We start from the raw sequence: 69,351 nt of genomic DNA, 5'->3' as shown, positions 1-69,351 counted from the left end.
CTATTTGTCATAACTCATGGAATTAAGGGAGATGACTGTGTGCCATAACTAAACAGCATATCCACGAAATTACGTTGCTTACTTCTGCTCTTGGTAGCACAGAGATGAGATTGTACTGAGACATTCAAGAGAAAGTGAAAAGGTCAAAGAGGCTAATTTGTAATTAAAGGGATTTAATTATAGGGATGAGTCATTCCATAAGTGAGCTGTGAACCTTAGCTCATCTCTTACCCAGGTGCACATACTGGTGTCTGTTAGAAGCAGAGGGATGGAGACTTGCTTCATTTGAATGCTAAACATCTGTCGGGGGGTTCATCTGCTTAGTAGAAAAAACAGACCTTGTAGACATCTCAAAGGGGCTTTGCAGACAGCCCCTGCAAACCAACTCTACCTGTAGTCACTCTTTCTTCTCAATGTAATCACTTCTCCTGTCACATTTATTCTGATTAATTTACCTAATCGCTGAGGGAAGGGGAGGGGAGGGGACGGGAGGGGAGGGGAGAAGAAAAGAAAAGAAAAGAAAAGAAAAGAAAAGAAAAGAAAAGAAAAGAAAAGAAAAGAAAAGAAAAGAAAAGAAAAGAAAAGAAAAGAAAAGAAAAGAAAAGAAAAGAAAAGAAAAGAAAAGAAAAGAAAAGAAAAGAAAAGAAAAGAAAAGAAAAGAAAAGAAAAGAAAAGAAAAGAAAAGAAAAGAAAAGAAAAGAAGAAAAGAAAAGAAAAGAAAAGAAAAGAAAAGAAAAGAAAAGAAAAGAAAAGAAAAGAAAAGAAAAGAAAAGAAAAGAAAAGAAAAGAAAAGAAAAGAAAAGAAAAGAAAAGAAAAGAAAAGAAAAGAAAAGAAAAGAAAAGAAAAGAAAAGAAAAGAAAAGAAAAGAAAAGAAAAGAAAAGAAAAGAAAAGAAAAGAAAAGAAAAGAAAAGAAAAGCAGATTGATGTGTATGAGCAAGCTCCCCAGAGCTGATATCATCCAACAAAATTTTGGCTGGCTTGTCTAATTAGAAAGGAAAAGGATACTTCCACTAATGGCAATATACACACATGACTGTATATAAACATATATATTTGACTGTGAAAGAAAGATACTCTCATTTCTAATTAACTGCCTGGCTCCTCTGGCTGTACTCCAGCTTGATCTGACAGATGGTGACAAGCCACTCTTCTCTATACTCCTTGTATTAATGTCCTAACCAGAAGCAAATGTCTCCTCCATTCAACGCAGAATTGGCTGAAGCCCATGGCCAACCCTTCAACTGTGTTTTTTATTAAGCCATTAATATCTGAATTCTGGCTCATTAATGCACAGGTTGTTAAAGGTCTCCAGTGTAATCAGTTCCACAACTGGCAGTAGATTTTTCTGTTAAAGATAAACTGGAACTGGTTTGTGATGGTAGCTTATGAAGAGCTGTATGAAAGGAAAACTGCAAAGGAAAGTCTCCAGTGAACATAAGTACATCTCCACTCCAAGCTTCTTCAGATGATGAGATGGTTGATTATTAGGAAAATTTATTCTCAGAAAGAGTGGTGAGGCATTGGAACAGGACACTCAAGGAAATGGTAGAGTCACTGCCCCTGGAGATGTTTAAGAAATGTGGAGATGGGACATCGTTAGTGGGCATAGTGAGCATGGGCTGGGGTTGGACTAGATGATCTTGAATGTCTTTTCGAACCTTAATGATTCAGTCATTCTATGATAACATAATAATTAGAGGATAATAGAATAATTCTAGGATAATTTCTTCATTAAACAGTCATGTAGATGACTGGAGGATCCATTGTCCATGGCAGGGGGATTGGAAGTAGATGATCTTTAAAGTCCCTTCCAACCACAGCCATTCTATGATTCTATGAATGTTTGGAAAGGATGTCCATGCAGTGAAGTATGGATACCTACAGCTAATGCTAACCAAAATAGCACTGGAACTAGAACCAGTGTGTCTTTACATTTTACTTCTACATAGATCTTAGAGAGATTATTATCTCAAGTAGACCTGTCATAATGGTTGGAGTTGCTCTCCAGTTCTTCAGATCAGGTTTTGAAGTGCTATGTGATCATACAACAGGTAAGGAATGTACAGCATGGATGTACCAGCATGAATTAGGAAACTGTTCCCATTCTAGAAGCACGACAGCAAAACAGGGAAGTTCCAGGATTCATGAACTGAGTATCAAGACTTTCAGGTTTACTCTCAGCTTTGCTGTTGCCAGTGGGATGACCTTAGGCAGTTTTTTGTTTGTTTCTTTACCTCTCTTCTCGGATTCCCAGTGTGTAATAGAGAATAACAACACTAGATATGTTTCTTTTCTGTCTATCCTGCAGGGTAATGATCTTATCACTTACCAGCCCTACCAACACACCTGCTTGCTCTTCACGTGCAAAATGCCTTTCCTTTCAAATCATCTCACCACTTAACACCAGGAAGATAACTCAGAGCAATTTTGCTCTCAGCTGTTCTTATATTCAAGCCTGCTACTTGCACTTCAGACCTGATGAAATGCTTCTGTGTTTGAGACCTCAGCAGTGTTCTCCAGATGCACCTGTTGGTCTCAGAAACAAAAGGACCTCCCGCTTTTCATGAGAAGCCTTGCCTCCTCACTAAAAGAGTTTGGGGATAAGCCATTGAGGAATTAGACTAAATAAGATTAGCTATGGTTATGTGGTCCTGTGCAGCTAATTCATAATAAATACATTTATTAGAAACTTCTGCATACAAAATATATGAGTTCCAGCCATTTGTGCTTCCTAGGACCTTCTGACTGATGAGATCCAAGCTGGCATCAGGATTTTGGATGACAGACCAAAAGCACTGCAACCTGAAATGTGCTTTTCAAATACTTAAGCTCTCATACTATGGGAGACTTTTAGTCTACTGTCAAACATGTTCTTCCTGATCACCCTGGTCACCCTCATCCAGCATGTGTTGGATTTGTTGTCTCTGATGAATCAGGACCAAAAATAAGCCCATTTTCTAGGCTTGCCATCTCTTCTATACCCACCAGAGATGAGAATCTGGCTTCCAAAAACTCACATGTTAGTTTAAAAGACCAGCATATTTAGCCATTGCTCCCAGTCTCTCCTTGAGTCTTGGATCAATAACCTGGATGCTAACCATTAAGACATTCCCAATGTCACACCTCCATTGCTCCTTGCTGACACAGCTCAAGGTAAAGCACTTAAGAAGAAAAATCCCACCACTCCTATTTCCTGCAGCCCTGTGAATGACACCATCTTTACTACCTCCACATCTCTTCTTCATGCACAGACAGAGATATACAGACAGCCATGCTCATTCCTCCACTACAAGGACAGTCTGGAAGGGAGCACACTCATCACTCCATCTTTATTTAGTGATGATAAATAACCCCTGTACAGGGGTAGAGTGTTACTGTTACAAATCAGCAGCTGCACTTCACAAGTGAAACTGATAACATATCTATTAAAAATTGTTTGGCTTGTGATTTTAGGCAGATACTCAGTATTTACCAAGAGGAAGGTAAAGGCCTCTGCCCATCACTGCTACACCTGAGAGGAATGCTTTGAATGTCTATGATGCTTAAAATTGGTTTCTTTCACTTTTATGTGCCTCTTGAGAGTGATTTTTCTGCCTGAAAATATTACAGAATCAGAGACTCATTGAGTTTGGAAAAGGCCTCTAAGATCATCCAGTACAGCCACTCACCCATCACCACCATGTCCATCCATAGAATCATGGAGTCATTATGGTTGGAAAAGATCTATAAGATCAATTAGCCTAACCATCAACTCATCACCACCATGCTCACTACATCATATCATTTATCAGCATGCATGTATCCATGGCAGAAGTGCAATGGAAAGGGTCAGTAGACAGCATTTGCCTCTACTCAGCCATGGTGAAGCTGCACTTGGGTGCTGGGCCCAATGGCCTCGAGACAAACTGGAGCTGCCTCTGCTCCTTAGGAGGCACTTCTATGCTGGATGCAGGAGCTGGCACAGGAACAAAAGAAAGCTGAGATCTGCTCTTGGAAATCTCCATCCCCACCTGCATATTGCTCTGGATAATCTGTTCTGGGTATCCCTACCTGAGCAGGAATTGGACCAGATGGCTACCATGGGTCCCTTCCAACTTCAGTCATTCTGTCATTCTGTGAATTGCAAGTGAGCAGAATTTAGTATCAGGAACAAAAAAAGCAGTCATTGGTATGTGCTCACTAACACAAACCACCATAACACATTCATCACCTGAATGCCTTCATGCTTTTTGCACTGGGAGAAATCTGAATATAGAGTGATTTGGGATTCACCCAAATGGGGTTTGCTTTTTCCAAGGGAGGTCAGTCAGAGCTGCACTCCTTTACAGGTGTCTGCTCTTACATATACTGTGATGGTCTTTAGTAAAGCTGACGTGGTTAAATGGAATACAGATCAAATAAATGAATAAGAAATGAGTGCAAAGTATATTGCTGGGAGAAAATATATAGAACAGTATATAAATCCAGGAAGCAAAATATATAACTCTACTAAGGGAAATCTAAACTGTCATATTATCTAAAATGGGAAAAAAAGAAAAAGAAAAGAAAAAAAGATATATGAAGCTAAGCCCAGTTCTTAATAGCTTACTTAAAATAGAACTGAGTTCACTTCTTTATTTCCCTTTCCTCTATGCAGAAGAAGAAAAGAAAAGCTTCCCAAGTCTTTATGATAAATCACAAGCAGTTAGAGCAGGCAAGGTATTTACGGGTTGTGGTTAATAGAAATGTTTATCAAAGACAGTGTAATTACCAGACAGCTTGCTCAAAAACAGAGTTGTTAAAAAAAGATGGGTAAAAAAGGCAAGAGTAGATACTAAAACAAAAATTTGCACGAACATATGTAAAAGCAAGTGGTTTTCAATCCAAACAGGTGTCTCAGTTCTTTCTACTCCAAGCAAAAGTCATAATATGAGAAGGCTATATAACCAAAGAAAGCTATAAAATCTTGTGTAAATGGGAATAAACGACAGCAGTAAATACCTGGGGTTGTGGAGGGTGTCCCTATCATTTATTTGAGGGCATGTTTATCGAGTAAGACATTAAGTGGCATCCCCATCCAAGTCAAATGAGACTTAAATATACATTTAAAGTTAAGTGTGTTTAATTGTTTTGCCAAACACATTCCCTGGGTAATTAAAAAGCCACCTTTGAGATACCATCACAGAGCAGCACAAGGCTGCTTTTTGAGTAAAGCCAGAGGCAGCTTGAAATAAAAAACAAGTGGTGTTTCCCATGAGTAATAATAGCAGAAAGAGTTAATGGTATGACCTGGACAATATTCAGGCCAGCACAGCACCTCCTTCAGCCCTAAATCCCATAATGATTATCATGGAACAGGTTGCCCAGAGAGGTGATGAATGCCTCATTTCTGGAAACATTCAGCGTCAGGCTGGATGGGGCTCTGGGCACTTTGATCTAGCTCTAGATATACCTGTTCATTGCAGAGGCCACTTGATCCTTAAAGGTCCTTGTCAACCCAAATGCTCCTATGACTCCTATGTTACACCTGTCTTGAGTTAGCAGCACTGATGTCCACTGTTAACCAGCTCTCCAATTTCACACAATCACAGCATAGCTGAGCTTGGAAGGGATGTCTGGGCTCATTTAGTCTAACCTGTGCTCAAGCAGGGACACTCAGAGCTGCTTGCCCACAACCAAATACATGCACCTTTTCAGTACCTCCAAGGAGCATATACCACAAGCCCTCTGGGCAACATATTCCTGCACTGAGTCATCTGTAGAGTTCTTCTAAAGAAGGAAACCTCCTGTCCTCCATTTTGTCCCCACTGCATCTTAGAATTATAGAGTCATTAAGATTGGAAAGACCTCTAAGATGATGTCCACCAGTTGATCCATCACCACCATGCCCACTCACAGAATCATAGAGTCATTAAGGTTGGAAAAGACCACCAAGATCATCAAGTCCAACTGTCAACTTATCACACCATGCTTGCTCATAGAACTGTTAACACTGGAATCTTGTCCTAACACTGGGCACCACTGCATTGTCCCATCTTCTGTTTCACCTCTGAGGTGACTGCATTTCAACATGGAGAAAAAACAAGCCTGGCACACAGTGTGCTTTGTGATCCTTGTGAGCACTGATTACTGTATTCCTAATGCTTTACGGAAAATTATTAATACTACCAGGCTTCAAATAGCACAATTTTATAAAAAGAACAAAATAATAACCCATTCCTACTGAAACTCATGTAGGTTCTATGATGTTAAGAAACATTAACAGGAGTCAGGTGGTTTGGGTTAAATTATGTTAACCTACCAGCGTTGAAGTAGAAGGAAATGGGAGCCTGTGTGTCCTCACACTAAGAACTGGAGATATGCCAGGTCACAGCCTGTCTATTCTTTTGCAAACCCCCAAACCCTAATACAAAGCAGCATTATTACAAATGTGATTTATTTATAATCTTATTTCCAGACAAGCTCTGTCTAAACCAGTCTGATTTTGTACCATGGCTGATTCTGGCTGTTCAGATTGAAAACAGATTCCTTCTGCACTTCTCACCTCTGCCCCTTTTTTTTGATTGTTCTTCCCTTTGTGTCTGCTTTTCTATTATTTCAGGTAAATGCAAAATTTTTTACTCAAAAATCACACAGTATCTAATCTAATAAATATAGCTAATTGCCCACAATTGTCCCAGACAATGGTACAATTAGTAATTAGAATGGGTGGGAGCTATTTACAACAGCCAGCTTTGATACAGTCCGCCTACTTGCAGGGTAAAAGAATTTGCAGCATTTGCGCACCCATTTCTTGCTACTCATTGACAAAAATAATAATACTAACACAAACAAATAAAAAACAGGAATATTGAGTTTACTCAGGGAGATGTAGGGACTGCTTTTCAAAGCACCGATTTGCCATTTTGTCTGTAGACGTTTTAAAAAGGTTTCAATGACTTCATCAATGAATGGTCAGAAGAAAACCTCAGACCACGTTGTCTCAGCCCCTTCTCAATGTATTTTCATACCTCCTAGATGAGAGCACTACATCACCTTTTGCAAAATTTCTTTGAAAAGGCTTCCAGCCATGAGCTGAAGACCTCAGCAAGATGCATCTGTTATAACAGACTCAGAGAGAGGCAAGAGCCATCAGCAAAAGTTTGGAAAATATGACCAGAAGAGGTGTTTTTTAGTCTTGGAAACAGCAGGTGAAAGCCTGATGGTAAGTAAAACTTTTGTAGAGAGTGACTTAATATCAAAAAACATAAATGGCTGAGAAATCATAGAAATATTGAATGGCTTGAGTTGGAGGGGGCCATAAAGATCATGCAATAACAGTCCTTCCTGCCATGGACAGGGTTAAGAATCACACTGCACAGGAATCCATCCAATCTGGCCTTGAACACATCCAGGGATGGGGCATCCACAGCTTCTCTGGGCAGCATGTGCCAGGGCCTCATCATCTTCTGAACAAAAAATTTCTTCCTAACATCTATCCTTAATCTCCTCTCCTTTAGTTTAAAGTCATTCCTCCTTGCCTTATCACTGGAAGTGGATGAGAGATAGAGAGGTGGGTAACATTTTTTCTTTCTGCCTTGTTCTCTTATAATCTTTTTCTATGCATCCACTAAGGATCAATGTCAGAGGCATACAAGCCAGCTGGACACTTTGGTCTGATTGGGGACAGTTGTTCTACCCTTCCTAAGTAGCAGGTGCCCCACTGCTTCCCAGGGTAATTCTCCCTGATGCCTAATCAGTTCTGCTACTAAAAATAGGCATTGCTTATTCATGCTAATATCATTCCAGTAATTAATAGAAAATTAATTCAAGCCAGGCTGCTATACTCCTGAGAACAAACGACCTTTCATTGTTCAGTGAAAAATTAGCCAAGGTCCATCCAATGTGAATCATCAAAATGGAAGCAGCAAAGTGTCCATGAACTCCTTTGTTTTTTCTACACATGGTTCATGGACAACAAGGGAGGAATGGTATATGTTCCTTCCACTATTACCTTTATATTTTTTCCCTGATCAGCAATTATTTTGTAACATCTTTGACATTTCATTTGTCTTTTCCCTTCCCTTCCCTTCCCTTCCCTTCCCTTCCCTTCCCTTCCCTTCCCTTCCCTTCCCTTCCCTTCCCTTCCCTTCCCTTCCCTTCCCTTCCCTTCCCTTCCCTTCCCTTCCCTTCCCTTCCCTTCCCTTCCCTTCCCTTCTATTCTTCCTTTACTTTCCATTCCTTTCTATTTCATTTATTGACCTCTGGATGTTATTTCTATAGTCCCACAAGTTTTAACTTTGTCTCCTGTGGAAACACGGGTTCTGCAGTATGGATTGTGACTCTCCATCCCTCCATCCATCCATCTATCCAGCTACTTATCTGACAGCTTTTCCACATTACAATTAATTCAGTGAGAAGAAAGATCTCAAAGGTCCAGACATATTCTCATGTTCATGAAAAGTCAAATAGAGGAGAAACCCAAATGAGTGCTCCCACCAAAGAACCTCAGCTCCTCAACTAGCCCTAAAAGCATCATCCAAACAGCACATCATCAGTCAGACTGGCCCATCAGCACATCCGTACACTGAATACTGGTGCCTTCTGACAGCCTGAAGAGGAAATCATCATGGGAGAAAGCTGAAGTGCATGTGATAATGCCTAAACAGAGAATTTGGAGCTTTGAGGATACATGTTCATGGGAAACTGGGGAACATGATTAGTGGGCATGGTGGGGATGGATTGATGGTTGTACATGATGATCTTGGTTGACCTTTTCCAGCCACAATAATTCTATGATTCTATGAAATCAGACTTCACTAGTTTTGCTGCTCATCAGAAAACTTTGGTAATAAAAAATGCATTCCCGTTCCCAAGCTGCACTCTCCTCCATTTGGATCCCATCAGATCCTTGTTTTAATTCCAATCACATTTCTGTCTCCCTGCTTCAACATCTCCGTTTTTGCTGAAGAAACTGAGAATGCGGTTGTCCAGTCACGTGCACACTGCAGAGCGATGGTATCGATTGCAAAACTCTGTTTGGGGTCTGCAGCACCTCTGAAAAGGTTACAGCGAAGGAGGATGTGCAATCTGTAAAGGTCAAGGGATCGCTGACTCCTGCCTGGGGATGCATGAAACAAGTTTTCAGTCAAGTGACAAAAAAAGTAACCACTGGGATCAACTTTGAGCCACATAACTTGAACACCTCATTTCCTTGTGTGTATGCATTTGTCGGCAACAATTTCACAAGACATGATGTCTGCGTTGCAGTGCTCTATCAGGTGCCAAAGCTCCCACCATAGTCAAAAGAGATTTATCCAACAAAGCCAATGGAAAAAGCGACACAACTTCAAATTCAGATGTCAGCTTTAAGACAAGTTAAACTACAGCCCAAATTCCCCACATATAAGTCTTCAGTTGCATCAGGCAATCTCATCATTACTGCAAGAAACAAACCCAGACCATCACTGAATCCCAGTATGATACAACCAGACTAGAAATGGTAATCCAAGGATATACCTAAGAAATCCTTGAGGATGTGGATGTGACCAGCACAGAAATTACAAAGCAAAGACCTTTTTTTCTTCTAATCCATGTCGATCACTTTGGCTACTTGCATGCTGTCAGAATAGGAGGGCAATGCTTTAGTTTAGAAATGATTTTATTTCCCTGCTACTGAATGCCAAAGGGCCTTCTAGCCAGTACTTAATGTAGGATATACAGACAGAAAAATAAAGCTCTCAATTTAGAGCCATTTGCATACAGCATATTTAACAAAAACAAACAAATCTCTCTACTAGTAATGACTCCGAGAAACTGCAGGTTGATTTTTGAAATCGATTTTCCAGCTAAGCAATCAAAACAGGAGGAAATGATAGATATTAATCAGAAATTCCATTATCTCTCCTGATTTTACACAGCTTGTCTTCTGCTCTCCTAAGCGCTGGAGCATTTGATAAAGCAGACAAGAAAAAAGAACTTTTTAAATGAAATCGTTTTTGTCAGAATTTGCCAATTCACCACAATCAAATTGTTTCAAGACACGGCATCTCTATGGCCCAATTAGTTTATGATTAGTTAACACCAAGCAGAACAGTTCTAAGAGGAGGGACAAAGGCAAGTCCAACTTGAATTCCAGGATCTGTAGATAGATCATCTGTTGAAGCAAAAGAAAACATGACTTTAAAGGACTGATCCTCTATCTTCCTCATCTTAATTGCATGTTCTGAGTAGTGGAGATTGGCTATTCTAGATTGATCTTGTGCTCTCTACCTGGGTTTGATTGTAAAATCTATCCTGAACTTAAAATAGCTTTATTATTTCTGTAGAATATTTCTTTGTCAAAAAAAATGGTACTTTCCAATAGAGAAAAAAAGCTTGTCAACAAATTTCTTATAAAGTCACAAAACAGTCTTCACAAATATATTCCCTCAAGAAAACACTTTTCCCATGTTTAAGACTTTGGACTGAGCTCTCACAACAAAGTTTCTTCCTCAAGCTGTGTTAAAGTGGGGTAACCACCAACCCCAGGATTACTGGGCTCGAAATGAGGACAGAGAGACAAAGAAGGAGCCATAAACAGCCATGCAATTAATGCAACCACCTCCACATGGGGGTCAGTTGTCCCTGCTGGACTCATATGGAGCTTGGTGTATCCAAACATCAGATCTACATTTTGCTACCTGCAGCAGCTAGACTAGAAAACTTGAGTGTTCCATACAGAAACTATGCGTGTTCAGAGCAATCCTGATGGGAAAACAAGGTCACAGACTATGAATAAGCTCTGCTTGAGGGTTCTGGATTCAGATATAATGCTTCTCTGTTACAACTCAGGACAATCATGTTCTCTGCCTGTTTCTCAAGTTGCCTTAACTACGTGTGTTAGAAGGAAGTTGTGATGCCTGGCATGCAAGGGGGTATGAAAGTGTTTTGTAAGGGCAGAGTAAACACAGAACTGCTTTGTGATCCCAGCATAAGCTTCTCTCCCCAGACTTCACCCCAACGCTGAAGGGTGGGCATGGGAAAAATGCACTTCATTTTCCTGCAAACAGCTTGGGGATGTACAAGGCATCACCAACAGAGGCTGGCAGGAATCCCACCACATTCCGAGTCTTTTACAACAAAAAAAAAGAACTTAGCAATTAGCAAAATAACAAATAAAATAAAATAAAACAAAAAATAAAAAGTCAAATGCATTTCTTATGCTCTGAAGTTGATTTTAAACAGTCTGGGCTGCTCCCACACACCGTGCGCTCTGTGCGCCAACAGCGTAGCAACAGCACCACCGTATGGGTATCTTCAACCCCTCCACCCTGGGAAATTTTGTCCATCTAGTTTGTTCCGCATGCAAGATTAGCATTATGATGGGATTAGCTTAAAGCAATTGATTTTGTGATGGTTGTCAAGGGCGTGGGTGATTTTTTTTTTTCTCCAAGATTGGTCAGGGTTAGCTCTGAGATCTGAAATCCCAAATGGGAACAGCTGCTGCCTGGTCCCTTGTGGGAATACTCAAGGTCAAACAGGCTCCTTGTTCACCAAACCCTGAAAATGATTACCGTGCTGGTTCTATTTGTTGTCACCCACAGATCTCAAAGCACTTCCCTTTTGATAACAAATGTCATGAGCCCAGTTTGCCACTGTAGGTAGAAGAGGCACAAAGAAGGGAAAGCACGTGGAAAAGCTCCCTAAAACAAGCAGGAACCCCAACACCTTTCCATTTTCAATGCTCTTCTCTCATTGTCAGCTGCAGTCTATTTGTTGGACAGCCATAAGCATCTGTGCATGCAGCTGAAACATAGCTCTTCAGCAAGCCAAGGGTAGCCAGGAAGAGCAGGAATCCTTCTGCTGGACCAATGTTGTGTCTCTCCATCCCAGTTCATGTGCATGGCAGAGTACAAAACATCTGGGAATGTAGTAGGAAATACCTTAAGCTGAGACCATGACCATACTATGCCCTTTTGCCACAAGCATAGAACAGCCCCAAAATGACAGTGCTTACAACCATATGCACTGATAGAAGAGGGTACGCAGGACCATCTGTTACTGACAGCAAGCTGTCCACCTCTCTCTTTAGATATCTGTGTGTCTATTTGTTTTTAATCTTCCTCTCCCCTTATCTCTATCCATTTGCTTTACCATCTATTCAATCACATGCATCATTTAGGATTAGTGCATCCTTCCTTACGCACAAATCTGTAATGCAATTTACCTTACTGCCATCTAGTGACTCAATGTCATTTATTCCCCATCCGTTTTGACTTGAGGCTATTCGTTGCTTACATTCCCAGAAACACTGTTGTGCAGCCACTGGGAAATCCTATTTCAATGCCTAAAATTTGCATTGAAAATTCATATGGCAAATCCTGTTCTAGCAGAGAGAAATCCCCACATTGTAAACAGATTTACGGATCACAGCAACTCTCAGGACAAGAAATCTCCTGTTTTTCCCATTGAAATCCTCAGTCTAAGCTGCATTATAACATTCAAGGACAGACCAAGATATGTAGACATTACCATTTGATTCACTGCACCCATACCAAACACCTTCAAGAAGTGGTAAAGTCAGAAAGATTCCCCTTGCAACACATTGCAACCTCCATGCATGTATTTCAGAAGACCTCAAACATTCCCAAAGTTGTTTTTGGTCTTTTTTAAAGATGGGACCTGAGCTTATTTCACACATCCTACATGCTGATCTTAGGAATCACCTCAGGGAGATGTAGCCTCTTTGTACTGACTACTGAAAGAAGTAGGATGAGAGAGAGAGACTAGATGCAGAGTTAATAGAAATAACTCTGCTCCAAGGATCCTGTTCAGAACAACTTTCTTCTGTCTTTGGAGATGCTTGGTATCTCTATCCAGATGTCCCAGGCATCAGTTCAGCTACTGATTTATATATCCTTAAATTTCCAGCTAATGTATAGCACTGTTTTCCAGCCCCTCCGTTGGTGACACCAAGTCCTGTATCACATCCTGTCACAACTTTTCCAGCCTGGCACCAGCAAGATGAGCCAGGATCCAGCCATTAGGCAAACCTTCCATCCTTACGTCCTCCGCAGAAATATCCAGGGCTATATATTTCAGGAATCTGCAGTGACAACATAAACCATCCTGAAAAACAAAACAAAACAAAAAGTAATTTGTGGGTGTCCTTAGATCCCCAGGAGAATTTTAGTCTCCTGCATACAGTCAGATGAACTAGGGACAACATCAGTAAAATGAAAAATGCTATGTACATACAGTCCTATGAACAAGTAAGTGTTAATGTATGTGTAACAGTAACAACAGGGCATGTTTGCCATCTTCAGGAGTCAAGCAGGAACTGCATATAAAAGTTCAAAAAGGAGTGAAAAGCTACAATTGATACAAGCATATGCAGACATTAAATAATAATAATAATAATTCCAGACCTGAGTGGATTTGATTAGGTTTTCCACTCCCCTTGACTCCCTTCTTGACTAACACAAGGAACCAGACCTTACAGGGGCGACCCTAAGTAGAATAAAAATTAGCCTTAAATATCTCTAAGCCAAGTACACCAGAGGCTGAAAGCATGTTACTCACTTTTTATCAAGTTATTCCTTAGAAGTGTATGTATAAATAAATAAATAAAATGATGAGGAAAAAGGCATTAGGCACAAAATTAATGTTATGGGTTTTTTTTTAATATATATTTTTTTGCTATTGTTTGGTTGGTTTGTTTGATATGTTTGTTTGCTTTTGAGTTTAGGAGTTCAAGGAGGAGCACTCAAGATCTGCAAAACCACCTCCTACATTGGATTCAACACTGGTGCAACTCAGAGTAGTGCCACAAACATCAGTAGAGTTACGTTGGTTGATCTGATCTTCCATCACTCCTCCTGCAGCCACTGCGCACGTATTCACCAACACAACACACCTTTTCTCTCCAGAAATGTGCCTTGTGTGCATAAGAACTACACTGTGTGCAAGAAAGTCAGGATGGATGGGGCTCTGGGCAACTTGATCTGATTTTGTGGTTGGCAACACTGCCAGCAGCACGGGCTGGAACTAGATGATCTTAGAGGTCCCTTCCAATCCAAGCCACTCTAAGTTTCCAATAAGTCTCTGAAAGCTGTTGCTACGAAACCTTTTATCCTGAGATTTAAAAAGTAAAGCAAGAAATGACAGAATATTGAGCTCAACAGAAGGGATTTTTTTTTCTTTTATGCTCTTCTATACCGAGCAGTTGACAAAGAATATGACGGACGGAAGAGAACTCTCATTGACTCACCAAAGAAAATAGTCATGTATCAGGTTGGAATGTGGCTGAACTCACCTTGTTCTGTGGTGAGAAATGCCATTTCTCTAACAACCCAGGATTATTTACAGTACACTTGGGTAAAGAGTTCAGCTGTACCCAACCACTACTTGAGAAAGGCATGCCATAGTGCTTATGTTGTGGAGATAAGTATATACTAAAGAAAGTCATCACAAGATCTCTTTGACTTCACAACACATTAAAAAATGAATTGGGCATTGTCTTTTACTAGATCATAAACAGTGAAACCAAACAAATATATGTGAGCACGCAGTTATGTGGAAGAGGCTTACGTACTGTGATTTGCCCAAATACCTTGCTACCACATGCCAATGGTGTCACATAGAGACACTAATACAAATAAATAGCTGGAGGTGTTTATTACAAAAATGACAATTTGTGCTTGATTTGAGCATAATGGCTCCACTCAGGGTGGTAATGGGGGTGGAGAGCCCTGTTCACAGGGCGTAACCACAGCCTCACTCACCCCAGGGAGATGCATAAGGCCAGTCTTGTTCTAAAGAATTTGAGGGTTTTTTCCGCTCATGAACACTTTGTCCAAGGGTGGGAGGGAAGGCAAGTGCACAGTAGTGGAGCGGAGCTGTTTGTTGGTAGCTAGGAAAGTTACAGTCAGATAGGAGAGGCACCTAAAGCAAATATCACCACCACAACCCAACCCCTCCCTTGGGTCCAACATATAACCTTGCTCAGGTGCCTTCACACGGTAATCTGGGCATGCACAATTGCTGCCTCCCACAGCATATAAAGCCCCACACGAGGAAACAGCTCATATTCAACACAAGAGAGGCCATCCCAGAATGAAGGTTTTCTTCGTCCTCCTGCTGGCAGCCGTCCTGTGCACTGACCCAGGTAAGATAGACCTCCATCATCTCCAGCAGATCATCAACTGGAAGAAAATACATGTTATGGGTTTTGACAGGGAGGGGAAAAACACTGGTCCAGTTGTCATAAGATGTTTGCTTTTTGATGGGGTGTCTTACTAAAGTTAGACCATATCGTTTGGAATTGTTGTTTTATTTTGCTTTGCTTTTCTTCACTTTGCTTTTGGGATTCTTCTTCTTATCCTGTTAAAATGGACCACCACAACATTTCTGCAAAGATAAATTTGGTTCCCACTTGTTTTCTTACTCATTTTAAAAGTAGCTTCAGATGCCACAGAGGCTGTAGGTGAGAAAGGAGCGGAGAAACAAGAATACCACAGAATGTCACTTTCTAGGCTGAATGGGTGGGATACAAGCAGAGCAAATTTGTCACTTTTCTGGACTGGCCTGGGAAAGAATGTGATTTAAAAACAGCTCTTCCTTATTAGCAGAGAAGAGAAGAAGCAGATCTGATCAGCCACATGTCTCAAAAAACAAAGGGTGTATAAGAAATAGGCTGAGAAACTGTTTGTACAAACCCTCTCCTCTGCCGCCTTCCATGAAGCTGCTCTGAAATGTGATTTTTTGCTGCATTAAAAGTCAGATAAATGTGACAGTAGGTTGTAGCACTAGAGATAAGCTGGGATTTGACTACTTGCTGAATCAGACATTTATGTCAGAACGACTTGGACATGAGACCAAGTACATCAAATCTCTTCTTGTCTCAAATCTGTTCTGCTCTGAATAGCACTCATTTCTAATTAAGGCTTGTCTGCATCTTAAAAGACAATTTCAGGGATTAGAGTGATGAAGAAATCATGAGAAAAGCCTGGCACTCAAGTAGTTAAGGTGCACATATACATTCACAGCACATTTGCAAATCTGCAAAGCTTCAGTTGTGCCTTGGGGCATGGGTAGGTAATAGCAATGAGTAATTGCACCATGCTTTCACTCCTTAGGGGACTATTTTTTGCTAGGGCTAGGCACTTGTAAACTGCATTGTTTATTCTGATTTTGCTTGACCTGTATCTCCACACGTTAATAGTGCTGATTTAGGTCATGCAGAGATGGACATGTCCATGAAGGGATGGGGACACATGTGATGTGATTGTGTGATTTTGTTTTCTAAGAGGGAATTTTGGATAATAAGTTTCACAAGTTGATTAAACCGGGCGAAAGAACTGGAAGAAATCTTTAAAATCTCCTGCTCTGTTCCTTCCTTACCTTCTCTGTCTTTGGGCTTTTTCCATTTGTCCCAACCCTGGACATAATTCCTCACCTAAGGCTCACATGTACAACATTCCAGTCTATAGAAGAATATAAACAACACTGACCAATCCTTCTGGGAACTTCATCCTTCCATCTCTGATCAGTGCACAAGGTGGGAGTATCACAATAATCCCATTCCTAAGAGGAACTGTGCTGGGCATCTCAAATACTGAGGAAAGAATACTTCCCATTGACTGATGACAGCAGCTATCCAACTGCTTTCTTGCACCCTCAATGCACTCCACTACCTACTAGATTTTCTTCTCACCTCAAGCAAGTGTAACACCCTTGACAAAAATGTAAAAAATGCTGTTTTCCCAATAACAGGGGTAGCAACTTCCTTTAAGCACCCACAAAAATGATCCTATTTCCCAGTATATGTATTAGATTTGGTTACCTGGAGAGCTTCAAATAATGTGTTATAACCCCTCTCTTGGTCTCTTGCAGGTTCTTCTTTGCAGTGCTACAGCTGCAAGTCAAAACTCAGCAACAGCAACTGTCAGGAACAAATGACCTGCAAGGAAAATGAAATGTGCAAGACAGATGTGATCAGTAAGGCAAAGAGGGGGTGAACAACATGGGGAAGGGATTGTTGTTGGAGACTGGCATGGTCTCAGTCTCGGGTGTCCATGTCAACCCCCTCTAGATACATCAGATGGTGTGGGCCAGCAAAACTCAGCATCCATCCCAAAAAGGGGTGATGTAAAGCTTTCAGAAAAGTTCTAGTTTAGGTAAAAATGACAGAAAACTAATCTTTATCCCTTGGTGATATCTAGTGCTGTCATTGATTTCAAGTGCCTTCGTAGTAGTGCTGGCCATTGAAAGAAGAATATTATTACACCCGTTGCTGAAACAAGTTTAGGAACATGATTTATTGGGCATGGTGTTGATGGTATGACAGTTGAACCTGATGATCTTAGTGGTCTTTTCCAACCTTAATGATTCTATGATTCTAAGTTCAAGTCTTCTCCTCTCACTGGCTGTAAGGGTGTGATTCAAAAGGCACATGATTGCTGTAACTCAGAAATTCCTCAGTGTTTGCCAAGGGATCATGTGAAATAATGCTCACTATGCCCAGTGCAGTGCCAGAGTCTGGAAAAACATCTCAAGAGAGCACAATTGCTTTGTGCAGCACATAGAGCAGGGCACAAGCAGTTAACACATGAGATTATGAATAACATATACAAATGTCCCTCCTTATTTTTCTTCCTTAATACCAAGAAGTTCGGCCTACAAAGGAAATCGTTAAGCTTATGGCTTTGAAAATTGGAAACATGGGTTAAAATGAGAGGTGCTAAGTTTCGGTGAGAGCTTATCCTAAGGGAATTCAATGGAAAGAACAGAATTTCACCTTGCTCATCACATCCAGATGTGTGTCTAGGTAAACTCCTTTAATTAGTTATAAATAAATTCTCCCATTTGGGATCTGGTAAAATATGTATGTATAAAACATTCGCTCTGTGCAGATCTGTGGTGACAGCTCAGTTGCTCTTAGTCCTGGAGAACAAAACCCATTGGTGACATGTTTAAAGCCATACTTCAGGTAGTGAATGTAAAATCTCCAGTAATCAGCCTCCTTGTTGGTAGCACACAAACCCATGGCCATGCATTCACATACAGAAGAGCCAACATATTGTTCAGCATCATGAACCTTGGCTGGGTTAATATTTCATTCAGTCCTTGGAGTAATGGTCCTGTCTTCCTTCCAGGAGTCATAGGGTCCATCAGCATAATCAACAAGGGCTGTGAGGCATCATGTCTAGAAGAATATCAAGATTTCAAAGTGGGCAGCAGGAATGTCTCCTGTTGCAGTAGCAACTTCTGCAATGTCAATGCAGCAGGAAGTCTGAGGAGCAGCTATGGAATGGCAGCAGGGATATCAGCCACCGTGCTCTGGACCCTCCTGAACAACAGACTGTGAAGAGCTCCAATGACCAAAGAAAGTCTTGAAGCACCCCTGTTATGATGGGAATCATAGCCGGATGCAATTTGGTGTGTTGGGCATACAGCATCTTCGAAGCTGATGGCAGATCTTCGCCTTATGATAGCTTCTTTATTACTGTTATTGTACTGCTGTATTGCTGCTAGATAGGAAAATGTGTGTGCGTGCAATCCACCTAAAATAAAACTTAAAATATACTAATTTCTGAACCCAGCGTGACTGCGTTGCCTGTATATCACTTACACAAGCATTCCTGCACACAACAGTTGGGTGTGTTGTATATCTGGCGATTGTTCAGCCTTATTAATTGCTATGTAATGATGTGTGTTGAGAGATGCTGAGAGATTAGGGACATGGTTTAGTGGGCATGGCAAGAGGTTGACGGTTGGACTAGTTGATCTTCTCCTTAATCATTCTATGGTTCTATTCTATGGTTCCATGCCATTACACATCAGAATAGTGTTGCCATCTATAGCTAGATCTTGAGAGGTTCTGTGTTATGACAAACTCTGGAACGTTTGTCTTATGTAACATAAGAAAACCCACAAAGAGCAAATTCCTGAAGAGAAACTTGTTCTGGCCAAGAGATCCCACAATCCTGCACCTTGTTAGTTAACACACAAGACAAAAGCAGCATTCACCTTCCCTACTACATATACATATGGCCACTCATACACTTTCCCACAGCTTGGGATGGTGGGCAGGGCTGCATATGACCTGCAGGTAACCTGATCACCATGGTGGTCACTAATTGTTGGAGTAAAAAACATGTCCTTAGTATGTCCTGGTCAGTCCATGTGTGACTTAAGATTGCCTGCAAATTCTGCAATTGCCTGCACGTCTTCATGATAGCCAAAGATATCATGGTTTACAGTGGCATCCCCTTAAAAGCCTTCATCTCCCAACAAAATGTTCTCAAGTTTTCTTCTCTAAGATCCACCCTGATCCATTCGTCACGCCACAGCCTGGCATGCAGGTTCTGCCACAGGGTTGAAAAAGTGCTGATTTCAAAGCCTTTGCTGGGTTGCCTAGCAGACCCGGAAGGGTGGAGAAGGAAAACATTAGAGGTTTCGTTTTCCCCTCTAAGCACCTTGATCTTGCAGTTCAGCCTAACATTTGGGTCACCTAACCAGATCCACCCCTGTGTTAGATATAGTTGGTGAGAATGAGAAGGACACAAGTGTGGTGAAAATGTAAAGGAAAAGCAGTGGAAATAAATAAAGAAATGAAGCTTTTTCCTCTTCTCATGAGGTACAGGGGTGCAGAAAATTAGGATGGGAATGGTGTTTCCTGAAAGTCTGTTGAAGCCCTGAGTGTATCCACAGAGTCCACTTCACTTCTTACAAAAGTAATTTCCCTTCTTCACAAAGGATTCATTATGCAAGACCCACATATATAGAAAATCATTTCAGACTCTCAGTCAGTGGTAGCAGTAGGGTGTCTGCATGCAAGGCAGGCTGTACAGTTTTATCTTCACTCATATACAGTTATAGCCCCTCTCTGTAGTTATGGATTCTATATTATGGATTCTATATTATATAGCTTGCTCTCCCCATGTAGTTTATTTTATAGATATAAACTCAAGTGTTCACATCTTGCATTGGGACAACCTCTATATCATCTGGCAATGGCAGCAAAGGAACTACTAGGCACATAGGAACTACTTCCTACAAGAAACTCTCCAATAAGGCCTCCAAGCAACATATGTGTGTAGAGATCTGAAAAACAAGGTAAAAAGCATAGAATCATAGAACCTTTAGATTTGGAAGGGACCTTTAAAGGTCATCTAGACCAACTCACTTGTAATGAACAAGGACATATACAGCTAGATCAGGGTGTTCAGAAGCCCACCTATCCTTACCTCGAATGAATCACAGAGAATGTGACACGTGTCTCTTCCCAATATACAGCAAAGGAGGACAACAATTCCTGGAACTGCAAAGTACATTCATAGCCACAGAATGAAATAAGAAATATTAACCTGGTAGAGGTGAGTTGTCTGGGGATAATCAGTTCACCCATAGCCACAGGATAAGGCTCAGCATCAAATTTTGGATGAGGTCAGAGAGATGTCAGAAGATAATGACACTGTCTGCTGTTGTGAAAGAGAAAAACACATACATCTTTGGGATGTAAGGTGTTGACAAGCTTCTGATTGTAGGAAGCAGGGAAGGGGTTTTCCCAAAAGAAAATCCGGAATGAACCATATTCCTTCTATGATGCTTGTCTCATTATCAGCAGAGCAAAGATATGGAGCAGGTGAGGGTTTTTTGTTGGTTTTTTTTTGTTTTTTTTGTGTTTATTTTTCCAAACCTTCAGGGTCTAAGAGACTGGAAAGCAGGCTCATCCATCTATATACACCCCAGCCAAACTGCTTTCTGTGTGGGCTATCACCTCTATGACCCCTCTAGCCCAGAGGCTCATCTTCTTGTAAGGGGATCCTTAACGCATACCGCCTCGTGCCCACTTTCTCAAACAGTTCCCAGGTAGTCAGAAATGCCTACATCCAGGGACTATTCCCAGGAGTCTGTATGACAATAATGGCCCTTTCTGAAGACTGGGATTTCAGTTGTATGGAAATGGTCAAAATATGTTAGCCAGAAGATTCTCAAGTGATGTTTGGTGAGATTTGATCAAATCGCAGTTACTGGAGAAGTAAAAATCTGAATGAATAAAATATTCTCAGATATTTATGTTTTCCGTGTCAAAATCTATGGGGAATTTTGTTTTATCTATGTTTTTAGTGTAATGATCCCATGTAGCACTGATGTCTACTGGTGGAGGCACAGGGAAGTTTAGGAGCTTCTTGATGGAGCCAAGAGATCAGTTTCCCCTGTTCGAGTGGTTGAAACCTGATGTCTGCACTCTACAGGCTGAGAGAACTATTCTTCCTCCCAGTTTTCTCTTTGTACATATTCTAGAAAAGAGTACACAATTGATAACTGAGTTATTTTTCTCTGTATGGATATACCTAGAGTTTTTATGTAATCACAGAATAACTATGGAATCATTAAGGTTGGAAAGGACCACTAAGATCAAGTCCAACCATCAACCCATCCCCGCTATGCTCACTCAACCTCACCACTCACTATAACACCCACTCTTTTCTTGAAAACCATATGGGACAGTGACTTCACCATCTTTCTGGACAGCCTATTCCAGTGCATTACAACTCTTTTGGAGAAGAATTTTTCCTAATATCCAGTGTAGCATAGGGGGAGGGATTAGGTAGCTTAACATGAAGATAGAGCAAGTGCAATAGCTCATGCCTGGGATGGACACAGTAAAGAGCAAGGTAGGAAGCACCTACAGAAACAGTGTGGTGCACTGGTGGACCACTCTGCTGCTTGATATGTCCTGGAACAGCTCTTGCAATAACACACTTCCCATTCAGGTCACCAACAAACAAGTCTTAAAAACAACCTGTTAAATTCTGGGAAGGACTAGGAGGTTGCACGGTAAGGTGGAAAAGTGACTCACCCATGAGTCAGAAGCTGGGCTGGGTCAAGGGCAGGACCAGAAAGAGGTCTGCTTCTTTTGGTGCCATGAATGCAGGCTGGCAGAAAGGCTAGCTTCCCCTTCTTCCTTGTAAATCCCTAATAAACATGAACAGGACTTGTTTCCTTCTGCAGCCTCTTCCAGGCCTGTGCTTAGTTCATGCAGCTAAGATGGCATCTTAAACTACACAAGCCTTTGGCTGAAGGTCAATTTGCACCAAGAAAATGGGTTGAGCGCTGCTTGCTGTATCAAGAACGACATTTATTTGAAAAACAAGGTTATTTTTTATTCACCCATAAAAGTTGTTTATTGACATTTCTGGCTAAGCAGTGCTATCAGTTTTTCTCCTACCTTTTACACACTTACCAAGAGGCCTGAAGATGACAGTCTCTTTAAGCAACTTTATCATTTATGCAAGAGATTCCTAAACTTCCAGGATCAAAATGTGTCTCACTTGCTTAAGTAATAAACAGTTGCACAATAAAGTGGACTGGTTGTTCTTTTTTCTTTTTCTTTTCTTCCAAAGGGCAGTAGATACATTTCCCAAAGGCTTTATCCAGTGAGGGTATCACTTAAATATAGGAAAGATCAAGTAAATCTGACCCAGAGTGACATCTTTGGTGTGTCTTTTACAGTAGGAAGCATTACAAATGTGCATTTTAAGCAAAATAAAAGTATTTCTTGGATTATTGCTGTGGTGTTGCATTTGCTGCTAGTAGTGTTACATGGTCCTCATTATCTCTGTGAATAGGGATTAGAGCATACAGCATTTCCTATGGGCCAGCAGTCAGAGTCTGTACCTGCTTTTAAAAGTGTCACCAAGGTCCCTTGAATTCAGCCCAATTTACAGCAGCTGGTTAAAGAAATATTTGATGATATTAAAAAATATCCCTGGTGCAGAGAGGTAGTGTTTAAGGACCAGCACTTCCTTGCAGTGCTCCACATTTCTTTCGTGGCCCAGGGCAAGTTACACAGCATCTCCATGTCTCTATCTTCTACAGATGTTATCAGGTCCAATCTATCAAGAGATGCACAGATAGTGACTTTAATGGGGCCAGGAGAGAAAAGTATGCTAAAAATAAGCCAGAACAGAGTCAGCTAGCTAACAGAGCCAGAGAACTACCCGCTACCCACCCACCCTGCACAGCCACATTCCTGCTCCCAATTATGCACAAACTGTTGTGCAACGAGGCTTTTCATGGTTTAAACAGATTGAGGGAGAGCCTGCAGTTAACCCTCTTGCAGTCATAATAACAATCAAAAGACCAACCCTTTAGTTGCAGAACATCCCTCAAATAACTGCACCTGTCACTCAACCTGGGCAAGGCTGGCTGGGCAAGGCTTGTGGAGCCACGCTCATTCCATGCCATCTTGACTCATCCCAATCCCACCCTGTCACATAACAACTGTGTGGCAGAAAGTTCTCTCAGTAAGTCAGATCTGATCTTGCTTTCAGCTCTGCTGATGCCCTTCTTAGTTAAATAACAGAACTCCTTGCAAACCAAGTGCCCATACATCCTCTCAGCTCACATCTTCACTCACTGATACTCACAATCCACAACTCCTGTAGCAGTCCTGACCTCTTCTTTATAGAATTTATCAGATTTGCATCCACAAGCCCATATTATGTACGCATCACATTACAAAGTTAGCAGCTCATTAAAACAACACTTGCTATATGGGAGGTGGGGCAATGACACTGGTTAGCTAGTGTTGTGGTTGATGCCCCATCCTTGTTGACTTTCAAGGAGAGGCTTGATAAGGCGCTGTGCAAACTGATCTAGTAGATGATCTAGACCTGATCTAGGTGTCCCTGTTCATTTCAGGGGAGTTGGACTACATGATCTCAGAGGTCCCTTCCAACTCTAAGGATTCTATTTTTCTATGATTCTGTGTAGGCCAGGTTGGATGGGAATCTGGACAACCCAATCTAGTGCCTGATTTAGTGGTTGGCATCCCTCCCCTTGGTGTTGAGATAGGAACTTGGTGGTCTTTGAGATCCCTTTCATCCTAAGCCATTCTATGTGACTATAACAGATTTTGAATACCCCATCTGTGTTTACCACCCGCACTGAAACAGCCTTAGCATCCTTCATGGGTACACATTCATCTCTCCCAGTGTTTCTCCATGTGAATTAGAGACACCATGGCCTAGCCCCTGGCTCTCCATACTCAGATTAATTTGAGTACTTCATAGAATCAAAGAATTATTAAGACTGGAAAATACCACTAAAATACCATTTAGTCTAACCATCAACCCATGACCACCATGCCCACTAGACCACATCACTCAGAATAACACACACTCTTCTCTTGAAAACTTAATGGGACAGCAACTCCACCACCTCCTTTGACAGTCCATTCCAATTCATCACCTTCCATACACCTTTTCTACAACAAAGATGACTGGTGTGGGTCTGCATCAGGAAGGGAAAATGTTTCATTCTACTTGTTATTTTCATTAGAGATACAATCTGGTCTTGATGGAATTTGTGAAATGAGGGTTTTACCCAAGACAGGCAACTGAAAGTGGAGTGATGACCAGGAAGGGGACTTGTTTTCCTCAGGGTTCACTATATGATGAGTTATTTGCATGCAGCCATCCATTTACCTGAATGACTGTGAAGAATTACATCCACAGTGACACACACACTTTCTGTCAATCCTAGTTGTGTCTCCTGCTTTGGATTTGCACACAGCTGAATTGAATCCCTTAAACTTGTGTCCTACTGTGTAGTAAGGGGATGTGTTTGCCTGCTTCTACAGACAAATTCATGAAGAAATTGTAAAATATCTGACTGTAACATCCTGTGTTTTTGCAGCAAAGAGAAAAGCATTCATCCCAATTGAAATATCGATACTCATAGAGATACTAGCTTTTTTGATACCTGTTCAACTACAGTGATTAAAAGCCATGCTGAAGAGATGAAGCCCTGACTAAGCTTCAAACACTCCACCAAGATGTGATAATTTGAATATGTCTGACCTGTTCCTCTACACATTAAATAAGATTTAAGAGGAAAGAAAAAAAAGTTAGATCAAGCATATTCATTTGACCTTTCTAAGTTTAAATGTTGAAAAGAAAACTATTAAGAAAACAACCCTCCCTGCTCTTTCTCTTGCACGCCACATGGAAACAGAGAAGGGAAATCCTCACCAAGAGTCTTATGTGCAAGCACTGCTTCTGGACCAGATCCAGTTGCCTGGATGTAAAATGGCAAGGCATTTCACAATTGTTCTCACACCCATGTACTATTAAAGACAGTTGTTTCCCTGCCCATAATAATCCTGTGTAATTATTTTTTTTCTTCTTCTTTCCTGTTTTTGCTATCAGACACTTTTCAAACACTGTGACTCCCCACTGTTTCTCCTTAGGACTCCCCAGGAGGATGGAGAAAGGAAATCAGCTGTAAGCATGTTCAATTTGAGAGTGCTGCACTAGCTGCTACTCAAATCTGTTCAAGAATTGCTGATCTAAAGAGCAGATGATTTAACACAAAGACAATGAAACAGAACAATGCTGGCATGAAGAAACACTCAGAAACCAAGAGCCATTCATACCAAAGAGTAGTGATACCCTCAGGATGAATGGAAAATCATCCCAAATTTCCTATGCTGAAAGTTTCAGTATGACACTTTGCTCACTGTGTTAATGCAGAAGGAGTTAGTATTCCAAAGCAGGGGGAAGCTCTGTAGGACCAAGGTCAAGAACCCAACAGGAGCCTAAAGATGCCAACAGAGAAACCTCATTGTTGTCCTTGATACCTGTGAAAGTCGGGGCTGCAAGTAGCTCAGCTGAAAAGAAGGATGAGCATGTGTGGACAAGAGAGATGTAGTTTGTTTTTCTGGTTGGCACCACGTACTGTAATTAAGGCAGTAGAGAATGGAGGTATTTTTCTAAATCTTGCTTTCATTCCCTCCCTGTACTCAAAATTGCCTACGGAGACAGCAAAAATACTTCTCTTATCTCCTCTTCCTTCCTATTTTACCTAATGTCCAGCTTCATCACAAGCACTGAAATACTGTAATCAAACCAACAGCCTTCCTTCACTCAAGCTGTATCCTGCTCATACAGTTCCCTCTCATCTCACCCATGTTCCAGACACACAGTCTTGCCTAGCTACTATGAAAACCTCTGCTGTTCCATTTATGCATAGAACTTAACAGAAAGATATAAAGTCTACACTATGAAGAACTGTAAGTTCTTGCAGGGCTTTTGTCAGTGATATCCATATCTGTAAGAATCAAGAATTCACTGATGCAAAAGAAATTTAAATGTAAACATTATCAGAGACTCTACTACAATATCTTTTCACTTTGTAGTGCTTTCTTAACATGGATTGTGAAGTGCAGACAGGGATAAATCAAGTTCAAAAAGGAGCCATACAAACCATTGAACTACCAGCTAGGATGTAGATTTGTAAGTTCTGGAGGTGGGATAAACCCACATGCAAGGTGGGTAAGGGATGAGAAAAGCAAAATCATAGAACCCAAAATGCAAACAACTTCCTACTTTTCTAATCTTCAACAATTCCAGGCTCAAGGATTGCAGCTATGCTTAAAAATTAAATCAGGTCGGGGGACACTTGTGGACACAGAAGATTAGCAGTGTCACCAGTATGGATCAGACCAAAGGATCTGCCAAACAACTTGTGGGGATGACTGAGGAATTAACACAAGCCAGTGACCATTTCCAGGACACAGTTTGGATGCCACCACTCTTTCAGCAGGAAGAAGAGTCAGAGACAATATGTTGCTACTTGGCTTCAATGCAAGAGACTGGTCTTTGTCATCTTTAATTTTTTATGTACTCTCCAAAGTCACTTTTAACAATGCCTTTGGAAGTTGAAATTTGCAGAAAAAGTCTGAAGAAAAAGATGTTTGCAGAGACTGAAGGGAAGTGAGTGTGATGTGTGAGGTGGTGTGATGTTGTCATTGAAATGTGAGATTTCTGGGACAGGAGGTAGATAGAAACAGCAGTACAAAGAGGATAACTAGCTTAATTCAACAGCTGGTGTAAAGCCCAATTACTACAGCACCAATCTGTGCAAGCCAAACTGGTTTGTCATTAACTAATAGCTGAAGCTATACGGTAAGTTTCCTCATGATTAAAAACCCTTTTCCAAATAGATCCAGAAATTCTCAGACTGGACTAGTCTCCCTAGACCCATTGAAATCCTTGAGAAAGTGCCTTTAGTCAGTCAGCACCTCAGCCCCAGCCAAGGCTGACAAAGTAGTCATGTCTTTCATTCGCCCATGCAAGGTCCATTCGCAGATCCAGAGCTGCATAGTTGTGTTCTTCTTGCTCAGCAGGCATAGCTATTACCCAGACTGCATCAACTTGTTTACCCATGAAAGTTGGCTTCCAATGTTATAAGTCTCTTGAGTAGAGGGAGGCAGGGTGCAACCACGAGTGACACTGTATACCCTTGATTTCCAATAACTCCTTTCTGGAGAAGTGACTCATCCCCAGAGACCATTTTGTAGCAAGTAAAAAAGAAGTAAAGTACAGAAATAGATGACCTGCAGTCTGGGATGGATGTTTATCCCCCAAGTGTGGAACAAAATAGCTTGCTGTTCTTCTGCATGTATTTCACCATTCTTCCTGTAGATAGTCCCAAAATGCAAAGGGTGTAGCAGAACTAAATGAAAAGCCAATCTACAGAACTGTGTGGGTACTTCACGGCAAATTTCCTGTCATCACCACCCTGATGATTCATCCTGAAATAAAAAACAGTGGACACCTTTACATCACAGAAACTACCCTGAAACATTTGCTTCCACACTTCTGGATTTGGGATTAAGCTGTTGATGTAAACAAGCTCAAAGTCCTAAAGCTGAAGTAGAATACAGAGTTTCTTCTTTAATACTGAATGGTGGGATAAGAAGCAGACATCATTCTCAAGATAACTGAAGATACAGGAGGTAAAGTGATCGTGCATACACCCTCTTAAGATTATTGTGTTTGTCTGTTTCACGTAATGGGACTGCCTGCTCAAGAAAAGCCTAAGAGAAAAGGGGCCTCATCTATTCATCTAGTATCTAGTCGGGGTTAACATTAGATTTATCAATGCCTTGAGCAGAAGTGAAGAGTGTGTGTCTCTCATCTTATTCACATGGGATGCCTTTCAAAACTACCTAGCTCTGTCTACAACTCAACAGAGATGGTACTTGTTTGCTTCTTTCTTCATCACCACTCTATATACCTCCACCTCGGATTACCAAGTCACTGACATAAATAAATAAAGAGGCCTCGGACTGTGGAAAATCTCACTTCACCTATGTCCAGAGCTGAGCAGTGTTCCTGTCCATGCACTCTAATTTCTAGATATGGGAGCTATTTGCCCGCATAGAATAGTAAATGGTGAGGCTTTCCAACATCCTTGTGTAACAGGGCAGTACCATTAGGCTCACTGAATAGATAATTATTGAAGGATATGGAAGGTAATTATTTGCCTAAGACACTAGAAGTCCACTGCTGGGAAGGACATAGAGCCACTATGCTTAAGTGTCTGGAAAGATCATTCCTCCTTTTAGTCCACACCAGCTTTTCTGCCTGTGTCTCTGGGAATTTGATGGTCACATGCACATGTATTATTGTTCTGGCCTTTCCCCATCTGCTAGTAGAGGGCAGATTCACTGATAGTGAACACACTTCTAATTTCTAGCTGTGATTTTTTTCATAGTCAGATCCCACCCACCCAGTGACACTGTTTTTCTTATCTCGGATACATCTTCCCTTCTGAGTTGCTTCCTCTTGAGAATACCTGGAGTTGGCAATCTTCTCTCCCTATGATGAAAAAAAGTATATCTATTTTAACTTGATGTGCATTTAATTCCCATCTTCATATGTGCTTTTGTTAGGGACTCCAGATCCCTTCCACAAAGGTGATGAGAAATGCACCCAGTGCTGCAAGTGTGGTCTTGTAAGTGCCTTTCACAATGACCATAGCACTGTACTATGCCCACTGGCACAGACCCTGAGTGTGGCAACCCTCTTCATGTTTCATTGGATGTGTGAATTACAACCTGTGACCAACAAATATTCACGTCTTCCATCTGTCCAATTATTTAGGTTAGAAGGTCACATACTACAGTATAAATTATTAGTACAGTATGTTCTTATTGCTCTTCTTATGACTTACATCCCAATCATCTTGGTTGTTTTTGCTATCCTGATCCTTCTCTGCACAGCTGATGCATCACAAATTTATGACATCACTAAGTGTTATTAATGTCACCAAGCAGCCTTGCAGAGGACTTGGGGATATTGGTGGATTAAAAATTGGATATGAGTTAGCAGTGTGCCCTTGCATCCCAGGAAGCCAACCATACCCTGAGTTGTATCCAAAGTACTGTAGCTAGCAGGTCTAAGGGTTCTTCCCCTTTACTCTGCTCTCATAAGACATTATCTGGAGTACTGCATCCAGTACTGGTGTCCCCACATAAGGAAAGACATGGACTTATTATGGCTGGTCCATAGGTGGGTCATGAAAATGATCAAAGAGATGGAACATCTCTCCTAAGTAGAAAAGTTAAGAGATTGTTCATCCTGGAGAAAAGAGGGCTCCAAGAAGACCTTACTGCACCCATTCAATATAAATGGTATTTAAGAAAGATGATTTTTTTATTTTTTTTTATCAGAGTCTATTATGACAGGACAAGGGGTAATAATTGTAAACTGAGAATAGATATAGATGGGATATAAGGAAGAAATTTTTCATGATTGACGTGGTGATATGAGTTGTCCAGAAAACATGGATGCCCCATCACTGGAAGTGTTCATAGTTGGCTTAGATGGGGTTTGAGCAACATGATACACTGAAAATGTAAATATCCATGGCATGCGGGTTGGAACTAGATGATCTTAAAAGATGCCTCCCAACCCAAACCATCCTATAACACTATGATTCTATGATATATCCTCTTTCAAGAGTCTTGACAGAAAATATTAAACAGTAATATTTAATGTATTAAATATTACTCCAAGACCATATTCAGAGGAACTGCACTACTGACCTCCTCTAGACTAATATCCTTTCAATACATTAAAAGATTTCAACCCCTCCACTTCTAACCCTTCAAAAAGGTCTCACCCTGTTCATATTGAGCTAATTTCCACTTTTTCCACTTTAATAAATATTTTCATGTGATATTGCAATATCATGTTGCTGAGTTCTTAGAAATCATGCCTACTAATGTGAAATCAAGAAAGAGTGGTCATGTGCCCCATTTTCATTTCACCTGTCTTTCACATTTTTCCTCTCTTTCAAAAATTGCTCTTGATCCTGGTATGTTATTGATGTCAGACAAATGACTGTAGTGTATGTTTCCCTTTCTCTCTTTTATTTAGATAATAAATTATGATCACATGACACCAAGATGTCTTGAACTTTATCCATTTCTAAACAGTATTTGAGAGAGAACCTGGAACTCTTTGTCAGAATTCAGTCAAAGTGTTCCAGGGTGGGAAATATTCTGACTCACTTTTCCTGAACTTGAACATACTAAACTCTTTCATTCTACTCTAGACGTGGTTATTTCTATTTCTGGATATCTATACCCATGCTGCCACTACTCCTAAAGTCATAACCTTTTCATATTAAATAAGTGGTTTAATTTAATACTCAGTTTTCATCTTATTATATCTTCACTACTTTCTTTTTTTCTCCCGGTGAAAAGGCTAAATAATTTTAATGCTGTAATATCCTTCCTGATACTTGGGTCATTCTGACTGTTGCAAATTCTTCACTTTTTATGTTTCTCACCTTCTATCATGTCATTGTGTCTGATGCTCAGTTTTTCCTTTCATTCTTTTTAGGTTTATCTCTTCTTCCCAGAATAATCTTCATGGTTATTCATGCTTTTCAGCCCACAGTTATTTTCCTGTAGTTACTTATTCCTCACTTTTCCTCTTTGATAGGAAAACTATTTCTAGACACACCTCTGAATTTTTATTGGTAGGGAACCATTGGCTTCATGTCTCACAGATACATCTTCCAGCTTGTTGTTCACTCACCCTTCCTCTAGCCACCTTATAAGAATGTTTATCCACAGTATGTGTTTAGCGTAAACTAAATTAATCCAACACTAAGCTGGATTGGAGGATAATATTGTCCCAAGTGTGCTTAGACTCCTTAGTTTAACCATCTGAGTATGCAGTCTCAAAAATCAGCTCTGCAAGGAGGGAAGATATGGAGTAATAGAAGAGATGTTGTAGGTGGGTAAATGGAGTTGAAGCCAAATAAGACTGAAATGAGTTTGAATAGCTAGGCTCTGGAAACACAGGGTTTTCAGAAGCAAGAGAAGGAAAAAGAGATGCCATTGGTCTTTCCATTGGAAACCACCAGTAATTGAGGGAAGAGCCTGAGAGATTGATCCTACTAGGAACGATTGGCACAATTCTGTGTGAGAACCATAGTTCTTTCTCCTGTTTGAGTTAGAATGTTCTCTTATTCAAAACACTGAGCCAAAAACAGAGATGGCAAAGAAATGTTTAATGACAAAGACCCATTTGAGAAATGTTGTCTTCTGCAGCTGTCCTTTGATGACAAATACAATTGGTATTCCTTCTTCATTAAGTAAGTCTGATGGGAGAAGAATATAAATTACTTAGAATACTGGATGTCACGCATTAGCCCCATTCTCATCCTACTTCTCCAGGAGCACTCTTGACCAAGCTGACAGATTTTTAATAGCTGATCTTTTACTAATAAAACCACATCAGATTTATTGTGGTGTAAGTTTACTACATCCCAGAGTGTGAGTTGCAGCTGGCCTATGTGTAGTTCATAATTGCTTTATGTTCACCTTTGCACAGATGTCTTGCTGAAGCTCCATCCAACCTATTCCATAACAATATTCATTCACTGTTACTTAGGCAAACTACACCTCTATTTTTGACATTATCAACTCATTTTTCTTCCAAAGTAGTTGTGCAAGTAGCCCCTTTAGAAAAATATCCTACAGATATCCCTCAGGATTATGCATCCTGTTCAGCTTAACAATGTCTCTGTTAGGGAGAAAGGAAGGAAAATGCTTAGAACACAGTCATAAGTCCCTAATAAATAATACTGCACAAAAGAAAGTTTGTTGCTTGTAGAAAATCATTCTAGCTGTTGAGAAAGTGAAGTACCAGTTCCAGACCTGTAGTCTGAGCTTATGCAGAGCCCAGAACAAGCTTCTTTCATCAGTCATCTACCTAATGCAGCCCTACCCAAGAGCAATGCTGGGAATGTAGACAGAAAGAGGCTGGTGGAATTTTTCAACAGCATGACAAGAGCTGTTATTACTACTTTATCTGCAAAATAATCTTGAAATCCTACATGCTAAGGTGTATGAGACAACAATACTTACAGCCATCCACATCTTCAGGAGTAGCTCTGTTTTAGACATCAAGATGTTGACATCTTTGAGAAAAGTGCCGTCTAATGAAAGTGTCTGAACCAATGCAGCTCCCTGTGAGCATCTTGAGTGTAATCTCATAGATGTCTGGAATGAGCTGCTGTTGTGAGATATTCTTGTCCATGTCATTTTCAAACTCATTCTGAGGGTTTCATACAGAGGAATTTTTGCTTCCACTGGCCACTCAGCTTCTCATCATAAACAGTGATGTCTTCTCAGGATATCTTACTTTGTCCCTTCCAAGCCTATTATCACTGGAGTTGGATGCAGCCGGTAAGATGCATGTTTTCACTCCAGATCAGCTGGCCCACAACTTCAACAGGTGCCTTTCAGTGTCAGTGAAATCAAGCCAGTAATCCACAGCGTCATTCGTTTGTTTTGGTGAGGCAATTGTCTGGAACACATATGAATAATAGTGCATGTGTCTACAAGGCTGCAAAAATAAAGACGTGTATGGTGATTCATTCAAGCACACCTATAGTATATAATCATAGAATAGAATCATTGACTCGTTTGGGTTTAAGATCATCCAGTTCCAACCCCCCTGCTAAAGCTGTAGAAGGATATAGTTCAGATGTCCCCAACTCAGGATTTCTGACTTGCTTCACTATGTTTGTTACCATGAACATTTCCAAAGGTTTTGGTCTTCTGCATTTTCTGTTAATTGGTGCTCCCACGGCTTTGATCCCCATGAAGATGTTTCTGATAACATAGATCCCAATGACAGTGACTGGTTTCTTTGCAATATTATTCCTGCTATTACACTGGATGCCTATGGTGACATGCACAGTAAGCTGTTCTCAATATTTATCAAGGCTTATTATTTAGACTAGCTCATGATAAGGTATTTAGGCCTGTATCTGATGGTACACTTTGCTATTAACACAAGCAAAAGCAATAGCCTGAAGAACAGGCTTGCTGATAATACAGTTGTCAATCCCATCAGTGAAGTGCACTGCTAGTGAAAGTGAAGTGGTGACAAAGTGATGTGGACTCAATGATCAGTCGCAGACTCATTAACAGTCCCCAGTTTTGTCAAAAGTAAATGACATCTTAAATTAAGGAGAACCCAAGAGGGAAAATGTTCCTGCTAAAGGAAATGAGGTGTCAGTCCCTTGATTCTGGCCAGTTGTCAGCCGCTAAACTACTGCAGGATGTTACCCTCAGCAAGTTTGCTGATGACACCAAGCTGAGTGGTGCAGCTGACATGGTGGAGGGAAGGGATGCCATTCAAGAGACTTGAAAGGTGGACCCGTGTGAACTTAATTAGGTTCAACATGGCCAAGTGCAAAGTTTTGCACTTGGGCCAGAGGAATCCCAGGCATCTGTACAGACTGGAAGTAGCAATCCTTGAGACCCGCCTTGCAGAGAAGGACGTGGGGGTTCTGATGGATGAGAAATTGAACACGAGCCAGCAGTGTGCTCCTGTAGCTCAGAACACAAATGGTATCCTGGGCTCCACCAGGAGAGGGGTGGCCAGCAGGGACAGGGAAGTGATTGTCCCTCTCTTCTGCTCTTGTGAGGCCCCATCTGGAGTACTGTGTCCAGGTATGGAATCCCTGGTACAAGAAAGACAGAGATCTGTTGGAGAGGGTCCAGAGGAGAGACACGAAGATGATCAGGGGGCTGGAGCACCTCCCCCATGAAGACAGGCTGAGGGAGATGGGCTTGTTCAGCATGGAGAAAAGAAGGCTGCAGGGTGACCTCATTGCAACCTTTCAGTACCTCGAGGGACAGGAGGGGAGTAAACTCTTTGAAAGGGTGGATAACAGCAGGACAAGGGGAAGTGGTTTTAAGTTGAAGGAGGGAAGATTTAGGTTGGATGTTAGGGGGAAGTTCTTTACTATGAGAGCAGTGAGGTGTTGGAACAGGCTGCCCAGAGAGGTTGTGGATGCCCCATCTCTGGAGGTGTTCAAGGCCAGGTTGGCTGGGGCTCTGGGCAACCGGGTCTAGTAAATGGGGAGGTTGATGGCCCTGCCTGGCAGGGGGTTGGATATTCATGATCCTTGAGGTCCCTTCCAACCTGGGTCATTCTGTGATTCTGTGATACTCAAAGACTAACAGTGACATCAGTGGATCAAATGGTAGACCAAGACATTGGAGTCTCCAAGCCAACAACAGCCCCCACGAGTACTCCCAGCACCCTTCAGCCTTGGCTTTAAATTACCCATCTTTCTGATGAAAAATCACATCTTCACAAGGTCCTCTCACCTGTCAGAACATGTACTTCTGGTTCACACATCAAAGGCTTTCACATATTCTTGGCACCAACCATCATCAGGACAGACAGAGGAACCACAGCATAGCAACAAATACAGGAGAATTTCACATGAGGTGACATACAAGCCATGTCTGTATTAGTCTTTAAAAGGAGACAAGATTCATCCTGTGATCCTGAGAACATCTGACACAGTTCATATCACATAGCTAAACTGTCTTATCCCCCCAGCCAGAATGGTAGAATCATACCAGAAAATATCTGCATTTCAGAGTATGCCTGGGTACCATCTGGAACAGATCCAGTGGGCTCAGGCTGATAGGGACAGGGAGTATGTCAAGTGATACATACTCTAGGAAATGCTTGAGTCCATGGTAAAAATGATAGAGTTTAAAGGAACCCCACGATGCCTATCTTTCCGTGGTGGATATCTACAATCTACAACCCAGAGTCATGTGTTGGGTACTTTGCATGCCCTCTGTAAATACCTGGGAGTCTTTCTAGGGCTGATGAAACACAGCTGGCAAGATGCTGCCTGAAGGGACTGTATTCATCCTTGCAGCCAGGAGCAGAGGGACCTGCAGGTACAGAGTCCACATTGCTAGACTCCTCATTTTCTCTCAGAGGACTGAGAGACATTTCCTTCTCTAAAAACTCAATTAGAGATTAGTGTGCTGAAGACAGAACTTGGGAAACATGACTATAATTTCCTTTTCTATTCCTGAAGAGGTACAATTTCTTGTCTCACATCTCCAGATGAAGTTTTCAAATCACCAAAACAAAGTATACATATGGGAAGAGAGGGGTTAAAGCTCTTCACACATTAACTGAGTCAGCGCTGGGACTCTGGATATCTCTTTGATACTCCCCTATGTGGAGACACCTGTGTTTTATATCAAACCAACCCGGTAAGAAAGATCTAAAGAGCTCCTAAGGGAAGGGTGCTAACTGTGTCATGCTCACACTTTCACCCTTTTCCAGCCCAATGAAACCTACATTCCTTTCCAACCAGTAGCACAGTTTCATAAGGCGGGTGGAGAGCAACTCCACCCGAACAAGCCTATAGACTTGTTATTAGTGCACACCCTTGGGAGGTGGGTGCTTTGATTAGCTGAACGCATCACTGAGCATCACTGCAGACATGGTCAGGGACAGCATACTTTCCCACTATTGAATCACAGATGACGATAGTAAAGCCCATAGACACAGTCATTCAAATGGTACCTCGCAAAAAATTTGCCCTCTCTGAATAACAGAAGCTGAACTGAAGCTGACTCAACGCACTGTTCATTAACCTCTCTATTTTCCTACACTCCTGCCATCACCATGATATCTTGAAACCTGATGGCAGACTCCATTCTGATAAGCAGTTCCCAAAAAAGACACTGACATCAGGCAGACCAGTTCCAAGGCTACAACACCATGGAATCATAGTCATAGAATGGCTTGGGTTGGAAGGGGCCTTACAGATCATTTAGCTCCAACTACCTGCCATGAATAGAGTTGTCACCCATCAGATCAATCTGCCCAGGGTCCCATCCAACCTGGCCTTGAACACCTCCAGTGCACAATTTCTCTGGACAACCTGTTCCAGTTCCATGATTTTTACCCTGTCTTTGCTTTTAGAAGGGATGTAGTTTTTTATATTTCTGATTTCCAGCCCAATTTCATAGAACCAGACTCACAGAATGATTGAGGTTGGAAGGGACCTCTGGGTCCATTGGATCTAACCCTTGCTCAAGCAAAGACACCCTGAGCTGCTTGACAAGCACCATGCCCAGGTAGATTTTTCAGATCCTCCAAGGAGAAGACTCCGCAATCTCACTGGGCTACTTTTGCAAGTGCTGAGTCATATGTACAGTAAAGAAGTACTTCCTGATGTTTAGATGGAACCTCCTCTGTTGCAGTTGGTGCTCATTGCCTCTTGGACACCACTGGCAAGAGCCTGGCTCATGACAACCTCCACTCAGATATGTCAAGACATCGATGAGACTCCTAAGAACCTCCTATTCTTTAGGAAGAACAGTCCCATTCTCTCAGCTTCTCCTCACAGGAGAGATGCTCCAAGTCACTCCAGCATTTTGGTGGCCCTCCACTGGAGTCTGTCTTGTGTGTCTACTAATATCTGTCTTGTACTGTGGGATGCAGAAATGGACTCAATACTCCAGGTGTTTGCCTCACCAGTGCTTAACAGAACCGAAGGATCACTTCACTAGACCTGCTGGCTATGCCCTGCCTAACATAGTCCAGAACACAATTAGCCTTTTTTTGTGGCAAGGGTATGTTCATACCTCATGATCTACTTGGTGGACTCCAGGACACAGAGGATCTTTCCTGCAGAGCTTTAGAGTTAGGTGGCTGCTAGCATGTACTGGTGCATTTAACTCAGGCTAGTCTTCATTCAGCTCTAGACCAGCATGGTCTTTCACTTTGAAAACCTTTCCTTCTGAAATTCTACTATCTTCGTTCAATTTGTTTATGGGTAAAAATGTGTCTCTTTTCAAACTCTGATCTCCTGGGATAAACAGGACCAGTATTTTCCAGTGTTATCTGTCACAGCTGTCCCAGTAATGCTATTATTTCCCATTTCCATTTTATTTTTTTTTTCTATCAGGAAATAGGGCAATGAAATTCCACGTGAAGTTGTCAGCACTTCTTCCCTTGCCTTGCTTTGCCTTCCCTTCCCTTCCCTTCCCTTCCCTTCTCTTCTCTTCTCTTCTCTTCTCTTCTCTTCTCTTCTCTTCTCTTCTCTTCTCTTCTCTTCTCTTCTCTTCTCTTCTCTTCTCTTCTCTTCTCTTCTCTTCTCTTCTCTTCTCTTCTCTTCTCTTCTCTTCTCTTCTCTTCTCTTCTCACTTATTTTCAGTGCACTGTTTCACCGGAGGGTCCTAGCTATCTTCAGATCATCTAATATTTGTTGGCAATACCTTTCCCTGATATTTTTACTATCAGACTCCCATCTTTTCTCTCTCAGAAATTTGTGTCCTGCGTAGTCTGCAGAAGTTTTAACAGCCCCTACTCCAATAGTTTCCTGACGTTCTGCCTTATGGCCAGATCTCAAACCCTTTCAAGCCCTCAGACAAAGTTGTTAAATAATTTTGCACTGGCCTGGAGCAAGCAATCCTACCATGCTGGTGTATCCCATATCTGAACACTGCAGTAATGGATAACTTCTACCAAGCCGGACAGTCTTATTTAATCTCCCTTTTGCATCGTTATTTCTTCAACCACGCTGATTTATTCCAACACTCAGTATGCAGTGCTTTTCAAGCACATTTCATCAATGCATACGTAGTCTGTCACGAAGACTCATAGAATTTTGAATACCAGACCACACAGCGCATTGTGCTTACCTACTGAGGAGTGACTACTTTGAATACTTACAGTACTGGACCTTTTCCAGTTTCCTGAATGTTAACTAAGATCTTGTTCAAATGTGCCTTACGCCGCCCAGTTACCAGAGAGAATCTGGATTTATCCAGGCTTTCACTCAGCAGAATCTTATCATAGAATCATAGAATGGCCTGGGTTCAAAAGGACCACAACAATCATCTAGTTTCAACCCCCCTGCTAAGTGCAGGGCCACCAACCACCAGTCCAGGCTGCCCAGAGCCACATCCAACCTGGCCTTGAATGCCTCCAGGGATGGGGCATCCACAGCCTCCTTGGGCAACCTGTTCCAGTGCGTCACCACCCTCTGTGTGAGAAACTTCCTTCTAATTTCTAACCTAAACCTCCCCTGTCACAGTTTAAAACCATTGCCCTTTGTCCTATCACTGTCCACCCTGGTAAACAGATGTTCTCCCTTTTGTTTATACTTCACTTTCAAAAATTGGAAGGTCACAACGAGGTCTCCCTGGAGACTTCTCTAAGCTAAACAAGCCCAGTTCCCTCAATCTTTCCTCATAGGAGAGGTGCTCCAGCTCTCTGATCATCTTAGTGGCACTCCTTTGGACCCACTCCAAGAGCTCCACATCCTCCCTGTACTGGGGGCTCCAGGCCTGGATGCAGTACTGCAGATGGGGCATCACAAGAGCTGAGTAAAGGGGGACCATCACATCCCTCTCACTGCTGGCCACCCCTTTTTCATGCAGCCCAGAACACAGTTGGCCTTCCAGGCTGCAAGCACACACTAATAGCTCACATCCAGCTTCTCATTCACCAGGACCCCTCAAGGAGATCTTCCCCCAGTTTGTATAAACATCTGCGTTTCCCCCAGCCCAAGTGTAGCACTTTGCACTTGGTCTTGTTGAACCTTTTCTACACACTCAAGTGAGTATGTTTGCAAAGGTGTGGGTATTTTAGTCGTGGCAGTTATATACCTGGTCTCTGATGGCACAGAAAGATAAAATAGAGATAAATGATGGTTTTTAGTCTTAACAACTTGTAAGCAAGCATTAAGGTACACATCCTTCTCTCCCTTTCCTGTGGCACAGTACCAATCCTGACGACGCAGCTTGACCAGCTTTGTGTTATCCGTGACTGTGGAAATTCTCATTAGCAGTGCATCTCAAGTTACTGTGAACTCTTGGAGGAGCAGCACTTCCCCCTTTCCCATCCCTCTCTCCCTCACCCCCAACAAAAAAGTAAAAAAGAAAAGAAAAAAAAGAAAGAAAACCACTCCCAAAAGAGGTATGGAGTGATGGGAATACATATATGTGTATCACTACAGTGGTCCCACGGCCAGGAAATCAACCTGTGCACTCACCTTGTCTCCCATCCCTGAAGTCTCTGAGTGCTTCACAGTGAACTACAAACTTTCATACTGTAACTTATTCAGCTCTTTTATGAGAAATTGCATAACGCTGGGGATTTTCCACCCTGGATCACAACAAAACAAACAAACAAAGTGCATTTTTTTATTACAGAATGCAAAAATGCTATTGACATTTTCTCCCTAACCACGAGCATTTTAAGCCCATTCCACAGACACTGTATAAGATTTGGGAAAAACTATGTTTGAAAAGATTGCCTTGAAATGCATTAAAGGAAAATGTTCCTTTCGGGAAGGGATGGAAGGTGGGAATATTAATCCATTTCTCCATGTTGTGTTTATTTCTTATTCTTCGGAATAGAATTTGCTAAACAGCCTATATCTTGGGCTTTGCTCCCTCTTCTGCCAGCATAATTTAGGACCTGAAAAAAAAAATACGATGTATCTAAACCCCAGACTTGGAGGCTCCATCTAATGTGCTCTCCTCCACTGCCTTTTAGTACTTCCCATGCCAGCAACTAAGAACTATGGCTCAATTCATAACTAAGCCCCTGGGAGACAGAAACTGAGTTGTTTTTGCACAGTATTTGGGAAAATAGACATGCTTTGTGCAAATCCAACCACGCCGGATTCCTGCCCGCCAGCCCAGGGAGCAGTAGGCATGAAAACATGGCACAAATTTTGGGGATGCTGAGCCAACACATGTGGAAGCCCAACCTGCTGCCGCTTGCATCTTGCCTGATGTTGCCCAACTCAACACGCATGACACAATCTGGGTCTCAGCTCACAGAGCCAGACTTGAAGGAACAAACATACCTTGTAGCATTCCCTATCCAAGCACCTTTGCAGTGAAAGCTGTGTTTTTTGTTTTCCATGGGACCAGCCTCAGGTCATAAACCTGAAGAGGAGATAAGGTATGGTAGGAGTCTGCTCGCCGTGGTGATGTCACCTTCTCCAGGAACTCATTCCTCTGCAAATCCCAATCCAGGCTGGAGCTGGGCTTCCCCCCTGTTAAACCCAGGGGAATCCGCCCACAGGATCAAGAGGAGGTGGAGGATGGAAAGAGATATAAAGCTACCCAGGAGCAGCTCAACTTTACTGCCCCAGTTGCACGGATCTACTCTCAGCATGAAGATGCCTCTGGTGGGGCTGCTGCTTGGCCTGGCCTGCATAGAGTTGGGTAAGACTGCTGCATTCTTGACACTGTGGGGACCCTCTGGGAAATACCTGGGAGGGGAGGAGAAAGGCAGCAATGCAGAAAGACCTGGGAGGACAAATGATGTTTTAATGTATTTGAGAATATTAACAGATAGAGGAAGAGGGATATTCATTCCTGGGGGGGAGAACTGTGATGCCTCTCATAGAGAGCAGACCCATGGGTGATCTTATGCCTCCCATTCCCATTCATGCTGCATCTCAGAGTGGAGGGGACTGACATTAGTTTTTGTAAGGCTAAAGAGTGAATGACACACGGTACAGGGCAGCACAAGTGTGGGAGAGATCTTTAGACATCAAGACTGTGATGGGTGAGAGTATGACAAATAACCCCAGGAACTTTGTGAAGGTTAATGAAACCAATAGATTCCAGTTTTTACAGTAATTTCTATATATTAGGTAGTGATAGGAAATACCTTTGACTCTATCTGGGTATGGATTCTACTGGATCAGAGTCTTGGCCAAGCTGGTCGTAGACTCCAGTTTTTGTTATGTTCTCTCTCTCTGTGTGATCTACGGCAAATATCTCCATTTCTTGTTTAATGTGTCATTCTTAGAATGATACAAATACTGTGGCTTTCGTCCTCTATCCCACAATCACCAGAAATCCTTAAGCAACCTTGATGGGACTCTGAGAGATCTCAAAGGAAAAGCAGCCCTAGTAGGAGTTGAACACTCTCAACTGGAAGCATTACTACATGGAGATCATTCACAGGGCTGCAAGTGAAAGATGCCTGAAAGGCATAGACCTTGCAGACCTTATGCACAGAAGCGCTGAGTCTTGTCCTCGAGCTGCATTGTATTCTTTTATTCCTATTATTCTCATTCTTCCTTCCCTATATTTCTGAAGCAAATCTGGTTGAACATTTCATTTCCTTTCCATGCACTGGGTTGAACACACAATAGAGCTGAATCAAGAAAGGTGCAGTTACCTTTATTTACAGTTACTGTAATTTATTACATTTCAGTACATGTATGGGGTCTTTAGTTTGTTTTGTTTCTCCTTTCAAGACACTTCACAGATGGTATATTACGTTTCTGCCTCCCTCCAGACTTGTTCTGGGTTTAAAGGCATTGGTTAGGAGCTGACAGGGCAGGTTTTCATCCAGTGGTCTTGAGGAAATTTACAGGAGCAGAGTGGCATCAAAGCCCTATTCTTTATAGTGGAGGATGAGGCAGATACAGTTTTTCTGGGTTGATGCAGTGGGAGGCAGCTGGGTTAGGCAGCACTTGAGATGAGGGATATGCCTGTAGCAAGTGGATCTATTTGACTTGTGTCTATAACTGATTACTTTTCTATATTTCAAGTGTTGTACTGGCTTAGTCAAAGAAATTTTCATTAAGTTTTAAGATTTACACAGCTTTTGAGATATAACAAGTCTTGAACCACAAGAGGTAATGCAGAAATAAGTGTTTGTTTCCTTATGAAGATATGAATATATGAATTTATACTTTGGACATTCTTGTAAGTGGCCCAAGATAAATTACTAACCTTCCAGAATTTTAAAACAAAGGTGTAGAAAGCGTTGTTGGACAATGATGGACAATGGTTATTTGCCTTGGGTCAGGACACAGCACTATCCTCAGTGTTCAGTTAATCTCTTCTGCTCTGGTCCTGACAGTTTTGGACTTTCCCCTTTCACTGCAGTCTTCCCACAAAAGAAATGCCCCCACCTAGATTCAATGAAATAATAAGGGGCAGAGGGATGACCCAAATATCACAGACCAGTTCCTCAGATGATTTGAACTGGCACTGCTGTACACATTCACCCATACACAAGCTGGTCATAGAAATATAGAATCAATCATAGAATTACTGAGGTTGGAAAAGACTTCCATCACATCCAAACAGCTCTTAAATACATCAAGGGATGGTGACTCAACTACCTCCCTGGGGAGCCTATTCCAATGTTTAAGTACCCTTTCTGTAAAGAAGTGTTTCCTAACGTCCAACCTAAACTTACCTTGGCGCAACTTGAGGCCATTTCCCCTCATCCTGTCACCTGTCACCAGTGAGAAGAGATTTGCCCTGCTCTCACTGTAAGCACCTTTCAGATACTGGAAGAGAACAATAAGGTCTCCCCTCATCCTCCTTTTCTTCAGACTAAACAGCCCCAACTCCCTCAGCTTCTCCTCATAGGATTGATTTTCTAAGCCTTTCATGAGCCTCATTGCCTTTCTCTGGACCTGCTCCAGTACCTCCATGTCTTTTCTGTACTGAGGTACCCAAAACTGAACACATTACTTGAGGTGAGGCCTCAGTGCTGAGTACAGGAGCAGGATGACTTCCCTAGTCCTGCTCACCACACCATTCCTGATACAAGCCAGGATGCCATTGGCCTTCTTGGATATCTGGACACGCTTCTGGCTCATATTCAGCTGACTGTCCATCAGCACACCAAGGTCCCTTTCCATCAGGCAGCTTTACAGCCACACCTCCCCAAGCCAGTAGGGTTGCCTGGGGTTATTGTGACCAGAATGCAGGATCCGACACTTGGCCCTATTGAAACTCATGCCATTAACCTTGGCCCATAGATCCAGTCTATCCAGGTCCCTCTGTAGTGCCCTTCTCCCCTCTGGCAGATCAACACTCCCTCCCAACTTGGTGTCATCTGCAAACTTACTGAGGGCGCACTCAATCCCCTCATCCAGATCATCGATGAAGATGTTAAACAGAAGCAGTCATTCACACCCAAAAGCATCCTTGTATTTGCAAGGTTGAAAACTTCCTGATTTTTCTCCCATGTGCACAGCATGTTCAGATAACAAAAATATGCACTGAAATAAAAATCTTTTGGGGATCATTCCTAAGTGATCCTCAAAAATTCTCAAACTGGGTAAATTCAAGCAAAAAAAGTTCTTTCTATCATTGCAAGGAGGATGGAGAAAACTTTGCATCGTGAATGTTCTGTTGCACGACTGAGTATCTTGAAAGTTGTGCTAAGAGAAATAGCTGCCCTGGTAAACAGTTTTGTTGCTGAATGTTCAAACAGCTGCCTTCCAAAATATTTATCCTTATTGGGGTTTCTCTATAGCAGCAGAACCAGTGGCAAGAAAACATCATCTTTCTGCTGTTTTATCAATAGATGGCAGTGGATACATTTGTGTGGTTCATCAGCTGCTGTATTGCTGCAAGACGAATAGCACAGAAAACATCAAACTGGGATGTTTTCTGATGTAAAGTCACACCAGCATGACTCCAAAAAATATGCACACTCAGTATCTTTTGGCTGTGGACGGGCAGGTCTAGTAGCAAGACTTTTGAGCAACTGCTGTGATCAAGGCTTGCATATGTAAAAGTGTTCCTGTGTCAACATCCACTGCTTTGTAGGATCATCTCTTTCAAAGAATGCAGCAGCAACCCCTGATGAAAGAGTTTATAGGCCACGTTCAACCCTTAGGATCTCTGGTACAGCTCTGAAATTTAAATTCTGCTCTCAGTTATTAAGCTGTTCAGAAAACCCTTTAAATAAGCAGAATAGAGCCCTGTAAATTCAACTTCAGTGACTGCCTCTGTGGCTGAAGGAACTACAGATGAATGCTGCTCTAAGCAGAAGGAGTTATCGCACTCTGTACCCCAGTATCTCTCACACAGGATACACAAAATACAAAAGTGTCCTTATTCGGGTCAGATCAGTTCCTTAAATCTAAAATTTGATTCATTTTAAGGTAATGATACTATCTTATTCTTTGAATCCATAGAACAACAGCAAACTACCACGCTGCAATGCACGTGAACAGTCACAGCCATGGATTGGTCCCTCAACAGCTGATGAGCCAAAAACCTCCAAAGATCCCATTAAAGCTGCTCAAACAGAAGTTCCCTCCAGATCTTCTCTTTTCAGGCTGCTGAGCCCCAAAAGTAGTGATAATGCCCAGTTCTCTGCAGTATCAACCTCATCCTTGGATTCTGCAGTTTGGTCTTTGCCCTTGACATACCCAAGTTTTGCCACTGCCTCCAACTGTGTGTAGTTTCCAGGGTCTGTGTATCTTGAATGGGGGGATGAAGCTGTTACCATAGCATATTCTCTACAATAGACTTGCTGTCTTTGCTTCTGTGACCAACTCAAAAACATTCTGTTCCCCTCTGCAGCCCAGTCCTTGCAGTGCTACACATGCACGGAGCCAATGGACATTTCTATGTGCAGAACACCCACTGAATGTCCCCCGAGAGCCAAGGTGTGCACAACAACTCTACACTCTGTCGACTTAGGTAAGACTCATTCCTTTCTTTGAGTGGTGCTAGAATCATAGAATCATTAAGGTTTGAAGAGAACACTAAGATCATCAAGCCTAGTCCTAACCCATCCACACCATGTCCACTAAACCATGTCCCTCAGTGCTAAATCTCCATGTTTCTTGAACACCTCCAAGAACAGTAACTCCACCATTTCTCTGGGCGGCCTGTTCCATCTATCTTACCTCTCCTTCTCAAAGAAATTTTTCCACTACATCCAATATCCAATATATCAGAGCAAGATGAATCCTTTGTGGGCCAAATAATCTTACAAACATTCTCCATGCTTACCTATCCCCAGCTTGGGTTATTCTTTAATTCCCTTCAAGAATCCAGGTGGGGTTATCCAGGGTAAGGAGGAGAAAAGTCCACTGAACTCAGAGCTTCATAGTGAAGCGCACAGGACTCAACCCACTGTTTTGCCTTTCGTATCCCTATGCATTACAGATCCTAAAATGTCACGTGTGCAAACATATTGCAGAAGCACAGGGACTCCTTGTTTGTAGACACACTCACTTACCACCAGTGAGAAAAAACAACCTCAGCAAGCTAGTGTTATACCCGTGCTTCTTGACATCGTCACCTCCTATGATAGCTATTGCAGGAGCAACCCACCTGAACAAAACATGCAGGAACTTGTGTTGCTTGTCTGCACTAGAATAAATTTGGAATAAGCAGGAAGAAGAGTGGGAAGCAGCAGGGACAACCAGAGGACCTGCTGCTTCAAAGAGCTGTTTGGAATACAGGCACCAGTGGATTAAAGATGGTATCTCCTTTATTTGTCTTTGTTAATCTATAAACACCGTGCCTTCAAGTTCTGTCCAATGGACAAAGTCAGCATTGCACAAAGCCAGTTGTTTGCACTTCCCTTCACCATTTATTTCTCTCTCTTCTCCTTCTACCCCTTCTCTAATACATCCATTCCAGGTTACCCATTTTTTGGCAACATCACCGTTACAAGAAGCTGTGCAGAGGATTGTATCACCTATGATGGAATAGGGTCAAATAGACCAACATCATGCTGCTACACCGACCTCTGCTTTGAAGACAGCAGGACCAGCAAGGGGGAGAGAAGCAGCTCTGCAGCTCTGGGTGTGATGGCCATGATTTTTGGCACGTTTCTCCAGTGTGTTCTGTGACGTTGATGGGTATCTGTGCTCCAGCCAAAGCATTCTCACTCCTCTCTCTGCCAAGATACCTGGTGAACTTTGAGATGCCTTGGGAAAGCTTCCTTCACTCAAGTGTGTCTTCACCCATCTTCAGTGCTGTGAATTCAACAGGATTCAAGCCAGGATTTTGGGCATTCAGAACTAAAATCCTCAAATTTCTGTTTTCCAGATGATATAAACAGATATTCTTCACCTGTGGTTTCTTCTGTTCCCCAGAACCCACATCTCACCTTGCAGCTTTCTTCACTGGGGAGCAGAGGTGGCTCTGAGCAGCAGGAGGGACTGGGCAGTACCCCCAAGTGACCCCAGTAAGAGCAGGGGCTGTACTCACATTGGACATGACAGATCTCCCCTGCTCCCTCACAGTGTACAATAACCTAATGCAAAACTCCCCACAAACCTGCAACTCTTCATCAGGATCTTGCTTTATTTTCTTTCCACATTGGGTGCTATCTCCTGAGCCAGATGGATGTTGGAACCTTCTCAGTACCCAACAAAGTTCAGTATGCAATTGCAGGGAGCTGGCTCTTAATTCTGTCCGGAATAAGTTACAGAATGGGTTCAGAAGGGCTCAGCCTTCATACACGGAGATGGGATCTATTTCTGATAAGCTCAAAAGATGCTCAGGATGAAGAAATCAAGGCTAGTTAAAACTGATAAAAACAAATCAATGAGTTTGGGCAGAGCAATCTCCCGTCAGCCCTTTGCCTGAGGCCAGATTGCATTCAGAGCTCCTGGCTTTCTCCTTCCAGATGTTTCACAGACTGTTTCAAGCAGTTTCTCCTATTACTCTGCAGTTCCTCATTCCTTCACAGCAGGGATGACAGGAAAGGAAAAACAACCATTATTCCAGACCTCAGATCTGGGAAAAGTCTCAGTACTGGGGTTGCTCCAATTCTCCCTTGGAGCAACTGTAAAATGTGGTTTTGATTCTTTGACTGCTATAAAAACAGGAATGGAAGCAGATCCAAACAAGTTAGACATGCCTAGCTTATAGATCTTTTTGGGAAGGGAAAACTGAGGAACATGCATTTCTCTCTAGTCTTACTCCTTGGTTCATGCAGGTAATGAAAGAGGCAAAGAGCAGCATGGGTACATCCCATGAACCATCCTAATACATTCATAATGTTCCTGCCAGGTCCTCTGTGGCAAACTCAGTTTTCATTCTATCTCCATAACAGACATCTAGGGAAAAAAAAAAAAAAACATCATATAAGAAAATGTAAGACTAAGAAAGGGGCTTTTTGGATGAGAACCTGGTAAATAAAGTTCGATCCTCCAGTTTTCAGCCTGCAGTGTCTTTCTTGTGTGCTCAGCATGTCTTTGGAAAGTATCCTGCATATCAAGGTCTGGATAAAGAGAGAAGTGCCAGGGAAGGGGAAAGCTACAGAAGAGGACAAACAGAGGAGGGGAGAAATACTCCATGCAAGAGCTAGAATAAAGGCTGGTGAGAAAGAAGGGGGAGGAAGGTAGTACAAGGGTAAAAGACAACAAATGGTTACAGAATGTTTATTTAGGGCATGCACAGGGAGAAGTGGGAGATTTTTCCTTGTCTTGCAGGAATCGGGGAAAACAGTTGAACTCAGCACTGCAAGGTGAGTAGGTAGCTGGGAACAAGGATGTTGTGGGTGGGGACCAATGCCTTCCTTGTGCCACTGGTGATGGTGGTGAGCATCCTGCATCTCACTGCACTGACAGTCGCCTGCTTCCTGGGATTTCCGTGATGATGTAGCTCTCTTGCCAAAGAGAGCAACACTTCAAGCATCTAGTGTGGAAAATAGAGCAGAAAGCTCAAAGCACTTGTAATACATTCCTGTATTGGGCAAGTCTTCAGCACGTGTCAGAGGTGCAAAATTTCACAGCAATATTCATCTGTTCATGCTCTGCTGGTCCTAAGCCACAAGATGAACAACTGGGAGCCCTTGCAAAGTTTAATTCACATCAAACTTCTGTTCCTGTTATTGCTTTTATTTATTCTGTCTACTTTGTCCCTGGGAATTAAACTCAGTGGGAACCACTGCCCCAGTAAATGCAGAATACTGCCAGGAGATTCAAAGGTATGTGCAGTATTTTGCATCACTGGGTCAAGTGGACATACGGAGGTAGAAGTTTAAATATAGGCTGAATAAAATAGAACAGAGAGATAAGTGTCTCTAAAGGGACATAAAAAGATCTGCAGCCCCTCGACCCTGAAAGATGAGGCTACAGCTGTAACTGGAGGATTTTACCTGCCCCTCTGCAGGCTTGTCTCCTTTGATTGTTGGACTAGATGTTATCAGTGGTTTTCTCCAACCTTAATGATTCTATGATTCTCAGCAATCACTTTGTGCAGAGACAGAGATATTATTTCTAGACTTGAGGGCATTCCTTGATGCATAATGCTTTATCCGGACTACCAGATGCCTTTTCCACCACCTACCAGCAATTCTGCAAATGTGTCATAGCCCTACAGATGTATGATCCTTATCACTCGCTTTCAAATCTGGAGGCAAAGTTTTCATGCACTCAGGAATTAAAGAACAGAACAAAACAGAGTGAATATCCAGTTGCTGGGGGTATTCAAACTGGTATACTGGTACTGGTCTTGCCTCCAGCCAACTGTCAGTGCTATATGCTGTTTGCCTTGGTGGCCTTTCATTGTGGTTTCCATGACTCAAAGGTGGAGTGAGCACTTCAGAGATTTGTTCATCTTATAGAAACACAGCGTACACACAAACCTGGCTTGAGCTGAGTAAGCAGAGCAGGTCCATGGCAACCTCTGGGTCTTAGTCCCAGAATCACAAGGGGAGGACAGCTTATGTTGTTTAGCTGGAATTCAGTAGAGCCTTTGAAAGAGTTCCCCATAACATCTTTCTCTCCAAATTGGAAAGATATGGATTGGGTGGGTGGACTGTTCAGTGGATGATGAACCGCCTGCAGGTTCAAACCCAGAGAGTGGTGGTTGATGGCTCGATGCCTGAATGGGGATCATTGACAGGTTGTGTCCCACAGGGGTCAGTACTGAGACTAATGCTCTTTAACATCATTATCAGTGACTTCAACTGTGGAATTGAGCGCACCCTCGGCAAGTCTGCAGATGTGACTCAGATCCCAAGCTGTGGGGTCCATTCAACATGTCCAAGGGATGGAATGCCATCCCAAGAGATCTAGACAGGCTGAGCAGTGGGCCCAGGAGAACCTCGTGAGGTTCAACAAAGCCAAGTGCCAAAGTCTTGCACGTGGGTCATTGCAACCCCAGCTGTTTGTACAAGCTGGGGGACAAAAGGGTAGAGCACAGCTCTGCCAAAAAGGACCTGAGGGAACTGGTGGATGGGAAGCTGGATGTGAACCAGTAATGTGCCTTTGCAGCCAAGAAAGCCAGTCCTATCCCGGACTGCATTAAATCTTGCTTACGAGGACAGGCTGAGAGAGCTGGGGCTGTTCAGCCTGAAGAAGAAAAGGCTAGAAGAGGCTCTTCCAATATGTAAACTGGGACTAGAAGAAAGAAGGGGACAAACTCTTTAGCAGGATCTGCTGTGATAGGACAAGGGGAAACCATTTCAAACTAAGGGAGGGGAGTTTTATATGAAATATAAGGAAAAGGTTTTTTAGGATAAAGTTGGTGAAGCACTGGGAAAAAAAAAAATACTGGAGAGAATGATTCCAATGTCTCAGTAAGCTAAAATTTGGACTTGCATTCAGTCCTGCTGCTTTGAATCCCATGAAGGCACCAGTGGTGCCATACAAACACTGTGATTAATACTTAGAGAGCCGTGGCTTCCAGCAGCGATCATTTGCAGTTCCTTTCCACAAGTCACAGCAGGACATTGTTCACATCATGCATAGACGTGAGAGGTGGTAGTTATCCTGGCATGCCCTGATTGCAGCCTGGCTCAAGATGCAAGGTGGGAAACACCAGGAGATGTTTTGCTGCCTGATCGCTTTTAATTTGATATAGTTTTTTCTTCCCAGGGAAGAAGGGAAAGTGAGAAAAATAAACCCATATAGTTCCTATGGAAAGTGCATTAATCCTATTGAGTCTGAAAGTAATAGAGAAGAGACAAGGGGAGAAACTGTTGCAAAACTCCAAGAGGGAAAAGGGGAATATTTGCACAGTCCAGACATTTAAAATAAAATAGATCTTTGATGTAATATAACAGAGAAGGAACTTGTAGTTCTTGCTAAAAATAACTATCAAGAATATAAATATACATTAGCACGTAGCTGCGAGGCTTATGGACTTATCTGCCATAGTCTTATATTTACAGATAGGGATTTGAATGTTTAATACTGCACATCCAAAAGAAAGTCACTTCATCTGAAGTAGTTATTAATTATAGAAGGCACTTGGCAGGACTGAAGGAACAGCAGGAGAAATATCATTTTCAATATCATTTCCAAATTATTTCTTATCTAAAATCTATCATAGGCTTTTTTTTTTCTTGCTTTTTTTTTTTTTTTTTTCCCTTAAAATAGATCAGTTTTTCCATATTAGGCCATGGATGACTTGAAATGGCTGCTTCTTACACACCAGCATGTCCTTTCTTTGTTCAGTACAGCCCCAGGTCGACGAATAAAGCAAACCCCACCCAAATGAGGTGAAAAAATGCTGAAGTAGATAACCTTGAGGAAGTAGGGAGGGAAGCATTATGGCTGGTATCTCAATTCAGCAAAGTCATTTAGGATCACTTCCAGTTCATTAATTCAAGAGGGCTGGTCTAGAATATTGCAGTAGGATGGGGCAGGTAGACTTTGTTGTCAACGATTGCCTTCCTTACTTCCTTGTGTTATAGTCCCAAGCTTGACACGAGGCTTTAAAAAAAAACATAAGGATTCAATCATTCTGTGCTTTATCTGAGGCTGGTCTGGACCAGTGAGAATGTGGTCCTAAACTCCTTCACCAGTCAGCCTCTATTATACATGCATGGATGGTATGAGGTATGACAAATGTCATACATGGGTACCTCCAAACAAGGTACTGCAACAAATCTTCAGCAAATTCCTCTTGACCATTTTGGTGAAATCCCTGCAAATCAGTGAAATTAAAGGAAATTGAAAGCCCTGGTATATTAAACTCATGAGTTTCACAGACTCAAAATCTAACCCAATCTTCTGAAACAGTCCAGTCTCCTTTGGCCAGCACGTCTCTCAGTCCAAAGGGTGACAATATCCTTCACATTGAACTCCTTCATATTGCAAGTGCAATTCGATATGCCCACCAACACCACAACAGGGAGCATTACCCAGCTCTTGTTTTAATCCACAGCCTTGCCTTGGAGTCACTGATGTCTGGAGAAGGACCCCTCACTTCTACCTTGTTGACACCTGTGGCATGAAGATTCCTCCATCTTCTTGCAAAAACAGACCTTTTTGTCCAAAGGTCTGGGAATGGATGGCTGCTTGGAAGAGGAGGAGAGATATCAAGGTGCATCAGGTTTTGCATTTGCTTCTTTGGTACCTTTGGACTTGCAGCAAAGTGGGTAAGGAGCACCCTTGAACATCTGGGAGAAGTCTTCTACCTTCTTTGAGCCCAGATGTTATGTATGCACCTTCACTACTCAACTGGTGTCCTTGTAAACGTTGGATAAAAGCAAGACTGAATTTGTTTTTCAGCTTTTCTGACTGCTGCTCATCTCCTGGCTCTGAGGAGAGAGAACACAGTGGAAGGGATGTTTTCAGTGTAAAGATATTTGTATGGTGTTCCTCATGCATAGGAAGCCAGTCTAGGTGCTTTAACTGCTAACATCAAGGAGCACCTCCAAAGGTACTCAAGCGAATAACAATCAGCCCCTATACTTATTTATTGCTATCACCTCCTTCCAGAAAAAAGGCCTTCACTAAAAAGATGCTTAGGGGATTTGTTGTTTCACCAGTCTCCCACGGCACACTTGTTTTGAATAAAGGAGATGAGTGATGTTTGATTTAGGCAGTCTCTGAGACAGAACATTACTGCTTTCTGGAGACAGTCTGTGAATCATAATCTGATGGAAAAACCCAGACAACCATCTCACTGTAGTCCCTTGCTGTACTAGTTCTGTTGAATAGGGCAGAGAAAGAGAATAGTATGCAACAACCGAGAAATGAGGATGCATGCACAAGGCGGAGAATCACTTTTCAGGATACTTCAGAAAAATTCTTCCAAACTCTTTGGAAAAAGGTTGGCAGACGTAGGACATTTTTCACATACAGTAAAGTGCAATTGCTGCCAGGCTGCTGTTCTAACAAGCTGCAAGGTCTGTGGGAAAGAAATATCTAGCATGTGCAGTCAAGCACTAACTTTCTGATAAAGAAATGATTGTTTGTTCACACAAGTTCGTCTAGTCCCTATAGAAAAATCTGTGCCATGAGATAAACATCAGTAAAGTATAAATGGATTTCTGTGTCTGTTCTACCTTCTTCCTTCTCTTCTCTTCTCTTCTCTTCTCTTCTCTTCTCTTCTCTTCTCTTCTCTTCTCTTCTCTTCTCTTCTCTTCTCTTCTCTTCTCTTCTCTTCTCTTCTCTTCTCTTCTCTTCTCTTCTCTTCTCTTCTCTTCTCTTCTCTTCTCTTCTCTTCTCTTCTCTCCTCTCCTCTCCTCTCCTCTCCTCTCCTCTCCTCTCCTCTCCTCTCCTCTCCTCTCCTCTCCTCTCCTCTCCTCTCCTCTCCTCTCCTCTCCTCTCCTCTCCTCTCCTCTCCTCTCCTCTCCTCTCCTCTCCTCTCCTCTCCTCTCCTCTCCTCTCCTCTCCTCTCCTCTCCTCTCCTCTCCTCTCCTCTCCTCTCCTCTCCTCTCCTCTCCTCTCCTGCCTTGCCTTCCCAATGTACAGCAGAGGCTGTGTATTTTGCAAAGTCCAAGGCAGCAGGAGCATGGTCAAGTCAGTCTTTATATATAATGTGCGGATATTCCTCTGCAATTGTTTCTTCTAAAATGCTCAGTAATCTCATTTGTTTACTTTGGCATGAGCTGAACAGCCCTGGACTCTAAGGGAGATTTAATGAGTTTTATTATATTCTGTAATCACACAAAGTTTGAAGTAACGTGTGGCAACAAGGAGTAGGTGCATCTAATGTTTATCTGGGAGATGCTTGTTTTACACTCATGTACCAGCAAGTGGTCAAGCATTACAAATACAGCCACAGAATTTTCAGTTACTTATCTCTCCCCAAGATTCATTCTTGGAAAAATGGAGTGACATCGAATCATTAGTGACAAAGAACCATAAAGGTTGAAAAAGACCTCCAAGATCATCAAGTCAAACCATTGATCCATCCCACTGTGCCCACGACACTGTGTCCTTCACTGCCACATCTCTGTGGTTTTTGAACAACTCCAGGGCCACTTCCATGAGCAGCTTGTTTCAGTGCCTTGCCACTCTTTCAAAGAAGACATTTTTTCTTGCTATCCAACCTGAAAGATGCAACAGGGTGAGCCAACACCTGAGAAAGCAGCTTATAAGAAAACCAGGTCCATGGGATGTCTGCAGCTCCTGAAATGCAGCACTGTTAATTCTAATGTGTTTCTTCTATATTATTATTATTCCTCAGGAGGCATTATTGTCTTTTATTTTTGGTACCAAGATATAGGTTTCCATTATAAATAGCTGCATATTCTAATTCAGTCTGATAACTAGGACAAAGATGTGCTGGGCTTCCAGACTTAGACTTCAGGAGATCAAGATACATTTCCAACCAAGCCTTATGCTTCCTGAGAGATCTTTATCTTGGGAAAAAACTTGTTGCTCTGCATCTGGAAAGTTTCCTGAGCTCCTTGGATGTAATCACAATTTAATCACTCATTGCCAGGCTGACAAATGATAGAAACGGCACTTTGAAGCTCTATAGCAGCTTTCCCTCAGAGGCTGAATTTAGGCACAAGGGTTCCCACATCAAAGCTGGGTGATAAATATTCTTCCCACTTTACAGCTGTGACATAAGTCTGTGTGTGTTTGTATGTGACAAAGAAACAAAACCTTCTGTGAAAATTAAAAATAAAATTACTGCTGTTTTTCAACACTTTTAAATGATTAATTACTTCAAAGAATATCAGAAGCAGGTTACAACCTTGCTCCAATGAGCAGAAATGCTTCTATTTGCAAGAGTATCATTCATCCATGAATAAGGGATAGCTAATGGTTCAGGGCAACTACGAGATTAATTATAGAATCATAGAACTGCAGAGGTTGGAAGGGATCCCTAAGGACCATCAAGTCCACCCCCAAAATGAAAAATAGCTCCATTCCCATCCCACCTTCAAACAACTGCAGCCTGGGGAGTCTTTCAACTTATATGATTTACTGTGGGCTTTGGATCAGGGGTTCAGGCTACATCTTTCCCAGCTGCTTGTTTGTGCAAAGAACCACTTCTGATTATGCTGCTGCAACGGGGCTGATGAAGGGAAGGGCACGTGGGATCTGTTCACCTGCAAAATGACAGCAACCAGTGAAGAGATCACCTGGATCAGCAGATCCCAGGACCAGAGGCACTGAGAACAAACTAGAGCACAGAAGGTTCCATCTGAACATCAGGAAACACTTTTGTGCTATGTCAGTGATAGAACAGTGGCACTGGGACCCAGAGAGGTGCTGGAGTCTCCTTGGAGATCTTCCAAACTCACCTGGACATTGTGCTGGGGTAGGTGTCCCTGCTTGAAAAGGAGTTGGACCAGATGAACCCAGACATCCCTTCCAACCTCAATCATTCTGTGATTCTGTATCCACAGTGGGGGCAATTCCTTGTTTTCTGCCTCAAAATGTCTTTCACTATACTCCAGTATAAGGCTTTACTTGTAGCTGGATGTCTTAAATGTCAGCACTAGTCTATATTCTCCCTAGAGAAGATTACAATCTAGTGGCCATGCTGTACCCAAATCCTTCACAGTTTGTTTGCAAAGGGAAAGGTAAACACAGAGTGCACATATTGGTAAGCGCATAACCATTGACTGATGACAACACAACTTTACCCTTAAGGGCATGAGTCATCTTCACATGTGCATTAAGTGAAAGATAATCTCCTTGTTACATAACTACGGATATTCTTCTCTGATTGAAATAAGTCATATAGGTTTGTTTTTAAAATAATTTTTTTAGTTTTTCCTAGTTTTCACAGCTACACACAACTGTTTCCCCAGTTACGCACGCATATAACTGCTTGCAAACAGTGACCTTCATATTGGGCACAACTATCCACTTTTTTATCCAGGAGAGTGACATAGGTGGGTCTCACCATCTTGACCAGAAAGGTGCATGAGAAATACAGCAAACAAGAACTGTCAGGATTGAGAAATAAGCAATGGAGTAGATGAGGTTCTTCCTGTGCACCTTTTCCTGAGGTGCCAACACCAGTATGGCTTGCAGGTAATACTGTCATAAATAGCAAAGTGTATGTTAATATGGGGTTGGGGGGGGACATAAAAGGGGGGATAAAAGGCTCCCCTTCTGTATTACTGAATGTCTCTGCAGTCTCAGCAGGAGGATAAAAAATACCCCCCAAAGATGCCTCCTCTCAAGAAAAACAAATTGGCAAACAATATATTCCAACTGCTCTTTGAGATTCATAGAATCATAGGAATGACCCAAGCTGGAAGGGACCCATAGGGATTATTGTGTCTAACTCAAGAACAAGAGCACAAGATAGTTCCATGCTTTTCATGGCTTTCATGGGCAGCCATGCACATAGAATGTTTTTGTAATGATATCCAGATGTCTCAGATGTACCCAAAGCCCTGGAGATGGGCTTGTGGGCTGATAGCTGATGCAGTGAACTACAACCAGACTGATCTGCCAAAATTCAAAGCAGCGCTGAGATAGGAAAAGAATGCAAAACACTTTAGGAAAGATCCACATCTCCAAAAGCTTAGATAGAAACTAATTTCAGTCCAATACCTGTATCATTAAAGGGTCAGATGAATTATCTCTCTTGAAACCAAGGAAAATCCTACCTGATTTCGTCAGGCAGGTTTTGGATATTTGCCTCACCATGAAATTCCCCATGCCTTGCATCTGTGATAGGAAATAGAATCATTTCAAAACATTTGCTGAAATACTTTACATAACTTTTTTTTTTTTTTTTTTTTTTTTCATTTTTAAATTACAGACACCCACTTTCCACTTCTGCTGTCACTGCAAAAAGTTGGCAAAGAAGTTACAGGCGGTGTTTATATATAGTTCAAACATGAGGTATCTGTTCTTCGCTGTTTTCAGAATTGCATGTTCCCAGTCTTTTTTTTATTCTCAAAGTCTTTCTAAGCAAAAGCAAACCATTTTCATTTTTCTCCAGGTTGAGTAAGGTTGGAAAACTTACCTTCTTCTATGCAAGAATATCCATCAAAGACCAAACTGAGTTCTAGGGAAAACATTACTCAGGGTATTGGGAGGTTCAGGATGTTTTTTGGTGGAATGGAAAAAAAAATATATATATATATCTGACTAGTAGGAAATTTCATGAAACAAAACTTATATCTGCTCATCTTTATCTATCATCCATTGTGGAGGAATATCTAAATAGGGTCATGACACAGACCGGTTGTTGTCTCAGTTTGGATTAACCAATATCTCCATTGTAAAGTACAGGGTATTCCATTCCTGCTCTGACAGTTTCTCTCTCCCAGTCCTAGCACAAATTGGGTCAGCTCACGTGGGTCATCTTGATGCCACCATGTTTCTTGTCTCTAGAAATGGCCACTTGTAATGCAAAGAGTGCCTTGCTGAATGGCAAGAACGGGTGCTGTGGTAGGGAGAAGACAGTTCAGTCATGCTCGGGTACATTCCTAACTTAAAGAAGAAGAAAATGAAACAAAAACAAATGTCTTTTAGCCTTTGGGTTGAGGAGCTGAGATATTAAGAACTAAATAAAAGCTTCTACTTTGTGACACCGGCTTTGGAAAGACATCAAAAAAATAAAGCAACCATGTCAAAAGTATGCAGGGGACTTTTGCAACAACCCAGTGAGAGGGTATAGGAGCAAGACGATCTTTGGATGAGATTATCTTTATTGCATTTTCTGATCCCAATGATTCTATGCTCTTGAAGACATACAGTGATGGGAAAAAAGGAAACAGACACAAGACACTGGGAAAGCTTAGGAGAAGAGGTCATAAATGAATAAGAATATACGAATTTAGCAGCCTCTGGGAGTGAAAAAGGCCAGAAAAACAAAACAAAACAAAACAAAACAAAACAGAACAAAAACAATAACAACCATGCATCTGAGGGAGATCTGAATGAGGAGGGAAATACACTTCAGCAAAAATCAGCAAAACTGAACAAAAGGCCCTGTTGTGACTTTTGCAATGGAAATAATTACACTGAGTCCACAATTCCAGAATAGTCTAGGTATAGACAGCTTTTATACCAGGTAAGTGGGAAAAGAACTATATGCTAGATTTGCATGCCACGTAACCTGGTCTTTGCACAAGAGGCTCGAGTTTGTGTTTGTCTAGAAAACACTGCCCTGTGGTTTCAAAGCTATGCTTTGTTCTTGGGTACAACTGTGAAACACACGGCCTCACCCACAAAGATTTTATGCTTTTCATAGCAGATCTGAAAAAGGAGCTGTGATACATTTCATAATAGCTGAAATGCAGGAAACATGGTGACAAACTGGCCAGAGATCAAAGAGGTGAAGGATCCATGGCCAATGAAGGGAGGGGTCGATTAGCATCCTTTGCATGTGGCTTGTCAAACCAATGACAGCTACATGGAAACAGAATTTAAAGCCATAGAGCAAGAGCATTGAGAATCAGCTGTGTCTAATGTATTTTTAACTGACGAGGATCTCAGAAAAAAATCTCCTTGGTTCAAGAGCATCATTAAAAGGGAAGGCAGGAGCATGCAGCTGTGTAATAAATTCTCACCACTTGCCTCTAGGTGTACATGTCCTATTCATTGCAAGGGAGTTGGAAAAGATGACCACTAAGGGGCCCTTCCATCTCAGATAATTCTATGATTCTATTACTCTCTAATGAAATAGTAGGAGAGTTGAGGACTTTGTTGGCACCTCTTGATTTTCACTTAAGTGCCACTCTTTGTGTCATGGAAATACACTGAACATAGGTCCCATGCCACCAGATCTTGAATGTTCCTAACATGGAAGTGTCCACTAGAACTAGGCACTCAACTTCCTCTTAGGAATAGTCATTTCTAGCCTACTCTGTCCTAAAGTAGATGTTAACAGTTCGTTCAGTTTAAAATGTGCGCCTCATTTTCAGTCTGAATTTGTCCTTCAGCTTGCAGCATCTTCTTACACCACCAACTGTTACAGTGAAGAGTCCTGTGTTACCAGATTTCCTTTTCTCATAAAAATTCTTGCTCTGCTCATCCTCAAACTTGCTGTACAAGCAATCGCAAGCAGTGTCACAGCACAAAAGAAAGGAGAAAAGTTCTGTGCATTGCTCCTTTTCATAACTAGCCCACATCAGTTTTGGGCCCCTCACTGCAAGAAACACATTGAGGCCCTGGAACATGTTCAAAGGAGGGCAAGAAGGCTGTTGAGGGGTCTGGAGCACAGGCCATATGAGGAGAGGCTGAAGGAGCTAGATCTACTTAAGCAGCTGCATATATCACCATCTCTCCATGGCCCGATGGGAATATCCTTATTTTTGTTATGCTGATACAAAAAGGAAATGCACCTTATACATAAAGCCAATAATTGGCCATTAAACTAAATGAAATCTTAACAGTCTAATCAAAGCATTATAATTAGTGAAGGTTGAAATCTTCATCAACCAAGGATCCACAGGGAGTCCTTGTGATTATGTTTGCTGTAATGCTTTTAGTCCTTCCTCTTCTTTCCTTAGTCCACCTTACATCAGATTTTACTCTGTATGGTGCATTTTAAGTAGGTTCGATTCTTTTTTCTCGTTGTTTTCCATCAAGCTAGTTTTGTCTACATCCAGGTCTGTATTTCTTTATTGAACCACTGGTAAGTTGATTATCATAAAATCACAGAAGTTGAAAAGGGCCCTTAAAGGTCACCTAGTCCAACTCCCCTGCAACAAACAAGGACATCTACAGCTAGATCAAGGTGCTAAGAGCCCTGTCCAACGTGGCCTTGAATGTCTCCAAGGATGGGATGCCCACTACCTCTCTGGGCCACCTGTTCCAGTTTCTCATCGCTTTTACTGTAAAAAACCTTTTCCTTATACCCAGTTTAAACCTCTCCTGATGGGAGATTGCTGAAATGGCTGAAGGGTCTCTGGTGCAAGCCTGGGCCCCATCTCTTATCCCTCCATCCATGTATTCCACTTTTACATGTCCTACACCTCCACCTCTCAATGCATCTGTGGCTGAATCAAGTCTGTGATTCTTTATACCCCATCATTATGCTGGAGTCATAAGCTCTAAAGAACTCTTCTTTACCGTTGCCTATGTAAAACTACAGTTGCACCATATGAAAACAAAACTAAAGCAAATCAACATAACCACCAGTTCAATTAGAAAAACTGCAGGTAGAGCTGAACAAAGGAAAAACAAAGCTCCAGGCAGGTCAAGACAAGTTCAGCCAAACAAGCCCAACATGACTCAGCCCCGAGGGTATCCAAACTCAAGAAAAAACTTGTGGCCTATTACTGGCAATGACAATACAGTGTTTGCTGTGCTACAGGGCTCTACATCATCATCTCTGAAACTGGAACCTTGTTCCACCAAACTGATGGGCTCGGCTGGCTTCTTCAAACCCGGCAGTAGATTGGTTTCAACCACTTTCAGTAACTTTGCCAATGATTTATACTCTCAGTGTGCACAACTGCATGGGTATTTTTGGTGGTGATCACTAAAATAACAATATAACTCAGTAATCTGGCTGCTGATGCATTTGTTTTTAAATGTTCTTTGATGTGACAATTTCACAGCATTCTGGGTCATGACTCCAGTAGGTATCAACAAATACAGGGTAAGGACAAGGTGAAACAAGCTCAGTAACTCATGTCTGAAGAACAGCAGTGCTATGCAGTGAAAATCTGGTGAAGCTGCAATTCTAGTAAATACATAACATTGGTTTTATGTGTAGAAGTGCCGACTTAAACTTTCAGCCAGTAGTTTGTCCAAGGGACCAAGCAGTTCGGTGTTCTGGTCACATCCAAATAAACCCTCCATTTACTAAGATGCAAAATATATGGGTTCCTATAGTCTTTGTTTGCAGAAAGAAAGTAAAGCAGTGTCTTTCACAAGTGAAAACTGAGATGAGGAAGTCCTCATCCACCTGGGCTCCAGCTTTGCTTTCAGGGATATCTTGGCTTCTTTAGACCGCAGAAGAAAGTTATGAGGTCTTATTGGTAAAGTGCTCTAGAGTGAAAGTTCACTGAATGGGTGAAGAGCAGAGATGTGGTCTTGAGGAATGTAATAGTCATGAGATAGCACATTACCGCTGCATTTACCCAGTACATGACAAATCACTTGCACTAGCTCTTAGCAATAGCACAGCAAGATCAACAAGTGCCCAGTTCACTTCATAGTATCACGCCAACTCACAGAATCACAGCATAACAGAATCATTAAGGTTAAAAAGACCACTAAGATCACCTAGTCCAAAATCATCCAGTCCAACTGTTGACCAGTCTCAAACATGCCCACAAACCATGTCTCTCTGTGCTGTATCTCCACATTCCTTGAAAACCTCCAGGAACAGTGACTCCATCATCTTCCTGAGCAGCCTGAGCCAGTGCCCAACCACTCTTTCTGTGAATAATCTTTTCCTAATAACCAACGTGAACCTCCCCTGGCAAAACTTAAGGCTATTACCTCTCATCCTACAATGGATTCTTGAGGGATACCTGGATTTAGGCACAATATCTTTGGTTAGGAGAAGAGCTACCAGTGTAGCTATAGGGCTATCTGTCATTAATTATGTAGCAAAGGCAGACAGGAAGCAATCTCATTAGTGCTCATCTGTAAGAACAAAGGATTTGAATGAGACTGTGAGGCAGAGGATTTAGAAAAGAAACAAGTAAGTCTTAATGAAATAGTGGCACTGATCCTAAAAGGGTGCTTTGAAGTCTGGAGAGTGTGAATAAATTCAACATGAAATAACGCGTACTAATAGTTCTGAGTAGACCTATTCTTGGGCCAGAAAAACCTGAGGCTCCTGATTGCCAAAGTTGTCAGGTAAAAAGGAAACCCCATATACCACATTCGTACAGCAGCAAGCCCCAAGTATCTCATACATCTCTGGGGACCAAGATTTGGACATGGATCATAAGCAGAGGATGCTGAAAAACACACATTGTCAGCTAGGACAAACCTGTAGGTAGTTTCTATAGACAGAAATGTGGTTCCTCTTGTCACCTCTATGCAGCATCTTGGCCACTCTGTTGTTTCAAAAAAAGAACCACATTTGACCCAGTTAAGAACTATGCATGAATCCGGAATTGAAGTTCATCCAATATTCATCCTATTTTGGCAATGAGAAGCAAAGTAGGGAAGGTGAAAATAGCTGCAAAAGCAACTACCGAACTTTGCAGTGCACTTGGAAATAATGATGTTTGTGCTCTGGTGATGTCAGTAGGTGGATTATAGCATCGCAAGAAACTCAAGTTGGAAGGAGAACGCCAGGTGGTCTCTAGTTCAAGTTCTGGATCAAAGCTCTCAACTGTGAGATCAGACCAAGTTTCTCAGGGCTTCATACAGCTGAACTATGAAAATTTCCAGGGATGGAAAATGCACTTTCATGCTACAAAACCTGATACATGGAAGGCTTCAATTAACATCTTTATCGATAGTTTCAAATATCACAAACAAAATGATAATTAGAGGAGGAGTAATTTGCTGGTAAATCTTGAAAAGGATTTTATAGGAAAAGGAAGGATTGGACCAGATCAGAATTCTTAATTCAGAGAATTGTAGAATCGACAAGGTTGGAAAAGACCCACAGGATCACCCACAAGGCCTATCATCAGAATAAGGATAGTTCCTTACGAGTGGAGTTTGTGAAAGAAATACTAATGAAAGGCCTCTGTCAGTAGGGGATAATAAGCAACGTCTTACACGTTTACTGCAAGACTGATCACAAAACTTAACACATCCCACTATATAAAACAATATTGGAAGGGGGAACTGGAGTTTGAAAATAAGTAGAAGTAAAAATTAAAATAAATGTTATCAGAATACAGGTATATTATAAATAACCTCGGTGACCACAACAGTTTTAACACAACATTGTTTTTATTTTGCACAAAAGGCTACAGACAACAAAAGGTATTTCAGCTCTCTTGGATCAGGTCACCAATCTTCTGTCTCATATTCTGGAAGCATAGAAATGTCTCTCTAACTTCTTATGCACTAAGAAGGAAATCTAGGCAGCACAAAAATGTGGGCTGGAGAGGATATGCTACATAAAAGTGAATTTGATATGAGAAGATTGGTCAGTTCAGCTATTCTGCTGATGAACATGTGGGGAAGAGAATGCTCAGAGGAACACTTAGCTCTGTGTCTTTTGCTGTAAATAGACTATAAAAACCATACATTTTACTTCAAAATCAACCAGACCAGCAAAGGAAAGAAAGTTATTTCTGTGGGAAATGTTGGAGAATCAACCTCAAAAATTTTGTTGAGAATTCCTGAATTTTTGCTTCCCTTCTGACTATGGAAGGAAGTTGGGAACTAGAAACATCATTTGTGGAAGACGTTGAAGGTAGCCCATAAGGCATCCAAATGGAAAGCTGGGCTTGCAAGGTTTCATTCTCTTCTCCATTGGGTTCTTTGGCAGAAACATGCCCTCCTCAGCTCCTCACAGTCTAGAGCAGAAGAGACCACAAATGACGCTTGCTAACATCCCAGCTGGCACAAAGCTGATTTTCAAACTGGCTGCATTATCGACGTTGCACAAGTTGGAGTAACAGCAGGAGACAGGGCGCGTCATGCCAATCCCATCCACATCTGATGGGATGCAGACTGAAGAGCACATCTTGGTGACGGTTGAGAGTCCCACAAAAGGATAAACTGCAATAAAACAAGAAAGAAGGAACAGTAAGGAATGGGAGGTGTGAACAGCAGTCTCTTTGTCCCTAGCTGTAACATTAACTAACTTCACCACTGAAGTCTTGGTACCAGTTCAAACACAACTGTACCACTTCCTACCAGAAATACATGAAACAGTTCCTGTCCAGTGGTTCTAAGCTAAACTGAACATTACATCCTCTGTGTTAAGTCTGAATCATCTTACTCCTGAAAAAGTCCCACAAAACATTTTATCTGTCTCTATTTTGACTCTACTCAATGTTTCCTTCCTCTGCGACATGGAAACAAAGCCTTCCCAGATAAGCCAGAAAAAAAAAAGACAGAACCTCCATCCTAGCAGTACATTTCTTTATTTGGACAGGACGTGTCTTTTAGAGTCACCCGCAGACTGATGATACCTACCTAAGACTCCTGAGAACTCAGTTCTATTTATGGTTATCACTAATTATATGGATAAAGAAGGCTTGCTCTTACCTTCCTCCAAGGAATACATGGTCGTCTTGCACATGGTTTCATTCTTACCACACTTCTGGATCTTCATGCACTTGTCAGATGCTGTAGGTTCAAGGCAGGTGTAACACTTCAAGGTGTGGGCTGTAAGGAGGAAAAATATGAGATTGGCCTTAGTGAAGAACATTAGATTCTGTCCACTCTCCTCCAGGTACATCTGAGTAGTATCACTCTCCAAAATACTCATACGCTGCACAGAAATTGAATAGTAGAATATATTTGCATTACAGGGAATGTGAAGTACATTAGTCTGGTCAGCCAGACACAGTCTTAGATGTAGGTTCACCTCCCTCAGTAACAAGGCAGGAAAGACAGAGACGTGCAGGAGGCCCTATAATACAGGAAAGTCCTGGCAAGTTTTTATGTTTGTTTGTTCGTTTGTTTTTTCCCTGTATGTTTGATTTTTTACTTCCAGATAATCCTTAAGTCAACAAAAGAGTTTAAGGATAATTTTACTTTACTGATGATTCTGCACCCTAAGACATGCGCTAAATATGTGCTGAAAATTCTGGAACATCCCAACACTAAATAAAAATAGAGAAAAAAAAAAATATATACATATATATATATATATATACAAAGGCAACAGTAAGTTCACAAGGGTATGAAGTAAGATCATTTCAACCCACCTACTTCTCCCTTATTTCCAATCACTATGGTTAATCATGTTGCCTAAGACAGGGCTGACTACTCTGCATGGTGACTGGCTAGATGTCAGCAAGAGAAGCTTTGTGAAACAAAAAAAAATCTCAATGCTTGAATTCTTCAAAGATCTTATCCCAGGTGCCAGCAGCCAGCTAAGACATGCAAAGAGCCGGGAGAACTCCAACCATTCAATTACGCAATTTGCAAGATGTTTTTCTTTTAATCATTATCACGAATAGCTAACAGGCCCTGCTTCACATGTTTATGACAAGAAACTAACTATTCTGTTTGCTAGTCAACCACTCCCCCCAAGTGGTTTTCATCTGTTATTCCCACAGGACAATAGCACACTTGTAGCTAACTTAACCCCAACAGCACTTACTCTGCATCTACTTTTCTCCTTGTCTTTATGTTGCTGGAGTGTCAGAAAAAGGTCTGGACACAAAGAGAAGTCAGATTTGAGTGTGAACTGCAATAGGTAGTATTTTGTCTGATGTCAACCACTCTCTAGATATTGAGCTCTTAGGTAGGAGATCATCCCAGACAGGAGGAACTGTCTCCATTGAACTTACTGAGACGTAGGAGCAAGTTAAACACAATCTTTTTGCTCTACTGAGGAATATGTAAAAATCTGTTTTAAAAAGGTGACTATGGGGACAATAATAGACTGCATGGGGAGATGTTCTGGACTCCTGTGCTCTAGAAAGAAGCTATTAAAAGACACTCGGGCACCAAAGGCCCCAAATCCAGTCCAAGCTATCTCACTCTGACTCAGCTTTCATCATCTCCTAGGTTCCTTCATCACTTTCCTGTTGGGCTGCAGAATGGCTCCTAGATGTACAGAATGACCACAGCTCAACTTATTCAGTGCCTGAAAACTTTTGGATGGAAAAAATTCTCCAGGAGATACCAGAAAGCTCATTGCACTTTGGTGCACTGTTTCATGAGCACTCCAAGCTAAAGACATCATGTCAAAATAGTTGATCGGTATTTCCTATTAAAGGTTCCTAGGCAGCATAAACCATCATTGGACAAGCTGTCCAGAGTGCTTTATTCCCTTGTCTTGATGAAGAACCCAAAACTTGATGTAAGTTCTCTCTTTAATGCCTTGAAGCATTAAAGAAATGAAATTTCATTGCTTGAAATACATTTTATCACTATCACAGACTGTTAGCTCCTCCTCAGGCATTTCTGTGTCTGGAAAGCTTTTCTCACCCTATCTGTGTGACTGTCATGATGAAAGTGCTTTAAACCTCATTGAGAAAGAGGAACAGTTAGCTCATCTCAGCACACCTAAAATGGACTTTCATAAGAGCAGGCTGAGACAAGTAAGACACCTTATGAAAATAGCTATTACCTGCAGCTTCACCCTAATTAGCAACCCAGAAAGAGCCATTTCATAAATAGTTTCAGCAATTGTCTTGTTTTCATTCAAAGCTCACTTTGTTATCCTTCTCTGCTCACTGTGGACTGATGCTTTGTTTGCATTAATTCTGTGCGTGCATGTGTGTGAGCTGAAAGCAAAAGAGGAGATAAAGAGCTTGGAATTTCTTAGAGAAGATTTTGCTAGATTCACTTATCTTTTGCTAGATTCAACCATTAGGGAATGGTTTCAAGCTGTGGCAGGGGAGATTCAGGATGGACATTAGGAAATGTTTTTTCTTAGAAAGGGTGGTCATGCACTGGAATAGACTGCCCAGGGAGGTGGTGGAGTCACCGACCCTGGGGGTGTTCAAGGAAGGTCTGGATGTTGTATTGAGGGACATGGTTTAGTGGGAGCTGTTGGTAATAGGTGAACGGTTGGGCTGGATGATCTTGCAGGTCTTTTCCAACCTTAGTGATTCTATGATTCTATATGGGCAGATCTTCTGTACTTCACCTCTGACTGCCTTTCTAGGAAATTAAAAACAATTCAGATTGCACTCATTTTTAGAAAAAGATATCGAGGAACTACAAATATATCACAGTTTTACCCCAATTTTGAAGAGGAGGAAAGAGGAAAGTTCTTTTCTACTTCTAAGAATAAAATTCTCCTTGCCAAATCTTCTATGAAGTTTCCAAGATTTGCCCATCTTTGCCTCCTAATTAAAGCATCCATCCTGACCATGACTACCTCACTGATACATGGAAGTGGAGGAGAATGAAGGAGAAATATAGGAGCCCTGGACCAGAGCAGAAGCTAACCAGCTGCCCAACTCTTGACAAAGTCTCATTGAGAAGGATGGTAAAATTAGGATTGTGAGCCGATCTTCAACCAAATTTGTATCCCACTCCATTGCTTTCCTACTCTAGGATTCTATCCCTTCCCTTGAGGACACCTGACCGCAAAAATCATTCCTCCCCAGGTTATCCTCTGTCCATTAAATACATTCCTCTCTGAACTACTGTCTCTCCATTGATGAACAGAAAAGAAATCCCAGAAAGAAAAGAGTATAATGGCAAAAAAAAAAAAAAGATACATCTTCTTCTCATGAGACCAGTGAGGACTGGATCTTTGCAGTTAAAAGCTGTGGCAAGCACAAGATAGCCACTGATTCTGGCACAGCACAAGAACCCCAGCGGCTTTGGACTACAAGTGACCACAGTCATGCCTTGAAAGAAAGCAAGATATCAAAAGAAAAGAGAGAGAAATGCTGTGCCAACCCTTGGCTGTATCTGCATCCCTAGAGAGCATCTTGCAAAAAACCTCCAGAAAACCTTTTTTTCCCTATCCACTTGGCCCTCCCCTGGAAGAATCCAATCTTCAGACCCAAAGATGGAGGAAGGAAGGAAGGCATCTTAATATAAAAACTGGAAATAAACACAAAGGAAAAAGGCAACAATCCTAACTAGGTACTGATTAAATCGTTCTCTGCACTGGCTGCATCCAGAGAAACCCAGCACATGTGAATATCCCAAAAGCAACCACAGCCCCTGACTTGTCCTGCATAGGACTTGCCTCAAACCCCAACTCACAGCCTGACACCAGCAATGTAAAATCACGTTGTGAAGCAAGAAACTATTCTGGTGGCAGCACCAAAGGATGAGGAGTCTATATCAAGATGTCTTATGCACCATGTGGTCACATTGCACCATTTGAGGCTGTGGCATTGCTCCTTATGTGGGGCTGTCTGCGATAAGAGGATTTCCTACTCCCTCAGGAATGCAAACAGCTGTATGTCATACATCATTCCATATTTGACTTCATGAGCTGGTTATGGAGGAGAAACAATTGAACAGCTGGACATATAACGGTTTATATGGCATCCCTGAAGACAGAGAATTCACGGGCCCTTGCTTTCTACCCCCACATCCTAAACTGATCACACCTCAATTAAGTTGCTGCTGTATGACCAGCAAAGACAGACAGAAACAAAGAAGGAAGAATTGTAAGCATTTCTAACCATGACAAGCTCTCTAAGCCTCTGCCAAGAAGGAAAATCCCCAAAACTCTACATCCTCAGTTATTTCCCAAGGTAGACTGCCAAAACTGTCCTTGGCTTCATGTAGACAACAATATGCTACTAAATGGAGATGGAAAAATCAACCCTACAGTACTTTGGGTCAGTAGGTTTAAGTCCCAGCCTGTCTTACCCTATTCTGACAGCTGAAGTTTAATAAACTATAAATGCAATGTATAATTAGATAGAGCCGCTACACACATGGCATTAAATACGCTGTCTGGCTTCAGGATTAAATATTAAAAGAGGAACTAAAATTAAGACACGAAAAGAAAAAAGAGAGTCAGACTGAGCAAGAACACATAAAAAGTGAAAGTTGAAATTTGTATCAGAGAAATAACACTTAAAAATCACATTTTATCTTTAACACATCCTACAGAGCCTAAACTCACAATCCCAATGAGAACATGATGGTCCTGGACATCTGAAAGGATGAAAATATTTCATAGACAGATTTTTGCTGAGAATTCCCCAAAGTGGGAGGCTTTCACCTTGCATCTCCCTCAGCAGTTTGGACAAGGCAGAGTGGGAACTTACCAAACTCCATGCCAGCAATGGCAACCAACAGAAGAGGCAGAAAGAGCTTCATCTTTCGTAGATCCTTATCACCCGGTCACAAAGCTGCTACCAGTCTTCACCACAGGATTTAACGCTACACCTCTTGGTGCTTTGCCATATACTGATCCCAGACTGAGATTCAATTCTACTGGAAAATCTAGTCTAACTGAGCTATAAATGTATTTAACCATCCACACAGTAAGCCACACCTTCTGCTATACAGTCATTTTTTTCATGTTCCTTGGAGAAGAAAATTAGGGTTTAGCTGATGGACAATAGCTGAGGTCGTTTAAGCTAGATCTTTTGTGTCTAAGCATGATGTGCAAGCCTAGGGGTATTAAATCATTCCCTTCTGCTTTGCAGCTTGTTGGTTTTTCTTCTTCCTTTTCTTTATTTTTTATTTATTTATTTATTGTGGTTAGAGAAATGTTGGTGGTTTCCATGCACTTTGGGAAAAAAAACATTTGTATCTGTGAATGGCAAGGCACTAAATTCCATGTACTGGAAAGCTGAGCAGACAGGAACCTGATGACGTTCAACAAGAGCAAATGCAGAGCCCTATACTTGGGGAAGAATAACTGCATGCATCGGTACAGGCTGGGAACCAACCTGCTGGAAAGGAGCTCTACAGAGAAGGGCCTGAGTATTCTAGTGGACAGTAGGTTGGCCATGAGCCATCAGTGTGCCTTGTAGCCGTGAAAGCCAATCGTATCCTGGGGTGCATGAAAAAGAACATGGCCAGCAGGTCAAAGGAGGTGATCCTCCCCTTCTACTCTGCCCTAGTGAGGCCACATCCGGAGAACTGTGTCCAGATCTGGTCTCCATGGTTCAAGAAAGACAGGGAAGTGCTGGAGAGAGTCCATCTGAAAGCCACAAAGATGTTTGGGGTCCTGGATTATCTCCCTTTAGAGAAAAGCTTGACAGACCTGGGACTGTTCATCCTGAATAATCACAGAATCTCAGAATTTCGGGGGTTGGAAGGGACCATCATCAAGTCCAACCCCCATGCTAAAGCAGGTACCCTACAGTAGGTTGCACAGGTAGGCATCCAGATGGGTCTTGAAAATCTCCATGGAAGGAGACTCCACAGCCTCTCTGGGCAGCTTGTTCCAGTGCTCTGTCACCCTTACCATAAAGTTCTTCAACATGAGAAGACAGAGGGGATCTTGTCAATGCATATATATCTAATGGTTGGGAACTGAGTATATGGGGATGAGGGAGAGCCAGGCTATCAGAGTCTGGACCAAGGAAGTCTCTCAGGTCCACTATCCCAGCCATTCAAGGAGCACAATACCTGGAGAAGCTACCCTGCTCTAAGCCAGCCCTCTCTAAGCGTGGTGACAAACTAAACTAACACTAATTCTTGTTCTCCAAATACCTTGCCTTTCTTATCCTCAGATCTCTCTTCTCCAGGCATTGACCTGTCTTTCCCTTTCCTCAGGCTAGAGTCATGCTGTTAAGTCTTATCTTCTGCAGTATGTGATGGAAAGCTGAAACAATGACATTCTTGGAGA

The 69,351-nt window shown here is 41.9% G+C and overlaps 3 protein-coding genes across 3 annotated transcripts; 2 read left to right on the top strand and 1 right to left on the bottom strand.

The window, feature by feature from the left end:
- The first annotated feature begins 14,746 nt into the window (after positions 1 to 14,746).
- Positions 14,747 to 18,537, top strand: PSCA (prostate stem cell antigen). Its single transcript, XM_072330502.1, has 3 exons — positions 14,747 to 15,108; positions 16,836 to 16,940; positions 18,098 to 18,537. Exons 1-3 carry the CDS (start codon positions 15,057 to 15,059, stop codon positions 18,307 to 18,309), a joined length of 369 nt encoding a protein of 122 aa, XP_072186603.1. The 5' UTR covers positions 14,747 to 15,056; the 3' UTR covers positions 18,310 to 18,537.
- A 21,752-nt stretch (positions 18,538 to 40,289) lies between these two features.
- On the top strand, positions 40,290 to 45,752 carry LOC140249251 (ly6/PLAUR domain-containing protein 2-like). The gene is made up of 3 exons (XM_072330672.1): positions 40,290 to 40,341; positions 44,470 to 44,589; positions 45,541 to 45,752. Exons 1-3 carry the CDS (start codon positions 40,290 to 40,292, stop codon positions 45,750 to 45,752), a joined length of 384 nt encoding a protein of 127 aa, XP_072186773.1.
- Positions 45,753 to 62,454: 16,702 nt separating this feature from the next.
- On the bottom strand, positions 62,455 to 67,939 carry LOC140249165 (ly6/PLAUR domain-containing protein 2-like). The gene is made up of 3 exons (XM_072330514.1): positions 67,817 to 67,939; positions 63,159 to 63,278; positions 62,455 to 62,666 (listed from the first exon to the last, which is right to left on the bottom strand). Exons 1-3 carry the CDS (start codon positions 67,866 to 67,868, stop codon positions 62,455 to 62,457), a joined length of 384 nt encoding a protein of 127 aa, XP_072186615.1. The 5' UTR covers positions 67,869 to 67,939.
- Between the last annotated feature and the right edge of the window lie 1,412 nt (positions 67,940 to 69,351).

The sequence above is a fragment of the Excalfactoria chinensis genome, chromosome 2, assembly GCF_039878825.1.
Source record: "Excalfactoria chinensis isolate bCotChi1 chromosome 2, bCotChi1.hap2, whole genome shotgun sequence".
NCBI lineage: Eukaryota > Metazoa > Chordata > Aves > Galliformes > Phasianidae > Excalfactoria > Excalfactoria chinensis.
This window is presented reverse-complemented; position numbering and strand designations above follow the sequence as displayed.

Bases quoted from the DNA above. Each gene is read 5' to 3' on its own strand.
- PSCA (XM_072330502.1), top strand. From the start codon at position 15,057: ATGAAGGTTTTCTTCGTCCTCCTGCTGGCAGCCGTCCTGTGCACTGAC. The intron at 15,109-16,835 runs GTAAGATAGACC...GGTCTCTTGCAG, and splicing joins CGTCCTGTGCACTGACCCAG to GTTCTTCTTTGCAGTGCTAC. The intron at 16,941-18,097 runs GTAAGGCAAAGA...TCTTCCTTCCAG, and splicing joins GTGCAAGACAGATGTGATCA to GAGTCATAGGGTCCATCAGC.
- LOC140249251 (XM_072330672.1), top strand. From the start codon at position 40,290: ATGAAGATGCCTCTGGTGGGGCTGCTGCTTGGCCTGGCCTGCATAGAG. The intron at 40,342-44,469 runs GTAAGACTGCTG...TCCCCTCTGCAG, and splicing joins CCTGGCCTGCATAGAGTTGG to CCCAGTCCTTGCAGTGCTAC. The intron at 44,590-45,540 runs GTAAGACTCATT...CATCCATTCCAG, and splicing joins TCTACACTCTGTCGACTTAG to GTTACCCATTTTTTGGCAAC.
- LOC140249165 (XM_072330514.1), bottom strand. From the start codon at position 67,868: ATGAAGCTCTTTCTGCCTCTTCTGTTGGTTGCCATTGCTGGCATGGAG. The intron at 63,279-67,816 runs GTAAGTTCCCAC...TCCTCCTTACAG, and splicing joins CATTGCTGGCATGGAGTTTG to CCCACACCTTGAAGTGTTAC. The intron at 62,667-63,158 runs GTAAGAGCAAGC...GTTTTATTGCAG, and splicing joins CATGTATTCCTTGGAGGAAG to TTTATCCTTTTGTGGGACTC.